Here is a 72,089-nt window from a genome sequence, read left to right as displayed (position 1 = left end):
TGTCTGTACTTTTTATGTGTCTATACTTTATAAGTCTATACTAGCTAGACCAGCATTAAACCAGTATAAACCAGCATGCTGGTCTAAGCTGGTCTTTCAATCAGAACATTAAAATATCTAACTATTAGTTGCAGTTCAGTATATGAGACACTGTTTGTCCTCAGCATTCTTGGACCAACATCAGATTTTCAAGCCTCAATGACTCATTGATTTTGAATTACTGAGCATGTTCATTGTCTAGGGTGAAGCTGTGATCTGATAAGACTGATACACTTACATCACCCAGCTGACATCAAGATGGGCCTTTTGAATATTTCAAAGTGAATATGTCATGAATGGGAGGCTCTGTTCACAGAAAATACCAGAGTGGCACCAGCAAGATCTTAGACATGGTTTCCAAAAATGTGACATGAGGTTGACAGTGTTTACAGTAATTATATTATTGTCCAATAGAATCACTGACCACATCAACTAAAGCATGAAAATGGGATGTATAAGTAATATGATGAAAATGTCCTTTTGGGGGGCACACAAGACTTTAATTCAAAATCACCTGCTTTGATCTGCTCAAATAATTAATTCAGAAAATATTTTGTAAGATTTAGCATCTGCTGTGTCTATAGTCAATATTATTGTGCTCTTTATTGGTCAAATTAAAAAAGACTGAATTTTGGACCTCCCTATGCATACAGATAATAAAAGTAAACATGAATAATGATTTTCATTAACTTGATTTTTCTGATGAAAATGTTTGAGTGGTGCTTGCTTGATCAAAAGTGGCCTCCTTAATGCTAGATTGGTGTGAATGGTTGCCAGGGCATTCCAGTGTGGTTGCTATGGTTTTCTGAGCATGTTGCTGTGCAGTTTCTTAGGTGTTCTGGGATGTTGTTAGGTGGTTGCCTACTGTCCAAAGTTAAAAGAGTCTACCCCCAAGTTTGTATTATATTTTGGTCCTTAAATATGGCTTGGGTCCCTCCTTCATTGCAAGTCTAAGTTCAGATGAACACATTTTTGTGCAAACAAACAAAAACAAAAAAATGCTAGTCTCAGCGCATTGAATATAACATAATGCATGTGTCTCGAGACACTCTTTTAAAAGTTGAAATTCTTTTAAACCCATCTAAATCTATCCAACAAACCTACCTATTTATGAGAACAGCTAAGACTATAGCAAACCTTCTTAGGGGTCGTTCACACCAAACACATTTTTGCATCGATCTGTGCTGTTTTTCAATCGTTTTTATATGTAAACGTGCTAAATGAATGTATTTGACTCTTACATTACTAGGATGCAATTTTTTAAGGGGGCATTTTGATCTTTAGGATAGGCAAGTGGTTGTCTCTTCATTGGACCAGGAAGGGGTTGTCAGAAGTTTCTGGGGTAGCACAAGGAAAATCTAGCCCCAGTTTTAGCACAAGATGGTGTTCGTCTGAACAGCCCCTTAGGCTGGTTTAAACTGTTTTATTAACAGATTTGAGTGTATTCCCAATGCTCCCCAGGCTTAATCTCTTGTTTTCTGGTCGTTTAAGGTTTAGCAAGGGTCTGTAGACCATCAGCACTCCATAGCTGCCAAGTCTGATGTTTTTGTAGTTTCAGACTTTAGACCAGAGTTATGGTTCGCACTGGCTCCAACCGTATACGAACAGTAAACACTGTAAAAGAGGAAGGGATCTGGAAGTCATCCAGATGCAATGAGCTTATTGGGCGAGTGTGAGCATCTGATACTAATTTCAGCGCAGGGTTGTGTACAGTATTGCATGAGGTTTTGCTGAATGGGTAAATGGGAACAATTTGCAAGATTTGAAAAACAAGCACATATTGAATATGTTATTCCAAAGGTAACCAGTTCCGGTTGAAACAAAGCCTTATTAAACTGAAAACTAAGCTTGAAATTGTTTGATTTGCAGTACCACTAATAGCAAGTAAAACTCGCCTAGCACTGAATGTGGGAAGCCACATTGTTTTCATAGGCGTTCTTATTATTAGGGGACAGAATCTAAAGCAATAAGTGCATAAAGGTATTGCATCTATTAGTTTCTATTTAGTTATTATTGACAGGCCCAAAGAAGGTGTGTAGCCCCTATTTTATCTGTTGGATTTTTTATTATTATTCGGAGTGGGAGTCCATGGCAACCCATAAAACATGATGGAAAGTCATGAAATTTTGTACACTCATTGGGATGGGTCTGAAAAGTCTCCAGGACAATTTTGGGGTCTTCCACTTAAATTATATAGCACCACCATCTGCTCAAATTTCATGTTAATGAAACCTTTGACCTAGAACCATATTAGCCACTTTTCCACTATCGGGCCAGTATGAGCCAGGGCTATTAACTGGCCAGCCAGGGCTAATAGCCTCAGACCTCGAGCAGCAAACTCAACATCGGTCTGCATTCCCACCATTGGCCCAAAAACCCGCCCTTAATATGCCGCTGTGGTGCCAACGTCACACGTCTCACCTATTTCACAAGCAAAGAGAAGGGAAGCTCAAGCTGAGGTATCATGTTTTCTAGTTACCTAGAATATCAAGTTTATATTGAATGTAAACAGCAAGATAAGTTAGCGTTGACGACTCACCGATTATAACTGCCATGATGTCTCAATAACATCAGGACTATGTCCCAGCACATCATCTATGAAAGTTCACCAAACCATGGAAAGTAATTTCTTTGGTCACCGCTTTGTCCATTGGGCATTTTCAGAGATTTGTACTGTGCCCACATTTTATATTATTTTTTTCCCTAACCTGTACCGTGGTGCGCTAGATACACAACCTGGAAAGTTCAGCAAAACTCCACCTTTGACACTGAACCCACCTCAGTTCCCGGTTGTTTGGCCCAAGGGTAATCGGCGGGCCAAAGGTCATTGGCCGTTGGCACAGAGAAAGCCCAAAGGAGGCACGACGAAGCCCCGGAAGTGACAGTGGGAATGCAGCTGGCCCTGACACGCACTAGCACGCAGTCATTTGGCCCGATAGTGGAAACGCAGCTATTGTGTTTTTCGTCTGATTACATCTGTCATGCTGAGTTAAACTAAGACATTTGTCTACATTTCTGTCAAGTGGATTGGCTGCCAACTTTTGATTTAAAAACAAGCTACTCCTCTTACTGATTTTGTGTAATTCTCGCCAAAATTGGCTCAGATGATCTTCAGACTTTTCTCTCCATTTGTGACACTGTTCCAAAGTTGTGCAAACATTCGTGAAGTTCATGCTTAATAGTTCAAGAAAGAAATATTTGTCAATAGGGTAAGAATAATAAACTTGTTTCCCCTTTGAATTAAGCTTATCTTTCTTTAATCCATGGGCAAATAGTATTTTAGGCATAAACCTCACTAAAATAAAGTAAAAACTTATGTCATCTTGTACAAAGGATGTTAAGACATTTTTTACCAGAAAACATGACAAAAATGGCAAGTAAAAAATAAATAAAATGATTTATTTGCATCAGTGGTATCCCTGGAACCACTAGAATGGATTCACAGCAGTTGAACAAACCACACAAAATCCAGAAATAGTAGAACTCTCTAATTATTCCCTATCGTCTTCATAGTAGGCCTAAGCCTTTCGTTTTGAGGAACACGGCTATGATGTAATAGTGTGAATATAAAACTATGCTATTTTCAACACATCAGTCTGGGTTCATCACACTGCTATGCTTTAAAACGTCCATCCATTTATGGGTAACTGGCAAGTGTAATCTGTGACAGCTACCTTCAGGTTAAGAAAGATCTTGTAAGTCTAAAAATAAATGGAAGACCTTGTCCCATATCCATGGAACCATAAAGCATAAGTGGGCTGGTGTCAGTGGTGCGTTTATAGCGGTTTGGTCCGTAGGGGACTAGGTTTCTCGCTCATAGATCAGTGTAGAACTCAGTCATGGCACAAACGCTTCGACTTGTGTTTATCCATTCAAAAGCGAAGCAGCACTTTGGAAGGAATGTGTTCCGGAAGGACTCTGAAGCCATCTGTTCAAAAATGGACTTAGAATCTCAAGTGACACTTTATGACTGGGAAAGAGACTGAAAAAGTGGCATTCATTTCATGATGTGAGAAAGTAATATATAAAATGTAAATTGTTATTGGAACTTAAGTAATACAAATAATAAACTAAATTGTCACGTAATGTCATTTCCATTTACAAATTTGTAAATGTGTTTTTGCGTTGTAAAAGAATGCCATGAAAAGAATTTAGAGGGATTTCTGAGTTGAGTAATCTTCATTCATAATTGTAACCTTTTCAATGGAAACCACCTTTAGTCTTTGATGTCACAATTATGTTATACACCAAAAAGTCATTTAAAATACAAACACACAAAATCTCATGCACACTTGTGCACAGTGCATAGTGGCATTGTAAGCATAGTATATGCGACTTAAAGACATAGTACACCCAAAAATGAAAATCAAAAGTTAACTTACATGAGGGAGTAAACTTCAGATTAATTTAGAATTTTTTTTTAACCATCTTTTGAAATTTTGATAATATCATACTGATTTCTGTCATCTCATTTTAGAGTGAGAAAAACCAACAGTAAAAAAGAAATCAGTTGCTAATACTTACCAACAATTATGTCACTTCCTGATGTCAACTGATGATCCATCATTAAGAACTGGCTATTGTTACATTACTAGTAACATGGATATTGCAAAAAGACTGACATGATGAAGAAGTAATATTAAAGGCACAGGAAAAACCTAATAATAAACATTACATTTCAAACACAACAAATATGTTCCATTTGAGGAAATAAATAAATACAATTCTTAAAAATGTCCTAATAAATTACCAATTTTTCATTTTGGAAAGGGATATGGCAAAAATCAAGAGGCGTAATTCTAGGAGCAATAATTTATACACATGTAGAGACAGTGCACTTACACAAATACAAAACACCATCAGGGTAACACATGTGACACTAAAATAATGCAATAAACATTAACTAAACTACATAAAATATAACACAGAACGCCCCAATGTACATAACTAATAAAAAAAAGAAAAAGAAAAAAAAAGAAAGAAGAAGAAGAAGAAGAAGAAGAAGAAGAAGAAACATAACTATTCCCATACAATACCATGACGTGTAATGGGTCATGAAGAGACTTCTTGGAATGCCTGATTATTGCTTTCACCATAATTTTAACAATAGTTTACAGTAAAAAGTACATGTATTCTCTTGTTAAACATAATGTACATTTTGACCATTAATTTTACTGTAAAATCTAACTTTTTACATCTAAAAATAATCAAATAAAAAACTCAACATTTGACCGTAAAATTGCATGTATTGTCTTATTAAATATGTAATATTTTTTACTGTATATTTTACCCGTTAAAAGGATAGTTCACCCAAAAATTTAAATTCAGTCATTGTTTACTCACCCCTGTGTTGTTATTATTATTTAGTGAAACTGTGGAATGACCGTTGACCTCCTGTGCAGGTTCATGATAGAGCACAAGAGCAACAGTTTATGCAGCCCCCTCATGACATTGGGGCGTTCAAGTGAAAACTTGTATTGTTTATATAAAAACAGGTCCTCCACAGCGATAGTGAAAACAGAACACAACACATTTGCACAAAAAAACAGAGACCAGAACTTACTAAACATGTCTGAATAGTTTGTAGTCGAAGAATTTATGCATTTCTATGCCCAGCTTTATTTTTTTGAAAGGAGTACTCGGAAATCAAACAGAAACATAGAGGAGGCTACAGGCAGCCACAGTCACATCATGTCATAACCTGACGGCAAACAACACATGATAAAAGGTATCTATTCTATGGTAATCAGAGTTTTTGTCCTAACCAGCAGTGACGAGCGACAGTACATTCTATGGATCACTTGTTTTCTATTTTCTGCATTGAAAATGGGTAACTGTCCACTGTGAACTGGCAATGGTCCAAAAATTTTCAAAAAAATAAGGCTGGGCATAGAAATGCATCAATTCTTCGACTAAAAACTCTTCAGATGTATTTAGTAAGTTCTGTTCTCTGTTTTGTGTGTAGTTGTGTTGTGTTCTGTTGTCACAATCGTTGTGTTGGACCTGTTTTCAGATAAACAAAACAAAAAAGAGTTTTCGCTTGAAAACGAGGGTGCTGCTAAACTTTTGCTCTCGTGCCCTATCATGAACGTGCACAGTAGATCAACGGTTGTTCCACAGTTTAACTAAATAAATCATTAGATTTTGGTTTGTTTCTCACCAAACTTTATCGTATGCTTTCAAAACAATCATGAATCTCATGGAATAATTTATTAGGCTTCTGAATTATACTTTTGCGTTCTTTTGAAGCTTGAAGAGGTAGTCACCATAAACTGCCATTGTATGACATCACTGAGCACAACATGTTTTCACAATTTCTCCCTTTATGTTAAGAAAAAGAAAGAAATTCATAAAGGGTTATAACAAAACAGGAGTGAGTAAACAATGACTGAATTTTCATTTTTGGGTGAACTATCCCTTTAAGCAATTTTAATTATTATCATTATTATTATTATTATTTTTAACTGTATCATTTTTACATTCTTTTACCATTAAAATTATAAAAAAAAAAAATGACAGTCTATCACATAGTAGGAACTTACAGGTATTACCTTGTTAGAACCCTTTGGCAAATTGATATTGATTTTTCTCTGTCTATAAATTTTTACGAGAATTGTCTGATCACAACAATTACGTTCCTTTATAAGATTTGCTTGTGGCATCAAATTTTTCTTCTTCAGGACTAGGAGAGAATAAAGTATGGTATGGCTCTAAAGTACTTCACCTGCAACAAACCATTTACAATCCACCCCGGGGGCTCAGTGTTATTGACTTCAATTAACTCTCGAGATTGTGAAAATCAAGCTGTGATACGGCAACTTGCAAGAGCGAGCTATTTCAGCACCTCTGAAAAATATCTGCTGACCTCGCAGTCTGTTCTGTACCTCTCAGGATTTTTTTGGGTGATTTAGCTATTTACATAATTAAATATAATTGTTTCTCTGGGCATAATTGTGCGCTCCATCCCGCTGTTTATGGATCGAATGTGATTTGAGAGTTATAAAGCTTTTAAATATCCATGAGCACATACACTACAGTGCTTATGGATATTGTATGGATGTAAGAATAGTGTAGTGGGGGCAGAGAAGCATTTTATGCAAAATATATACTGTCATTTTCATACTCAACTGTTCACTCAGTCAAGGTATGTTTAAGTTAAAGGAACAGTTCACCCAAAAAAGATGATGTCATGTTTTACTCTCATTCTGTTCCAATGCATTAATATTGTCCTTCTTCACAAAGTTTTTTAATGTTTCTGTCTGAAACCCAAAATTAGTTGTTGTCTGACCATCTTTGGTTTGATGTGGGCCATCATTGGCTGGTTTAAGCACTTTTGAGCAGGGAAGTGATGACAAGCTTTTCATTTTTTTGTTAAACTATTCCTGATTTTTATATTTTATATTTGTTATCTGCAACATCCCATTTGGCAGTAGATTTTGCCATTGTCCGTTAAAAAATGCTCAGCAACAACAATGACAATTTGATAAAAAGATGAGTACCCAAACTTTTTTTCAAAAAGCAAAAGTTTCCAAATGTTTCAGTCCTCATCCTTATTCAGGACAGGAACAACGGCATGTCTTTTCTTATTAAGTCACGCAGCTGAGCTAGTGTTAATATTGTATGATAGTGCACTTCTTTGTCAGCATCAGAAGGCATTAATGGGGCCGGACTGTGTGAACAACTCGGGGTAGCCACGAGTATAAACATCTGTCATTTGTTTCCATCCTTCTTCCTCTGAATATTTTCACTCTTGTTTGCTTCCAAATCGCTGAACTGGTTCCTTATTTCTAAAAACAACTGATGTCACGCTGCTGTACATAGGCACTTCAGCTCAATATTTGTACATTTAGAATTTTTGGATTCAGGAAAGTAGTACTTTCAGTGTGTTTACAAGAAGAACTATAGACAAATAGTGTCTGTTACATTTAAATATAAGTTGAAGTACTGTGTCAATAAATATCTCACAAAAAAAATAAATAAATAAATAAATAAATATATATATATATATATATATATATATATATATATATATATATATATATATATATATATATATTTATTTATTTTTTTTTTGTGAGCTATTTATTGACACAGTACTTCAACCTATGAATAATATATATATATATATATATATATATATATATATATATATATATATATATATATATATATATATTAGACATTTTATGTTTTAAAAAATAAAAAAAATAATAATCGAGGGAAGATATATACTGTCTTATATATATATATATATATATATATATATATATATATATATATATATATATATAAAGGTATCTAAAAGTTATCTTCGGTAACAAGTCATCATTTCCTTGTTCTTTTTCACAATGTTTAATTTTTTTTTTTTTTCGTAGCTCATTTTAAATGATCCTGTGGTGACAGATGATTCTTTAAAAGTACAAATTTTAATTAATATGAAAAACAAATATCAGAGCAAATATAACAAATTAGAGATAATACAATTTAATACAATTCTTGCAAAAGACAAAGTTCTTAGTAACTATTCAAAGAATTTTTAGGGGCATAAATACAATCCAATAATTTGTCCTACTCTAACTATATATTAAATTACAATTCTAAACCAAGAAAAAATATTTATTTATTTATTATTATTATTATTATTATTATTATTATTATTATTATTATTTTGTGGTTATCGGTTACCTACCCTAACTATAACTAAAGGCCAAGGATTTAAAAGTTAAAAGGGATTTATACCTACATATTTATTTTCAAAGCCTCTGGAATACTTGATTCTGATTAATCAATTTGGGAATTCTGCAGACAAATATTTTCCAGTTTTGACGATTAAATTGTATAACTGGCCATTTTCCAAGGCAACTGATTTCCTGCATACTGGTGTTAGTTTTATGTCTTTCTCATTTCACTCCAATGTCTTTCTTCTCATATATTTTTTTTTTTTTATTTTTTATTTTTTTACTCTAATCATAATTTCATGATAGTTTATTTCTTAAATTGGTAATTAGCCATGCAATAAGTGGGATAATGTAATAAAGCAGGTCATTATCACAAAATAAACTCCTTCAGGATGATACAAGACCTTCCTGTCACCTCACCAGGGGTTATTTTGCAACAATAACCAGCTGGCTGTACATTATCTCTTACATATTTGTATATGTACATGCAAATATGCATGATCAACAAGAAATATGGACATAATATTGAGAGCAGAGCCTGCTTCAGATCTTCCTAGGAGGCAAAAGCCTGTGACTCCAGATGTGTAATCTTAAATTTAATCTTAGTGCTGTTACATCTGAACATCTGCATGCCAGATTTGGACCATTTTTATGGCTGTTCTTGTGCTCTAAACCCCCTCCCTTTTCCTCCATTAAAACGTTTATGGAAAAATATTGGACTAATTACAGCTGTTATAATGCAAAAAATAAACATAATGAACTCCTGCTTTTAAAATGTAGAAGCATGTATACAGACCCCAGACTACTAGATAGATAGATAGATAGATAGATAGATAGATAGATAGACAGACAGACAGACAGAAAGACGGATGGAAGGACAGATGGAGGGACGGAAGAAGGGATGAATGGATGGTCAGATGGACAGAAGGGCGGACATATAGCTAGATATATAGATAGATGGATGGATGGATGGATGGACTAACAGACAGACAGACAGACAGGCAGATAGATAGATAGATAGATAGATAGATAGACAGACAGAAAGACGGATGGAAGGACGGACAGACAGAAGAATGGATGGATGGACAGATGGATGGAAGGGCAGACATATATTTAGATATATAGATGGATGGATGGATGGATGGATGGACTAACAGACAGACAGACAGACAGATAGATAGATAGATAGACAGACAGACAGACGGACGGTCAGAAGAATGGATGGATGGACGGACGGACAGAAGGGCAGACATATAGATAGATAGTTAGATAGACAGACAGACAGACAGACAGACGGATGGATGGACAGACGGATGTATGGATGGATGGATAGATGGACAGATGGATGGATGGATGGATGGACGGAAGGACGGCGGAAGGACGGACGGACAGACATATACTAGATAGATATATACTGTAGATAGATGGATGGATGGATGGACGGACAGACACTTCCTGCTAATAACAGCCAGAATATTTGCAAATGTTGTGGTCATGTTGTTTTGTGATTTTAGTGTGTGTGCATCAAAACAACCTGACTTTTTTTTTGGTTTCTCTCTGACCGTGAACCTGACAAACTGCTTAACCACCCACATTTTTGGCATAGTTCACCTTTCCACCACCTCTTCACTACATACAGAAATAAAAAAATACAAATATTTATCAAAGAGAATCTAACAGAATCCATTCAAATCCTTTTGTTAGAACACATTTTTAATATTGTTCTTTTAATGAATCATAGTATCATTCCTGTGGTTGTCCTCTTAATGCTAAAACTCTACCCTGGGAAATTCTGTCGCCCTTGTAGAAAAAATACCTTCTCAATGAGGTGCACAACATGCTTTTAAGCCACCGCCTTGAGGTGGGAATTGCCTTTTTTTATCATGTTTTTGAAGCTGACAAAGTTTGTCCTTGACAGCTAACACTTAAGTGGGTAACTTGAGCATTTGACGTGAATGCCAGACGTGCGGTGTTGTTTGCTAAAATTGTGACAGCATTTATATTGAAAGGCAATGAGCTTGGTGTGACGGGGGAGCGTGTACTGCCATTCAGGCACTAGTTTCTGTCAGGAAGTTGGGGGAAGACCACTGTCACGAAGACCTGTGTTGTCTTGCGAGACAGGTGGAGACGATACCATTGAAGGCCATTAAAAATATCGCCAGTGACAGGCCTCTAACACAGGAAGTCATTAGCAGATGATAACTGGGTGTAAATTGTGGCTCTGGAACACTGAGATATGCTCTTGTGTTTTTATAAAATAGAGTTTGATGATAAGAGAGAGATTATGAAATGAAGCTCTTTAGAGGTATCTCTATCGCTAATACCTAAAGTGAATTGACATGGGTTATATTTTGAAACCAATGCACATGTACATTCAAATTGCCTTTTATACTTCATTTGATAAAGCTTAAAGGGTTTATACTGGATTTAGGGATTGTCCACCCAAACATGACTGATCTCACTATGAATTTAGTAACAATTTAGAAAGTTTCGCTGCTGAAATCAGTCTTTCCACAGGGTGGCGCCAAAAGCGAGCTGTATTTTCAGTTTTAAATTATGTAATAAAGTCAACGGGAATGAATATTTTATTAACTCTGTCCTCAAACTCCAACCCTAAACCTAACCATCAGTGGAGTAAAAATGTCATTTTTTAGCGAAAATGCATCCTCTGAAACGCACTTACTATTATTTATGTGAATTCAAATACTTTGTGGTTCTTAAGGGTAGAGCTAGAGGAAAACTTATTCATGTGTGAAATGATGCAAAAATGTCTGATTGGGCATGACTCTTGTCAGTAATCTGGCTGACTGGGGTTTATTTCAGGGTACATGAACTTTCGGAAGCAACATGTCGATTTCTCGTGTGATCATGCATGACTTGTTTTCATATGTGGAACATATGAACACAAGGAGAAGATTTGTTTATTATAATTATCATACATTTGATGAAATGTTGTTATTTAACATCGGTTTTGCCTAACATGGCTAACAACTCCCCTTATCCATCGTAAAATCACTGTAACACAGACATTCATTATTTTTTTGCTTTATTGAACTCTGTGAAAAAATAGGTCAGAATTGCCACTGTAACGGACACAGTCATTGCAAACAAGTATGTATGCAATATCCAATGGCCCAGTGTTATTTTGACCAGCTATGAGGGCATGATGATAGCTTTTGGCAGATCACACCACGGTTCATTTGAGTGCCATTTCAAATGCATGTCAATTCATGGTACCATAAAATGACCTTTTTGATGAAAATCTAAAATCTATCTTATCTAGCTATCTGTGGTGTGACAGCATCCAAGGCTTTGTTATGACAGGCAGCAAAAACATGATTTTTTAGACATACACTATTTGAATCAGTTACTAAACTCATGTAATGAAATCCAATATTTATAAACCCAATCCAAACCACATCCCATATGTGGTGTGAAATACAATTAAAATGTTATTTATTTATACATTTTTTTGAATATTTTTGAGTCTGAACAGTCAGATCAGATTTCAAGTAGTTTCTTTTGCAGTGTTGGGTACGTTACTCAAAAAGTAGTCCACTAGAGATTACTAATTACTTCTCTAAAAATTTTAATCAGATTAATTTACTGATTAATTTGTGCTAATTACGAAATGTGCATTCGAACTTGGAAATTCTTTGTGTATTATAAGTATACTTTGGCTTTAAGACGCAGGTTATCGTGTTGAAATAATGCACGCAACAGTGGAGCAACTGTTTAATGAATATTTGTTCTGTCTGAACAAACAGATTTCATAACTTACAAAATGGCAGTGCAAGCAGTCATTCTGAAGGATTGGATTTAAAAAAAAAAAAAAAAAAAAATCTGATTTATATGCTTTGGGAACAAAGACACCAATATAACGCAGCTGATGCTCATTTTCCAACTGCACACATCCAAATTTACAGCTACTTGCTTTGTCATCCACATTCACCATCAGAGGCCAGCAAATAAAGCAATGCGTAGGCATCTTAAAGTGTCCAGCACTTGACACAGAAGCCAAATTAATCTGCAAGAGAGACATGAATTGTGACATTGACTGTCCACTAGGTTTTTAGACGGGATAAAGTTAGATTCGCATGAGGGACTGATGCTCACACACACACATATACACACTTTCACACACCCACATATACATACATATCAACCTCTACGCTCAACATTGGCCATGCTCTCTTATTTCACTGTATTCTAGTACAGCCATGCCACAAATTTGACTTTTCCACTTGAATGATTGCTCTAATAGTCAGCCGTTCGCACTCCTGCACATGAGAGCTAAAACCTTGTAATTCCCATATTGCTTGTTAGAAATAATCTGAAAAGACTGAGAGAAATATTCTGGGCATCATGTTATAGGGAAAGTAATGGATAAATTAAAGTAATTATGAAAAGTCTACAGAAAAATTATCTTTATGATGAACACTAAGTCAAAACGTTGTTTTTGCAACGAGCTGGCTATTGATTCAATTATAAAAATAAATAATTAAATAAATAAATGAATAAATAAAAACAGCCAGTGAGAAATGTATTTTGTCATTTCGAATCACTTTAAAAACATACAAGGATGAACGTAAGCGTGGGATTTTTGTTTATCCTGAACAAACCCTTAAGAAATATATTTAGAAATTAGAAGCTAAGAGTCTTTATTTAGGATAATGTCATTTATAATGCAGATAGTTCCTGTCCTGGATGTTGATTGATCAATATAGCGTTTCAATAGTGCTAAAATACACAATATAATAACAGCTACAATGTAAAACACCTGTTCACCTGGCTACTGTGTATATCACTGAGCCCATAGTATCACTATTAACCTTAGTTTAAATGTCAGTGAATATATCATTTAGCGTAAGGATGACAATTAATTAATTTGCTTGGTAAAATACTGTTTTAATGACAATATAAAAATGTATTAAAACAATTAGGTTCATGTTATATTGTGAATTTTGTCACTCTGCTGTTTGTCGTGCCTTTACATTACTTGGACCATAAAAGGCAGGGTTGGGAAGGTTACTTTTAAAAAGTATTCCACTACAGATTACAGAATACATGCTATAAAATGTAATTTGTAATGTATTCCGTTAGATTACTCAAGGTCAGTAACGTATTCTAAATACTTTGGATTACTTCTTCAGCACTGGCAAATTTGTTCACTTGTTTCGACTATAAACAAGTAAATAACGTAAGAAAATACACTTACATATATATATATAAATACTGTAAATATTACAATTTTTACGATTACGATCTATCTATCTATCTATTTATCTATCTATCTATCTATCTATCTATCTATCTATCCATCCATCCATCCATCCATCCATCCATCCACCCACTATACGATACAGTGTCCACAGAAGAAAAAATGACAACAATTGTTGGTCAGTGCAAATCAGGAACCACCTCACACCACAACAATGTTTTTTGTAATACCTCTGTGGAGATCTTGCCAATACAGATACAAGCATTATTTTAACCTCAAAAGCCTGTGCATGGTGAGTTCATTGTGAAGAATTGTATTTAAAATCCTTCATTGAGTACATAAAAAAAATAATGGCACACCTATTCCATTTTTCCTCAGGAAAGCTTTATCACATAACCACATAACCACATAATGCCATTTATAAAGAATACAAATGTAATAAATATACTGTGCCATCAGAAAGCCTACTGAATGTGAGGTATTTACATTAATATACAGTTTCCTGTGCTTCACTATGTTCTTTCACATCACAGCAATCATTGACCTGGATTTGACATGGCATGGACATGTGTGGACGCTCATAATTTTCATCACATTATCTGTACTTACCACATCATTTACCTTTTCATGCTGGAATGTGTCATTTTCTTTGATGTACAATCCTTCACAGCATACTGTCAGTGTCATGTGATGTTGGAATGCCGATGTGTTATCATCTAACATTTTGGTTCTACTATGTTTTGGTGTGAGGAATCCCTGAGGGCTTGTTTCTTTTGTTGTGTGCTAAAAGGCAGCTGCCAGTAGCCCTTCTGGTTAAACACCTGGGTAACATAATGCTCTGTGCGGGTCACAAAAAGATTTCACTTAGTTTTACAGATGGTCTGTGCTTTGAGAAATTTTAACATGGATGTCCTGATTGAAGCAAAACATTTTAAGAGACTAGTTTTAGCTTTGAAAATACTGAATATGTTCAGAATGGACAAGCGGCATCTCCTATCAGACATTTTTGCATCGGCTCCAGCATGTTTACCTTCCCTTGTGGCATGACCGGAAGCAGTTGCATCGAAATGTGGGAGATCAAGGTTTGGATCCCGTGTTGAAACCAGGAAGTAATTGCATTCGCATGATCAGTGATGAGTGCGATTGAGGGGTTGCATTTTTAACATACAGTTTTTATTCCACTGATGGTTAGGTTTAGGTTTGGGGTTTGGTTGGGGTGTACAGTTTATAAAATATGCATTACTCTTCACTGTATTACATCCTGTACAACTTGAAAACATCTTACTTCACAACTCGCATTTTGCGCCCCTCAGTGGACATTTCAGCCACTCACACGTGCCCATGCAGCAAACATCACTTACTGCTTTGGCCACTAGGGGCAGTGTTTCAAATTTTAGTAAGCACAGAGCGATTTTAGCTAATGAAAAGTCAGCCTACTGTTTCCAATTTTACTGTGAGATCTGTCTGCTACTTTTTACTGCATACTGTACAGTTTACTTTGTATTTCCTTTTTTTTTTTTTTTTTTTTTTTAATAGCATGCAAAACAGTTCACAGTTTTAAACCCTAGCAGGCTACATTGTTGTCACAGAATCTCATCACATTGCATGGCTAAATTCTGATTTGCATCCTATTTAACTACTTTTACTATGTCTGCCCCTCTATATAGTAACTATATAGATATGGATGGAAGTATGCGATTCCAAACTAAGCAACCTGGTCTCATAGAAACTTGTTGGTATACTGACATTTTTGCTAAATTACTTTTACATTTTTTTGTGGCTCGTTGTATGTATAGCAGCAGTTTCCTGGTGAAACTGACACTAGAGGCGCTAATAAAACAACAATGGCTTTTAATTCCTTTAGCACAAATCAAAAGAGTAAAACTTAGTTTCTCGTGATCTTTTGTTCATTCTCTCATTCTTTTACCATCTACTTTATTTAATTCACATGTGGAGAGAGAATAGGACATTATGGGTACATTTTGCAAGCCAGATACAGGCTGAATTCAAATTCCTTATCCCCTACTCACTCCGAAAGGCAGAGCCCTTGAACTAGGTACTCTGAAGGGAGCATGGCATTATTGTATAAATGTATCCTTTGCTATGGCCTTGTGAAAGGGCCTTTCATGAAGGTATTTAGTTGTTCACTTTCATTTTGAAATGACACTTAGAGTAGCATCCCTTTCCCGCAGTGCCATCCAAGGGCACAACAATGATGTCTAGAATTCGCTCTCAAACTTGCATTGGCTTGATCAACTCTATGTGTCTGAGCTCATGTGCTAACTATTAGCCAACGGTGCCAATGTGTCTGATCTTTATTTATTTTTAAGGTCACAATGGAAAAGCAAACAGTGTGTTAATCTTTCAAGAACCCTTCTAAAGATGCACCTACTTTGGGACACTGTCCAAATGCATATCGCCACACTCTTTGGATCAACAATGAAATGCTAGATTTGACCTGTAGCAAGATCCCGACATAGGAGAGGGCACACTCCGGGAATGAAAAAGACAAGAGGCAGAAATCGCATTCATGTTTTCATGCAAGTTTCACCCTATCAAGCTTCCATAATTGTGTTGTGTTTGCATTGGTAACTGAGAGCTAAGGCTATTGTAAGTTTACAGTTGTAACAAAATAAGAATTTTGACATTCAAGATCACTGACACACTATGCCTTAATCCTGAGATTATCCCTGCCAGCAACATGAAGAAATGGACATTTTGGAAAGTATAGCAGAAAAAAATCCAGGGAAGTAAGAACTGTATAAAAACAAGCAAAGCTAGGACAATGGATCAAGATAGAGTTGGAGGAAATTATATGTGACATGAGAATTGAAAGAAGTGAGTCCGCAAAGTCACTACAAGTGCATTGGATGATTGCATAACAAGAGGAATTGAATGCCCCCCTTTCCTAAACTTTCAAAAGACCACATTAGGCCATCTAATCTAGAAAGGGAAGGCTAGTGCTCATTTTGGAGGTGCAGTGAAGCAGCTAAAAATAGCCCCAGGGTTGGTCAGGCAGATATTGTGAGAGGGCCAAGTAAAGAGAGGATTCGAGAGTGACTTTGGAGTCCAGTGCTGATCTTAAAGTAAGACTAACAGACCAGTCTAACACAGTAACTCCAAAAGAGGTGGGTGACAGTGCAGAGCTCATGCAAGATCCCATAAGCTTGTGCACACTTGCCCTTTAAATCTGGGGAATTCTGAAGTGAACATAGGTTAAAGGTCGTTGGACTTCATTGCTGACCCTTTAGGGTTTCAAAGTGCAACTCGTTATTCTGTCAAACCTGATTGAGAGAGCTCCTTTATTTTACTCTTTTATTCAATTACCATTGCCAATACATTGGGTTAGGACTTTGAAGAACCCCTAACCCTAAGGATGCATCCAATAAGGTGCCTTCAGGACTGTTCTGAGACCAGTTTTCTTAAGAGTTCTATTCATTCAAAAACATTGTCGGTTAAGTCATTAACTTATTGGGCAGCAAGTCAGTTGCCCAGGCTTTCGGATGCAGCCTATGTATCAAACTTTGACAACTAACTCCCACACCATTTGTGCAATGGACCTAGATGATTCCTCAGTCCATGTGGCATTGTGAGAAGAGGTGTGCTATTACTTTTTTAAGTGATATGATTTACAGTTTTCAGCTGGTAGATGATAAAACATACACAAGAATCCCATAGACTTACATAAAAAGTTCCAGATAGAATATCTGAGTTGTCATCTTGTACAATAATTCCGTCTTGACGTGAACACAGCATTATTGTTGGCACATAACTCGTCCTGCACTACTATGAATGATTTTCACCAAGCGGACAATAAAACAGACTTGCATTTAAGGAGGGTCCCGAGAAAAATCTACAGAACAAAATATCATAGAGATTAGAAGGTGGACTACTTTGAATAAGGCCAGCAAGCAACCACCTAGCGACCACCCAAAACATAAAAACAACCACCTGGAACACCTTGAAAACAACATAGGATAGCCCTCCCTTATAAAAATCGAGAGTTCATGGCAAAGTTGCTGCAAATTCACCACTGATTATTTTCACATGCAAATGAGCTTAGCAGCAAACTTGAGGCAAATTGTCCATTGTTGCCAATGGTTTGCTGTAGGTTCACCACTACCAGTGAAGAGCTGTAAACTTCTGGAAAACATGTGTGGCGAATCACAAGCACATTTGCATGTGAAAATAATGAGTGCCAAATTTGCAGCAAATTTGTGTCTAGTTCGCCAGAACTCTATATTTTTTGTAAGGGCTGGCAACCACGCACAACACCATAGCATCATGGTAGAGATTTTCGACAGCAATCACCACTCACATTTACTTCAAAAAATTTAAAAATCTAGTTTTTAATGCCATTTTAGATTCATAATACACAAGGACAGATCACAAAATTAGCCATGCCATGTAGTAAAGGCATCGGGCAGCAGTGGTTCATAGTCTAAGGTGAGCAATGAATTCATAAATAAGTTGGCTTCTGCCAAGGGGTTAGGACATGCCACACCTTTTTGCATCCCCGAGGCAAACGAGAACTGCAGATGACTGTTAACATGTCAAGCTAATGTTAAAACATGCTCCCTGCAAAAAGAACTGCATCAATTAAATTCATAAGATAGCACATCCAGAGTGGGAACTCATCAAATCTCTCAGGGGGTACGAGATACAATCTGTTAGTTACACATGACCTTGAATACTAATGTATCTAATGGATAGAGCAAGAACAAGCAGTGCAGTTATATCAGGGCCCAGACAAAATGTGTGTGTTTTGCATTGAGTTTTTTACGGGCAAGCACCACTTCACATTTTATTTAGAAAATGTACAAATCTAGTTTTCTCTTTATGTATCTACTCAGGTATATTGGCAAATGCTTTTAAAATAACAAGCCAGTGAAGTATTTTGGGCCTGTGGGTCAAATTAGCCTGTATGCTAATATGCAATAGCTTCATGCAATGTTTTAGATGCCTTTTTGTAATTTCAAGGTCTATTAGAATTGTCTGTAGACAATTTAGGACAAACAGGTTAGAAAGGACAACATTTAAGGACAGTAATTTGATGCAGAGATTGCACAACGTGTTGTCGAAAAAGCTAATGGCTATTGTTTGGTATCTGCTCGTTAGGCAGATGCTACTTGACAAACTCCTGTCTGGAGAGGTCAAGGGTAAGGACTATGACATTTGGGAGGAAAGAGATTCTCAGTTGGCTCAGGCCAGTAGAGAAGAACTGGTGAGAAATCTATCATACACTTGAGGGGTAGCCCAAAACAGGTCTGTTATGAATGACAGGAAAGAATATCACAGCAGGCATTTGTGATGACTTGCCCCTTACGCAGTCAAACTAGTCTGTCACTTTGTCAGTGTATAAAAACATGGAGCAAATTAGCCACGAGGAATACATACTGTATTCTCATAACTCATTCAAAGGAATACATTTTTACAGATACAGTAACTGATAGACATCTCAAAGAAAATTCAAAACAAATGTTAAAAATGAAGTAGCTTACTACTTACTAATTATTGCTCGCTGTGTAATAATAAAAAAATTCTGAATCAGTGTTTTGTCTTGGTTTCCCTTAAAAATATAATTAAAACATGACATATTTACTTGAGAATCAAAATTATCTAAAATACTTTTTTTTTTTTTTTAAGAGAAATTAAACGTGGTTGTGGTTATGGCTTATGCTTAAATAAGAAATATAAAAAATGCCAAAGGGGGTGTAAGAACTATAAACTTGTTCGCCCTTAATTAAATCCATTTGCTTACTGTATTTGTTTATTTATTCTATTTTAATTTATTTTTTGTATTTATTTATTTTTTCGTTTTAAGCATTTTGTTGTATTTCCCCAAATACAAGACTTAAGGCCGAACATACTCAATGGAAGCACGTGAACGCAGATGCTTCTAGCTATGAAAGCTTGACTTAGTGCATTGTTGCTTTCCAAAATGTGTCAGACTGCAATTCTTACTGCTGCCGCAAGGGGCGCTGTTGTGGACATAAGTTTGAACTGCTCTTTAGTGTGCTCCATTTTTTTTAAATGTTTTAAAAAATACAGACGTTATTTTGTATTTTTTTTTTTATTTATTTTATTATGTTTTGTGTAAAAATAAAAAATAAATGAAAAAAAAAAAAAAAGAAACAAAGAAAAGTTTTGTTTATTAACTTTTGCCAGTCTGATCAAATAATAAGTCAGAAAAGTGATGTTAAAAATTGAGACTATTTATTAACTGATATGCTGGTCAAGCTGAAAATGAAAGGCTAGGTTAAGCACATTGCATTATGGGTAGTGAGATAAGAGTAGTATTTTAGTATGCTATTCCGAACATTGCCCAAGTTGCAAGAAATAGTTGTTTGTCCTTATTTTGCCTCAGGAGATGAGTGGACAGTGGATGCCAATTCATCATCAATGGGATGAAAAACAGACTTCAAGGGTTGTTTATTGCAGTACTATAAAGCTGCTTGCCAAAAGATGGTTTGATCATCATGTAATCTCTAAAAGTATGCACAGAACCAGTCACAACATGGCATTGCGTGACTCAACCTCTGAATGCTGTCATTGAGAGGGGAGAGCTGAAGTGATATGTTGGCAAGAAATTAATCGTTTAATGACTTTATTCTTGAAGCATCTTCAGACACATCTTTGACTGACAAGTGACAATTCTGAGAGAATCAGATGAGGGCTGCGATTATATGGGTCACCATTCTCTGAATTGCTACAGAAAAACAAGCTATTTGAGGGAAAGAAAGAAATGTGGGAATGTACTGTAGGAAGTGTTGATCCGCTGTTATACAACACTGTAATTAAACATAAATCACAACTGGAATAAACCTGTCTGGACTCTGTGCATACAGACATATGTGTTACCAATACTGAGGTCATGTCACTGAATTACAATAAATATACTTAAAGGTGAAGTGTCAATTTCTGTGGAAATTCCATACAGAATTGCAAAAATATAAACAATATTGACGGTTTTCAAACTGATTTTCCAAAGCTTTCCCCTGTCTGCCATTGACTGGACAAAACAGATAGTCCTGCCCCAAACTCATGCTATTGGTCGAGCCAATGTTTTGAAAGTGCCACAGGGCCACAGTGTTTCCACTTTTTGGGGAAATAAACCTACACATCACTTACAATTGACATACTGGGATAGGAGAAATTACTGTAATAAAAAAAATATACACATCAACTTAAGGCTTTATGCATCTTATGAATATTGTCTTATTTGAGGAATATTAATTGTAATAATAATAATAATACAGATTTATCCATTTTGCATTAATTTTATTCCATTTTACTTCAGTACTTTAAGTTTTTGAAATTGATGACTTGGACCAAATAATAAAGAAAAGCAGCTAATAAGTGCCCAACATAGATGAGAACTCCTTCAATACTGTTTAAAAAGCATCCCAGGGTGATACCTCAAGAAGTTGGTTGAGAAAATGTCAAGAGTACATGTCTGCAAATTCTAGGCAAAGGGTGACTACTTTGAAGATGATAAAATAAAACACAGATTTGATTTATTTTGGATTTTGTTTAGTCACAACATAATTCCCATAGTTCTATTTATGTTATTCCATAGTTTTGATGACTTTACTATTATTCTAAATGTGAAAAAAAAAAAAAAAAAAAAAAAAAAATAAATAATATATATATATATATATATATATATATATATATATATATATATATATATATATATATATATATATACACATGCATACATACATATTTGTATGTCTAAACTACAGGCCACAAAGTGCAAAATGGCCACACTCAGTTATTTACATGTTGCTTCAGTTTAAAATCAAATATGTATACATGAGTATTAAAGATTATGTGGATTAGCTGGCAAAATACAGACAGAAACATTTATTGTAAGTAATGTACATCATAAGTGCATACATGCTGAGTTAGTTACTCAACATCTTCCCAAAGGAGTTGAAATATTGCTATACCATGTATGTAGTGAATTACATCTAGAGCCCACAGTAATTCCTAACCCTAAGAGAAGCATTTTATTTCTCTTAAGACATTTAGATTCTGCTCTGTGCTTGTAGAGAGAACAGTTAATTTGCTGTGTCTCTAACAAGCTGACGTAATATAAACATCTTCTGTATAAGATGTTTAATTGGCTCTTCTGTGAAATGTAAATATACATAGTATTCAAGAAAGGGTTACCTAAGACACTTGAATGCCCTTAAAGTTTTAGTACACCCAAAAATGAAACTTTGTCATCATTACTCACCGTCATGTTGTTCCAATTAAGAACGTCATACAGGAAGTGTTTTTCATTATTGTGTCGAGTATCCCTTTAAAACTTTTAAAATTATAATTTGAGCTACTTACAGCCCTAAACACAGCTTGAGATCAGAATTATATCAGTTTGCTATATTTATTTTAGAACTGTGAAAGCTTCAGTGTCTTTGGTGAAATCAATGCAGTTCAGTAACAGCACTGTCCCCTACAATATCATCAACGTAAGTGTCAGTGATGCAGATCTATTTTTGTACTTCCTGTATAGAGGATTTGCTGTTATGAGGTGACATCAGGATAATAATAAAAATCATAATAATAGTAATAAAAAAATATGCATTGCAGTGTAGAGCAGTGGTTTTACTCAACTGGTTTTCCTTCAGGACCCAGATTTTACACTGGAGACCCAAGTTGCGACCCAACACAGTAAAACAATTCTATATTATATACAGCACAAGTAAACAAAAATATCATCATTAATATTATTTATTACATTTATTAAACTAATAATTAGTCACACAAAACAAATTGTGGTCGGCCCAGGCTTTCGATGTTTATCTACATTGTGAGTGAACCTGTATTCAATGTCATCTGTGTCATGTTTTCTTTTACTTCACATAGTTTTGTTCATGTTTTTTAAGGATGAGGGCATCTCACACAAACTATATTGATATCTGCCTAATTTCGCTGGCTTCTACCAAGTGACAGACAAATTTGTGCCATAATGCCTTGGTCTTGCTGATCTTTCAGACCCATTTGGAACCATTTTAAAAATACGTAAAAATGACCCACAAGCCCATGGAAGGGTTAATCATGTCTTCCCCTAAAATTTAATAAGAAATGCACCAATGACGAGTTTAATATATGCACAAATTATCTATGACAATTACATATTAATAAAGTGCATTAAAATGTGTAGCGAATGCAAGTGTAAAACATCACACATCACTATCACGCAAATTGTTCGAGTAACGAAATCTGCTTTTTCAACACAAGTATGTTCATAGACAACAGTGGACGCACGGCCCACGGAGCAATGTAGAAGCAATGCTTCAACGGAAATATATGGCAGATTACGGCACCATTCAAATCAATGGTGCAAAAGACTGATGTTCATTGGACGAGTGGCTCTAAACATGTCATTTTAGGTCCCGCCCGGACACCATGGTTCTCTGGAAGTCTATGGAAGTTTCATGAGTGCTACTTAAATTGGTAATGCTTTGCAATAAGGTTCCATTTGTTAACATTAGTTAACTTGAACTAACAATGAACAATACTTATTAATCTTAGTTAATGTTAATTTCAACATATACTAATACATTTTTAAAATAAAAAGTTGTATTAGATAACATTAGTTAATACACTATGAGCTAACATTAACAACAATGAACAATTGTATTTTTATTAACTAACATTAACAAAGATTAATAACTGCTGTAACAAATACAATGTTAATTGTTTATTCACGATAACTAATGCATTTACTAATGTTAACAAATGGAACCTTTTTTGGATTTGCAGCCTATTGGATATTGGGCTTTCAATCAATGTATTTTTGTCCCGCCTATATAAGCCCGGCTTCTCTATGATAATTGGTTGAGCTCTTAATTGTGAGAGTTTGCAAACAACGGAAAGTAATTAAAACGGTTATGTACATGATTGACAGTGTATGAAATGTAAAAGCACCGCTAAAAGCATCTGGTGTAACACAATTATTTGTGTTTCAAAAACAAATCTGAGAGCTTAGTTAATTATTTTTGTTAAGTAATCTCACTGTTTGAGTAGTATTTCGAGCATCTTTGGGATCAACATTGCGGATGACTAAAACCTTGCGGACCACTAAATCCCACTTTTGAAGAGTACCAGCTGCCACTGATGTGGTTGTTTGCTAAACAAATTCTGTACATAAAAATTATTTTGCTTTGTTAGTCTCCTTGCTGAAGTTTTCACATTACAATCATGTACATACTTAAAAATAAAGAAAAATACATTCTTGAAAGTGAACACTGTTTTGAACTTTTGAATCAACTGGCTTATCAAAAGTCATTGGCCACCTTGTTGAAACAATCCATTTTGTCTCCATACTCTTAGCCTTTCCTGCCCAGGTGACTTCCTGCTGCTCAAGGAAATGACTCTGGTTGATGTAGATTATTATAGCTGATGGTTAATGGAAATATACTGGAGAGCCACCAGACTGGAAAATCACAAAAAATAGGTTGACTTTTCTTTAGCTAAAATTGGTCTGTGCTTATCAAAATTCGAAACACTGCCCCTAATGACCAAAGACGTAAGTATTGTTGGGCGTATGGCCACGTATGAGCTCCACGTCTGGGTGAAATGTCCATGGAGGGGTGCACAAGAGCCCCAAAAACTACACCTAACCATGGAGTGGAGTAAAAATGTAATGTTAGGCTAAAAAGCAACCTTAGAATCGTGTTTGTCTCTGATTATGCGAACGTGATTACTTCCTGGTTTAAACGTGGGTTCGGAGCCCTCGTTGAAACCAGGAACTAATCACGTTTGCATAATCAGTGATGATCGCAATTTGGAAAGCAGTTTTTCATCCTATCTTTTTTTATTTTTTTATCCCAATTTGGAATGCCCAATTCCCAATGTGCTTTTTTAAGTCCTCATGGTCGCGTAGTGATTCGCCTCAGTCCGGGTGGTGGAGGATGAATCCCAGTTGCTTCCACGTCTGAGACCGTCAACCCGCGCATCTTATCACGTGGCTTGTTGAGAGCGTTGCCACAGAGACAGCGCGTGTGGAGGCTTCACCCCATCCACCGCGGCAACCACAGTCAACTCACCACGTGCCCCACCAAGAATTAACCACATTATAGCGACCAGGAGGAGGTTACCCCAAGTGACTCTACCCTCCCTAGCAACTGGGCCAATTTGGTTGCTTAGGAGACCTGGCTGGAGTCACTCAGCACGCCCTGGGATTCGAACTAGCGAACTCCAGGGGTTTTCATCCTATCATTGAATTTTTACTCCATTATTGTTAGGTTTAGGTTTGGGGTTTGGCGTAAAGTTTATAAAATAGCCTATACATTCTCCTTTACTGTAAGCTCCTGTACAGCTCTCTTCGTTTTTGGCACCCTTTCGTGGACATTTCATCTGGAAAAGGGAGCTCACACGTGCCCATATGCCAAACAACTCTTACTGATTTGGCCACTGGGTGCAGTGTTTTGAATTCTGGTAAGCACAGACCAATTTTAGCTAAAGAAAAGTAAACCTACTGTTTCTGACTTCACAGTGAGATCAGTCTGAGGGAGGGCAGGCCGTTTGAAAGGATTCTTCAATCCTGTTGAAGTAGCAATTGAATGCTGTGTTAATTTCAGACTCAAAAAGGTTCTTCTGAAAAACTAGGCTCTGACAGATTTGTAGTTGGCAATGGCAAGCTGTCAAGTTCACAAACTCAGTGCTGACGTGAGTGATTAATTCTTGGAGTGTTTGGATAGGACTTAGGTCTACTACCTCATAGCTTTTACAGACTGAATAATCTTGACACTGTTTTTGAAATCTCATGTTTTCACAAATTAACATGTTTTAAAACACTTTATATTGTATAACGTATTCTTCAACACACTAATCAGCTTTTATTGAAAGTGTCTTGAAGGATAGATGATAGATAAGTTCACAAACCGGATTAGTTATAAAATATATACAGTGTATAAGTGATTGTCAACTGGTTCTCCTTCAGGAACCAGATTTTACTGTGGACCTCAAGTATTGATCAACACAGTACCAAATGCAACCTGTGTAGTCAATTTTATTTGACCTTGCATAGTTGTTCATTGTTTTCAAGGATGAGGGCATGCCACTCAACCCATCCATGTTGGCACCAAGCAAATTTGGCCAGAATCTACAAAGTGACAGATGAATTTGTGCCAAAATACCATAGATTTAATTGGACTCACAGCCTTGGACATGAAGAACAAAAGATGTGGGTAAGTATTTTCACCCTTTTAAAAGTCGATAAGCCTATTTATTTTCCCAATTATGCATGATTGTATGGTTATTTGCATGTTATTATTTGCATTTAACACTGTTTTCCCCTGCTCTCTGTGAGAACAGACCCACCAGTTGACAACTGCTGTTTTAGATTAATGGTTTGTGACATAGTATCTTAATGTCCCAATAGTTCTACTAAATTTCAGTTAAATGAATTGGCTATAAACAGCACATCGACTGATATTTGTAGATACTGATTCTTCTACTTTCCCCATTTTTGTTGTCAATGATGTTGTTTGTCCTTATTTAAGATACTTATTCACACGTGCGCTATTTTAGTTGAGTAACTCGCCATACTATTGCAATACAGTCAATTTATTTTTTATTTACAGCTTAATTGGTACCACATTAAAGGCACACAAACATAGAAATGTTAAATTATGTACAAATATACAGAATAAATAAATCTCATCTACACTGGTACAAAATAAAGCTATGGTGCTCTTCCATACATTAACACATCTCAAGGCTTAACACAATAATGTATGTGCATATTGTCTCTATACATTTTTTTTTCTTTATCTCTCTAGCCGGATAATGAAGATAAAACACCCCGCATAACCGTCATGCTGAAATAAAATAGTTGGATATGATCTGTGTATTCAAAAGGATCTTTAATCAACATTATTATACAAACCAGAAGCTACACTACTTGGGTATGCTAGAGAAAAATAGCATGGACGGTGCGGCCCCACAGCGTGTGATTGTCATCAACAACCTTTAAATCGTATTTTAAGTAGTGCAATTCTTTTATATTTTCTCCAAGGATGCCCAACAGAGTTTTTGTCTATATCAGAATCGGTGGAGCTAATGAGCAAGAGGGTTTGTATGATATAATTTGTGAACAAACTCTCCAGGCATATTGAGAATTCGAGTTGAGATGCCAATTTCAGCCGCAGTAAATGGGTTCCCTCCATGAAGTCTGACCTCAGGGTCGAAAAATTATTCATTTGACATTTTTATTTATAAATACACAATATTTTTGATACCACTATTATTGAATAATTAATGAACAAACAAAAACCAGCCTGCTGTCTTGGAAAAAATGTGACTGTGGCGACTTTTTTACAAAATGACGTGACTCTTTACATGTATTACGGCAGTTCTGAGGTGAAATATCTGCTAAGTGGTGCTAAAAGTAAGTACAATTTTCTCTCAAACAGATGAGGTTTTTAAGGTTAATGCTCTATCAAGTTTTACATCATCAAAATCTACCTTCCTACCCTAAACCTAAACCTAACCAATAATGTCAAAGAGAGCATACATCAGATGAAAAACACAATTTCTTAAGCAACCACTTCCGTGACATTTTTGACTCATGTTTCGACTTGCATGCTCTTCAGGAATCGTAATCAGGACCTTTGCATTGCAGATGCACACTCTATTAGTTGAGCTACTGTGTAAATTGGTCACAGTTGAACAAGCTATAAAATGTAGTTGGTTATGTAATGCAAACTTTAAAATGTACAGTCCTTACAAGTCATCTGAAAAGTAAGTGTTTAGGTAATAAAAGTCATTGTTGTTGTAGCACCTCTAGTGTTCATTTCACCAGGAAACTGCTGTGATACGTACAATGAGTCATGAAAAATAATTTAGCAACAGTGCAGGTATAGTAGCATGTTTCTATGAGACTAGGTAGACAAAAAACTGTACTGGGCACATTAAATCAAAACATAACAAATCAGGGAATGTTTTAACTAGCCATAAATGTTTCTGTCTGACAGAAAAAAAGAAAGAAATATGCCTTTGTCCATTGCTACAGGTAAGAAGAGCTTTAAAGATCTGTCACATAGATAATAAAGACACCAACAGAAATGTGTGAATTTATGATAGTCATCACTACCATGTAGTAAACAAAAAGATAATGCATTATCTACATTGCACAACAAATGTCCTGGTATTATGAACATGATTACACCAAATCATTGCCAAATATCTGCATTTGTTAAAATGTATCCAATATCTGCAATGTCCCAGTGAATGGTTACTCTAAAAGTCCAAGAAACAACTGGAATTAGACATTGTGTCCACATCATAAGAGTTTTCTCTGCTCTGATATTGTCACATTATTTTTCTTTCAGGCTAAATCAGAAATCATATTGAACTGTCAAGGCACTTTGAATATTGTGTTAACTCAAATTTTATTGTTATAGCATACTTATCTCAGTTGAAAGTTGTTTGATGCTCTAAGACTTCTAAATAGTCTGGTTCGGCATGTAAGTTGGCTTTGAGTTCAAAGTACTCGTTCTTAGTCTGTTCCACCATGACTTTTCGTGGCCTCGTGTAAACAAGAGTCTCCATTAATTTCAGCTCCTTGTGATGGTTGGGGACTTGCATGTCCACACCTGGCTGAAGATGTGAGATGTTTTTCCTGAGATAGTCGGTGAGGCTAAGCTGTTGAAGCTCCCCTTCCCTTTCTAAGATATTCTTGTACAAGGAACTTGCATCTCCAAGGCTCATAAACTCAGCAGGGAAGTCAGTAACAGCCCTCAACTTGACGTTGGGTCCTGTGAGGAGAGATTCGTTTTCCTTGTTAAGGATGCTGTGGCAAATATACTTAGGTTTCTCTGTGTCGTACTCCTCTAGCTCGTATTCTTTGTGCTGAGAGCAGTAACTAGGGTTCCTGCAGACCTGAACGATGGGGCTACGTGATGGTTCATCATACATGCCCATTCCTTGCCTCTCTGTTACATGGTGGGTTGTCTTCTGGCCATACATGCTGTAATGAAGGTGTATAGGACTGCTCTCACGAGGTTGTTCCTCAACCTGCTTCTTCTTGGCCTGTCTTCGTCGACGGTGTAGCACAAACACAACAATCCCAGCAGAACAGAAGATAACGATTAGTAAGAGAATGAGAAGGCAGAGTATGAGCACCGAAAGTGGCACGGCGTCTGTCAAAGATCGAAAGAAACCACTGGTGCCACCATCTGGTGCTGCTGTGAATGGAAAACCATTCTCAGTTTCTCCAGGAAGGGACTTATAGGTGACCAAACCAGGACAGAGAACATCATGCTTCATGTGTCTTACATCAGCACTATTTAGCTTACTAGGAGTGTGGCATAAGATGGTCCCTACCACAGTGTCTTTACCAAGATTCTCCACCCACTGTTTGAGGCTCACCAAGTCACAGCTACAGTCCCAAGGATTGTCCTCAAGATAGATTTTCTCCAAAAAGTTGAGCTGATCCAATACGTTGCTCACCGGTAGGTGCATAAAGAAATTTTTACGTAGGTTCAACTTCACCAGGGGTACATTCCGGAATATTTGTGCTGGGAGAGTGTTGAGTAGATTGTTGTTCAGGAACAAAAGCTTCAGATTTGTTAAAGGGTTGAACGATCCCGCTTCAATCTCTTTAATGACATTATACTCCAAATACAAGTATTCCAGGTTATGAAGGCCAAGAAACATTGTAACAGAGATTTTCTCAATCTGGTTTCCATTGAGGTACAGCTTTCTCAGATTGCTCAAACTCAGAAAGGTCTCATTGTCGATGTAGTCTATTTGGTTGTTTGCCAAATTTAGCATTTCCAAACTGTCGTATGTCACAAAGTCATATTTAAAAAGCCTTTGTATCATATTCCCTGTTAAAACAAGCTTTGTGGGGCTTTGTTCCAGAATCCCCAGATCAGATATCCTTTGAATGCCTCGGTCCTCACAGTGCATTAAAAAACCCGCACTTGGGTGAGTGTGACAAGAACACATTGACACGCAAAATGTCCCGAGGCCATTCACAGGTGTGGGGAGCTTTGTGTCATCTTTGGCATTTGGTATCTGAACAACCTTGGTGGATGGGGTGACGACCATGTCAAGGGACTTAGAGGGCTCTTCAAGATTAATGTCAGCATGGGAGGGGCAAAGTACATCTCTTTTCACCTTGGCCAAGGTGGTGCCCCTAAGATGATGGGGACTACTACAAACCACCTCGCCAATGGATGACTGTGCTCGCATGTTCTCAATCCAGACCTTCAAATGCAAGATTTCACAATCACAAACCCAGTCATTGTCCTCCAATAGAAGCTCCATTATCCGACCAATGTGCTCCAGGAAACCAACATAGGGTAATGTTTTTAGCTTGTTCCCACGCAGATCCAAATGTGTCAGAGGCATGAAGCGGAAAATGTTGCTCGGAAGGAACTCGATGGAGTTGTCGTTGAGGATCAGTACTTTAAGACGCACAAGCTTACTGAAGGCCCCAGGCTCCACGACCCGAATGAAGTTTGTGTCGGCCTGAAGGTATTCCAAATTTACCAAGCCATGAAATGTGTCCTCCTTCAACATCACCAGGAAATTGCTGTTGATGTGAAGCTTTCTTAGGGATCCCAAAGCACTGAATACCCCAGGTTCTAGTTCCTGAATGCTGTTGGCTCCTAGATGTAAAGTGACAGCATTCCTGAAAGCATCCATATCCTCTGATTGTAATTCCACTAGGTCATTCTTGTATAGATTTAGATGGAAAGGTATATCTGGTGGTACTTGCACATCAAAGATTTTGCTTATGTTTCTCTCCTCACAGTTTATGTACAAGAGTCCATCTTTATCTTTACAGGTGCACAAAGATTTGCAAGCTCCATCATGCAATACCTTAGGCTCGGTGTCTCCAAAACTAGCACCAGCAAAGAAGAAGCAAATGAAAACGATACTGGCCAGCATTTTTGCTAGTGTGTACCTAAAAAGACAACATAGGGAGAAAAAGAAAGGTTATTTCTGAGTGCAATTAGCAAAAAAACTAAAAAAGAGACCAAAAGGATTCCTAAAATAACACTGAGAAAAAAAAAACAAAAAAGAAAAAAAAAACACTGAAGTATGGGAATGATTGCAAAAAGTACAGTGCTGAATCTAATTAGAACAAAGACTCAAAGATTTGCAAAACCCAAAAGAGTGAGCTTATTATTTTATTAATTTATTACGGTGCTATCTTTTCAAATATTTTTTTTTTAATTCTTTAATCTGTGAGTAAATACAAATATTCACAATTTACTGCTATGAAAAGCTGGTTGCTTTTAAAAACTGCTATTCAAAACTTGTTTATTGTTACTTTGTGATTAACATTGCAATAGTTCTAATGGAAAGACAGCTACATATAATTTAATTGCATTATTGATGATGATAGTGATTTTATCACATTAAATACTTTATTATGTTATTTATAAATAAATTATTATGGAAATAATAATGTCTCTGCAATTACCGGGATAATTACATTGAAATCAACATTAGAAAATCTCTAATCTCTGTCAAACATACTTTATGCATCATAATTTATAGATAAAGCAATTGAGCAGATGTTTTACCTCAAAGGCACAGGATTGGATGCGTGCATACATTTTACACTGACAGTGAAAATTGAATGATGCAAAATGACATGACTCAATAAACAAAGCCCCGTGGTAGATCAACTGTGAGACTTGTCTTTGCATAATTAGACATGCTTTCCTGGTCTATCTACTGTACCTGGAACATCTGGATCTGCCTTAAGGTGCCCTATACTTCTCTCATTATGCAAACAACAACCTCCACGTCAAGAAATATGCTTCAGCCTTAATCTGTATTTGAGTGTAGAAAAAGTGCATTGTGGGTATGGTCTGCATGTTTTAAAGTAAAAATCATAAGAGATTCCTTGAATATCTCGGTTATTTCTCCTAGACAGCAATCCGCAATTATTTTTTCTCCAGAGAAAAAGACCAAATTATCTGAGTTATGCTATCCACATTAATTTTAATTAAGCTCTATACTCTTACTTTGTCAACGACTTTTTCTATTTACATTTATTTTACTAAATTTAAGAGACATATTAGTTGATGAAGTTGATAATTAAATCAAACTCTATTAAATCTCCTGAGCTATGAAAGAGCAACCTCAGAACAATAACAGTAAATAGAAACATCCTCCCACTATTCTCCTTTATAATGTCATTTAAACTCAACATTATACAGTTCCACTTAAACTAACAGAAACATAAAACACCCTTGAGCCACTCGAGAAACTGTGAAGACTGAAAGACTTCCCAATTGTATTGACATGAAATCAAACAGTGAGATGTCCAGCGTGGCACATGACACCTCCAGGCTGTGTACACTGACAGCTCTGCGCAAACACAGCGTGCGAAGACGACATGGATACTTTTCATTGTCTCTCTTGGGATGCAAGTATAACGGCAGAGGAGGAGTTGAATGGGGGAATAATAAAATTAGATTAAAAGAATACAAAAACAGCATATAAAATGAGCGCTTCATGTCATGCTAGATGACAGAATAAAAAGGGAAAAAAAGGCTCCCTATTTTTAGCAATCAGTGTGGGACTGACAGTGAGCAGAGAATTTGTGGTCCATTAGGAGCCAGTGAAGCCTACATATTGCGCTCTCATGCATTTAAACAGGGTCTAATATCTATCTACTTTACTATCTTTATTCTAGTCTCAGCCTCAGATGACACGCCCACAGTCCGTGCTTTAACTGTCTGATCTACAGGTATATTGCACACAAGACTAGAAAAAAAAAACAAAAAAAAAAACTTTCTCGATTTAATAAGCACTAATCTGATTGGCTGGTTTGATGCAACTTCAGAGAGTAAAAGCACAAAGACTTTTTTTATCAGTCTGCCTGGAAACAGGCATATTTTTGTCATATATATATATATATATATATATAGAAAATGCTAGAAATGTTTTTCAAAAATGTATGAAATTTGTAACTACATTTTTAAACAATTTCTAATTTTTTATGTCTTGGACAATTATTTATTTATTTATTTATTTATTTATTTATTTATTTTTTGTCAACAACCCATTTTTTGATTTTTCTTAGTTATGCCTGTAAAAAGTCAGTACTATTATTCTGTACTGTACTTATACTCTCTACACCATTTCTGTTATTTTCCAGTGTGTTTTTGTCTCAATCACCATTTGTGTAAATGCATGTGTTCCATGGAAGAAAGAAAGCCTGACGAATTTGGAACGCCATGAAGGTGAGTAAATGGCAACGTAATTTTCATATTTGAGTGAACTATCATTTTAAGCAGCAATATGGCCCAGATCAAAGATCACTATGCGAAACTGCCTATATACACACATGTGCACATATAAATAACTCAACCCTTTAATGTTCTTCACTCGTATCTCCCTTGATGTTACGCCCACTCTATGCCTCTTTACCGCCTTGAAGGAGAATGTGAACAACTGTCCTGATGCAGCAGGTTTCCCCTCATCATTTTCTCTCTCAGTAGCCCAAAGGACAAACCGTATTTAATCTCTCAGTTGTCTCACCTAGAAAGCACTGAAATTAAACGGAGAATTTTGGTCCCCGCTTCTCTATAGTTTCAGAAGAAATCTTAACGATATCTAAAACTGATTCTCCAAGATACCAAATTCTGCAATCAAAAGAGATTTGAATATGAACACAAAAAGTTATCATCAAATTAGTCCAAAACCAAATGATCTTCATGTTAATTTGGGAAAGATTATGCATTCCAAAGATGACTGTTGACAGCTATAAAGTACACTCACTGAACACTTTATTAGGAACACTATGGTCCTAATAATGTGCCTGACATGGTCTTCTGCTGTTTTAGCCCATTTGCGTCAAGGTTCAACATGTTGTGCATGCTAAGATGCTATTCTGCTCACTACAATTGAACTTGATGAGAAATTGATTGAGTTCCCTTTAAAATCTCTGACTTTTATATTGCAATCTTTGGTGTATTAGCAAATCCAAGCACAGTTTGTGGCATTGTTGAGATTTCCATTTGTACTCCATCTCCTTGAAGCTGAAGAGAAACAACTGAGATCTTAAAGAGATTTGACCTTTCTTTCCTCTTAGTTTAAGCAGGGGACAAATTATGAAGACTCCTGGATGCAAAGATTGAAGATGACTACAAGCCCATTATTGAACTGATAAAATGTCTGTCCACCACACACCATCTCACCATCTCATGGGACTCCATGTACAAATATGTATATGCAAAGTTGCCAATTCCACATGCCATTATGTACGCTAGACCAGAAAGCAAAGGCTCCCAAAAGAGAAATCAATCATCACACTATCATGAACATTTCATGACATGCCACATTATTATACGTGCTGTGCACCATTCAAATAAATTAAACCAATGAAAAATAATCCTCAGCAGACTCTAGGTTATTTTGTATGACTACAGTGGACTTGTTTGAGGCTGAGAGCATCTACCATATCCATAACAGAGCAATTATATTGTGTGCTTCTTGCTTCCACAATCTTATCCTGGCATCACAATTTATCGCCTCTGTTTTGAGGCAATACATTGTTTTGTTTTTTTGTAAGGCCCCATATGCACGGTTTACACTGCAATGCAGTTGCCAAGGAGAAAGAATCTGAAGAGAGCTACAAGACTGAGTTTGCAAACTGTAAATTACATTGGGATAGTTCACCCAAAAATGAAAATTTTGGCATCATTTACTCACCCTCATGCTGCTCCAAACCCATATGACTTTCTTTCTTCTGTGGAACACAAAAGGAGATGTTAGGGAGAATGTTACCCTCAGTCATCATTCACTTTCTTTGTGTCCTGACAGTCCCTAATGCTGTATTCTGCCAGCCTGATCTAATGAAAAAAGTGACTGTGGCGACATTTTTCCATGGCCAATGCATTGCAAGCGCAAAGCTCTGTCAGTTGCACTACGACACGTTTTAATCACGCTCGCACAAGCTTGTAGTTAGTAAATGTAGTTGTTATATAATGCAAATGTTAAAATGTATCGCATACTAGTCATGCACTTAAGTAAATATATTTAGATGTCATAAGATAGCATTGTGTGAGGACTAGTGAGATAAGTATGTTTTTATGAACTGGTAATCTGCCGAAAGAAGAAAAAGGCATTGTTGTTTTAGCATCTCTAATATTAATTTTACCACAAAACTGCCATGATACGTACATGAGTAAAAATTTAGGTATACAGTAGTAATGTGTTTCTGTGAGACCAGGTAACATTCTGCCTAACATTTCCTTTTGGTTTACATGGAAGATAGAAAGTGATACAGGGTAAGGGGTTAATATGGTTGACCTAACCCTAAAGTATTGTAGTGTCGGCTGTATTATATATATATATATATATATATATATATATATATATATATATATATATATATATATATATATATTTAGAAGTCATTTGCATCTTAGTAGAAACGCATCATGCTCATAACAGCTTGCACGGTACAACGCTAAGGGAAATTATATTTGATCTAGCCCCTGGAGAACTATTGTTTGTAGACAGCGGGCATTGTCTTGGTTGAGTTGGTTGCAAGAATGGCCACTCTGTCATACACCATTCTAAGGATTGGACATTCATTATTTATGCTCTCAGTAATGAAACACCACCAAACAAGGCTGGCAATTGAAGCAATGCAATCAATGCCTGTGGTCCTGTCACATACAAGCCAATCAACTGCTAAACAACAACCACAAAGTCATCCCTTAATTTGCATAATCCATTTATGATTTGCTATATTTAAAGGACAGGCCCACCTTTAATTGCCCCAGTCTTTCACAAGTATTGTTTTAACTTTCATGTATTCTGCGGAATTGGTGTCAACCCAATTTAGTCCTTGAGCTTTGAACATAACAGATGTCACTTCTTTATTTATTTATTTATTTATTTATTTTATTTTTTTTTACAAGTGTGTAAGGTAAGGGTTGCAACCTCATTCCAGGTAGAATAATTTAGATGTAATAAGCTTCCATTACACAAGTATGTTGAAAATCAGGACATGCAGTCCTTGGACCATTTAATATCCACACCCAAGTTCTATTTTTATTTTCTGATGTTCTTTGTTTTTAATAGCTAACTGTTACCTTTGAATCTAAACAAAGCACACATCTGATCCTGAGGTTAAAGACTTTACTCAATGCACCAAATACCATGGCTCTGTTCCAAAACTTGAGCAGCCTTGCGGTATAATGCCTATGTAGGTGGCTGCCTTCTCAACACAAATGAAACCTCACATGTGACCAATTCGGAATGCTCTACTACGAAAGCAACACTATGCTTCATTCAAATCATTGTGTAAAGCACACAGGTGACTCGACTCAAAAATGATATTATTTGCATTATCATGTTGCTACTGGTCTGTTCAGGCAAAGTCGGAATTACTGTAATTATGAGATTCTGACTTGTTAATACGGTTCATGTCTTTGCAGAACTCGTAATTACAAGTTGTAAACTCGAAATTGTTTTAAATCTGTTTGATTCAATATGCTCTATTTTAAAAGCATATCCATGTGTCATACAAATAGTGCTTGTTGTGCAAAGCACATGATTTAAATTGCGTTAACAATAGCAAGTTTAGCATTATCAACGGCGAGTTTAGTATTATCACATTGAAAGCTAACAGCGTGATCCTCAAACAAGCATAAAAATAGTTGGCTTGGTATTGAATAAACTGTAAAAATATTCATAATAAAAAGCTTGGATTTGCCTTTTATGCAAAGAATGCATGCAATTAATTTGCATTGATCATGCTATGTCTCATTCTTCATCGGCAAAAAAAGAAAAAAAAAACTCTAGTTCCACATACTTTGGAAAACAATTACGTTAGAAAACTGAAAATTTAGTTTTCAGACGAAAACTAAATGTTTTCAGACATTGGCCTTGTCATGATTATGCTGCCTACATTTTGGAACTGCCTTTCTCGCTTTGTCCACCATGTTGGATGGATTTCTTCGCATAGCTTGTCACAATGCATTTTCAGATTATTGCCTTCTGTGAAAAACACATGCAATGCTGCCTTATGCAAAAATATTTACCTTAGGCCACGTCCACGCTAATAAGTTTACATTTGAAATTTGTATAAATGGAACAGCGTTTTCCTTCATTTTCAGATTTCAGATGAGAAAAACACATATGATGCTGTCTGAGAATTTGGCCAAAAAAAATGCACCTTAGGCCACGTCCACGTTCATATGTTTTTTTTTTTTTTTTTTTACATGTCTACAATGGCACAGTGTTTTACTCCACCGAAAACAGAGACTTTCGAAAATATTTTCTAGTAAAACATGCTTTAGAAAACAATGACTTTAGGGCACATCGTCCGAAAACATTTTAGTGATGATGTGCCCTTAGAAGTCCTGACGTTTATGCTGCTAAAATTTTGGAACTGCCTTATCTTGCTTTATCCACCGTCTTGGATTTTTTCACGAAGCTTGTCGCAATGCATTTTCAGATTGCCACCTTCTGTGAAAAACACATACAATGCTGCCTGAGAATCTGGCCAAAAAGATGCACATTAGGCCAAATCCACGCTAATAAGTTTTAGCTTGAAACGTGTCTATAATGAAACAGCGTTTTCCTCCATCAAAAACATTTACTTTTGAAAATGTTTTCTAGTAACGCATGCTTTGGAAAACGATGACTTTAAGGCATATCATCCGAATACGTTTTAGTGACGATGTGGACTTGCTGCCAACATTTTGGAACTGCTTTCGCATCAGGCGCATCCCTTAAAATGCTGCCAACAATGGCCAACAACAACAAGGTTTTGGAACACAGCCAGTGTATCATCGCCGGACATAACACATCAGTACTGTCCTCTGTTATGACATGAATAAATGTATTTGTGATAGCTTCCATGGTGAATTAGATTTCAGTGCCACGTGCTTCCTTCCAAATGTTTTGCTAAACAAATGTACCACAATTATTTCACAGGAATTAGCTGTTAGATCTACTGGATGAAACCAAATATGTTCACAGAGACAAACATCTGCATGTAACAGATGCACCTTTCCCCACAAATCAGCCTCACAACAGGATATAGTCTCCATTTGACTCTCCACTTCACTGTGGTTTATTCAAATAAAAACACGACTAATGCCATTTTTAGTGGTGTTTGGCAAGACAAGCATGACTAATACTATTGCTCATACATAGAGTTAGGGATTTAAATTAAAATTATTAACATTTTAGTCCATAACTCAACCTGTACATTGTGCTACAGACATTAATCATGTAGCTTGTTGAAGAACAGCGTGCTAATACTTTTCAAAATTACTGCACCTAGGATTTTTGCTTGGTGGACAATAAAACAGGGTGGAAAAATCCCATAGGCTTACATTGAAGGAGGGACCCGAGTCATATCTGGGAAACCGTAAGATCATAGAGACTTTGGGGTGGGCTCTTCTGACTTAGGCCAGTGAGCAAGCATCTAGTAACCACCTAGAACACCTTAGCAACCAGGCCTGGCCCACTTTAAGATGCAAAGTAGGCCATAGAACCCTCCAAATGGGCAAAACAACAGGCGGGGTGTTTTGTAATGGTGGGCCAAACTCATGATTGGGTGGGCCGGGCCCACCCAGGCCCCCCTGTATAGCCGGGCCTTCTAGCAACCACATAGCAACATGCTAAAAAACACATTTCTTCAGAAAATTAAAAAAGCTAGTTCTTCTCAGTTGCATACCCAACTCATGTTTGCCTAATACAGTGTTAGCTTCCATGTGTTCAAGCAAAATATTTAAACAATACATGGTTAGTTCAGTTTATATAATTGCTTTGTTCATTGAAGCAAATTATGTGAAAAAAAAAAAAAAAAAAAGACAGCAGTGGGTCTGAGAATAAATAACATTAAAAAGGAACTTTTATAGTCCTCTGTTTCTAGATGAATCATATGAGCGTTCACATTGTTTAGCTTCATGAATTTAATCTTGCCCCAAGCTCATAAAACGATTATAGCTGAGATAAACTTGAAGGTATTAAAGTGATTGAATCATTTAATAAAACAACAACTTTCAACAGCTTTTTGACTATTGTTTTACTTTCATTGTAGTTAAAGCTTATAATCTTTTTTGTAGATAAAGCTATTGTTATTCTCAGACCAGAAACGTACTTTTCAAAAGTAACATTTGTAAATGCTTGGTCAAAACATTGCAGGTGCAGTGGAACACACTTAACAAAACATACTCTACGCAAGTACATGAACACAGCTACACAAGCTCGATTTTGTGCATTGTTGTGTTCCAAAATGTGTCAAACGGCAATTCATAACACAACGCAAGTACCCATTCTCAGCGTTGCCGCAAGGGGTGCTATAGAGGACAATAGTGTGGTCTTATGGTGAGTTTTCACTTTCAAATCAACTACTGTCATGGCAGATCAACAGTTTACAGAGAATATTGCTGAGCAAGTTAGTTAGTCAATATATTTATAGCAATTTACCAGAATAATAACACCTCCAGTTTAATGGCACAGACGTTTGAGGGAAACTCTATCACCCACTTGAGTACTGAGTTTTATTACTGCCAAAGTAACACAAGAACACTCGTAAAGCACGTTGGCAATGCGTTTGCATCTGTGTACATGTACCTGCGTAAAGTACGTTTCTTGCCTTAGCATGAATTCTTGCATTACTGTGCCAGAAACAACTGTCAATACTCAAGGGGGCGATAGATATACCTTCAAATATCCATGCTAATATGGGTTTTTATTCAGGTAGCTAGCTATAAACACGCTGATGCCCGTTTTAGCACCCCTTGAGGCAACTCTGATAATGTAATGTCCTAGTGGTATGAATTGCGTGACACAAACGACAAACAAAATCGAGCTAATTAGAAGTTTTTGTGCTCACACACTTGTGTAAAGTATGTTTAGGGCCTGAAAAATGACATTTCTACGCCACTAGTGCGGAATTACAAAAATGAAGATAGTTTTGAAATAGCTTTCCTGAGTACTCTTCCCATCTGTGATTGGTTGAATAACCAGATAGCCCAAACCCACGCACAAAAAGATCAATGATTTGACAGCGCCACAGTGTTTAGTTTTGAGGTAATCAATCTGCAACTGGCTTCTTTATACTTTAGTTCTTAATGCATATTAAGCTGAGATATCTTTAAAGTTATTTTGCTATTGAGTTTAATATTTAATTGCTCCTTCACCCAGTGGACATTGATGTGTCTTTCCACAATTTGGCCAGACAGAAGGATTTCAATGTTGTTCAGACTAAAATAAATCTGAATCCTCTAATAGTACAATGTGAATCCTTGAAAGAATCACGTGTATTAACAAGGCCAACAATTATCTCGCTCCAGGAAAGAAAATCAATGATTTAATTTTCTCGGTGTCCTATTTATCGACAGACATTATCCAAAAGCAAGGCTAAGAGATTGAAATACTACAGATTAATTTCCTCCCCAGCAAAGTTGAACATTCTAGTAATTAGTGGTCACTGCTATTGCTTTTCTTGTTATTGCTAATACTTATTGTTCACCTAAAACATGTAAATCTTTCCACACCAACTGTGCTCCCAATCAGGCTAGCGATTTTTACGTTGTAGACAATGCAATATAAACAATAGACATACTTTGAAGAAGGAATGTGAACCATATCGTGCAACTAAAATATAGACATTTGGGGGTTGGCTCTTTTGATTTGAGACCACATAAAACTGTACTAAAAACAACTCAGAACACCTTAACAACCACGTACCAACATTCTGCCAACCACCCACAACATCCTAGCATTGTGCAAATGATTTTTACCCTGGCAAGCGCACCACACTTTCTTCAAAAAATGTCAAAATATTGTATTGCACTTTATTGGTCCAGAATATGTGACCGTATATAATTGCATCTTTCTTTATGATGAATTCATTTTTTCTGTGGAACACAAGAGATGTACGGGTTTGGAATAACATGAGTGTAAGTAAATGATGACATTTTGATGAATTTTCATTTTTTATAGTGAACTAACTAGTCTCATTTGGCTCATACAGAAAGCTTGGAATGACAGGAACCCTTTTCACTGGTGTTGTTTGTGTCACTGTGTCAAGCTTAGAGCTCTCAGTAAAGGGGGGTTGCTTTGTTGCAGGTTGCCGTCCGCTGCATATACCACTGGGGGCTTTCAACATCCAGAGCAAAGAAATGAGAGAATGAGGGATTGAGTGAAAGAGTGTAAACTGGGCTAGGGGGCGAAAGGATGAGCGAATCAGTGATGCTCCATTTTACCCTGCACAAATCACTGGGCAAGTGCAGATGGCCCCGTCATTGTGTCTGTGGCAGTAGGAAATGATGCAGTCGCCCACGGGAGATGCCACAACGCCCACATATAAGAACAGAGGCAAAAGGCCCTTAGTACTGTCACGGGCCTGTGAAGCTAATAACCTCGCCCACTCAATATTGAGTGTCACAGTGTATAGAGCACAGCCAAAGTTAATAAAATTACACTAGGGGTGAATCCCACGAAACCTGTCAAGAATATGGCCCACTCATATTTCACCACAAAGATTAAAAGAAAAAAACATTAAGGATTAATTATTAAATGTTAAGTATGCTGTTTGAAACATTAAAAGGGCCAAAAAAAAAAAAAAAACGTTAAAGTGCACTTCAAAAATGAAAGCCTATTTTTTTGACCAATACATTTTTGTTTTTTTGTTTTTTGCATTGTGTTTTTGCAGTGTTTACAGATTTCCTTCCCATTTCTCATTTTTGTAATAAAAAATAAATAAATAAAAAAGACAATTATAATTAATGTGGTGGGAAAAATTTTGTAATTGTCATCTAATAAAAAAATAATAATAATTTCACAATGCAAAAAACTCACAATAGTCCAAAAATATTTGTATTCAAAATATTATTTTAAAATACACAGTTTTATAAATGTTACCCCATCATGTTCTATTGTCTGTACTAACATTATTTTTAAATGTATAGTACTGTGCAAAAGTCTTAGGCACATAATGAATGAATGAACGTTACATTTATATAGCATTTTTCTAACACTACACTCAAAGTGCTTTACACAGTGAACAGGGGGATCTCCTCAACCACCACCAGTGTTCAGCATCCACCTGGATGATGCAACAGCAGCCATAGTGCCCCAGTATGCTCACCACACACAAGCTATTGGTGGAGAGGAGAGAGTAGAATTATAGAGCCAATTAGTGGATGGGGATTATTAGGAGGCCATGATTGAGATGGGCCAATTGGGGGAATTTAGCCAGGACACCAGGGTTACACCCCTACTCTTACAAGAAGTGCTCTAGGACCACAGAGTGTCAGGACCTCAGTTTAACATCTCTTCCAAAGGACAGTGCCTTTTTACAGTATAGGGTCCCATCACTATACTGGGGCATTAGGACCCTCACAGACCACAAGGTAAGCACCCCCTGCTGGCCTCCCTAATACCTCTTCCAGCAGCAACCTTAGTTTTCCCCAGGAGGTCTCCCATCCAGGTACTGACCAGGCTCAACCCTGCTTAGCTTCAGTGGGCAACCGGTCTTCGGCTACAGGTTGATATGGCTGCTGGTCAAAGATAAGAAACATAAGAAGTTTCACAAAAACATTTGTCTCAAGATGGTTATTTATATCTTTAGCTTTAGTGTGTAAGTAGGAAATATACATTTTAGACTCCCAAACATTACTTTTGCAAATAGAAAAGATTAGAATAGAAGAACAGGGAGCCCTGCAACAGATGTCATGGCCCCCACAAATCCCCCCACTAAACATCGTGTCAGTCTGAGATTACATGAAGAGACAGAAGCAACTGAGACAGCCTAAATAGATAGAAGAACTGTGGCGAATTCTCCAAGAAGCTTGGTACATCCTATCTGCCAACAACCAAGAAAAACTGTGTCCAGGTGTACCTAGGAGAACTGGTGCTATTTTAATGGCAAAGGTGGTCACATCGAATATTGATTTAGCTTTTTTTATGTTTACTGGACTTTGTATGACATTAAGTGATAAATGCAAACTATTTATGTCATTATTTTTTGAAGACATCCTCATTATGCAACATTTTTCACAAGTGCCTAAAACTTTTGCACAGTACTGTACATCATTAGGCTCTCTAATGATTAACCTCTTATTGTCCAATCAAACTATGCTAATATCTTCATCCGACCTCCTTAAAACCCAATAGACTGACATTGTTAAACTCTCTGATAACTCTCACAAAATAAGCATGCACCTTTCAGAAATGTGACTTCTTCAGTATAGTTACATTGTTTCTGTTTTGGTCAATTTGACACATTGTAGACAAATTCAATGAAACAAATCTGTATAGCTCATTGGCATGTATTGGAATAGTGTTGTAAACACATCAGAAATTATTAGCATGCAAAAATTCATTGCATTTATTTATTTATTTATTTATTTATTTTTACCTGGGGAAACCCCCAAACTTAATGGTACATTTGACAAGTTAACAATTTAAAACTGCAATGAACAGCCTTGAGTGTAATAGGAAAATATTTGTCTTTGGAAACAAACTGTCTTTGCATATCCCACTTAATTAACAGCAATGTATTTTCACTATTTTAGACATTATTATATCTATTTTAAAACAGAGCACTGTTATAGTTATAATGCTTTAATGTGGACTGTCCACATATAGGGCATATCAATCTCTTAGGCATCTGTGTTGAGGTTGTGCTGTGCAGACTGTCTCTGAGACATTAAATGAAGGCTTCTTCTTGAGTGTGTGTGTGTGTGTGTGTGTGTGTGAGTGTGTGTGTGTGTGTGTGTGTGTGTGTGTGTGTCTTTGTGTGAATGTGACTTTAAAGGTGAGCATCTGCAACGCAGACAACAACAGCACATTAACTTTCTACAATGAAGAAGCCTGAGTTTCACTTACAGGGATTGAATTTGCAGGGAATGAATAAGTAAAATCAACCTTATAAGGCATCCATGGGATAACAAGAGATGGCTGCTGTACTTCACACTAGTGTGGCACTGCTTTCAGACTCAATAATATAGCAGACGATGTGTTAGAAACTTACATGTCCACTCTGTAACTGTTAAAAGAATAAACGAGTGCATCTTATACCTGACTGTTCATTTAAGGCATTGTGCCAGCATTCATGTATTCGTCCATAACTCTATGTCTACACTTCAGGCAATACAGGCATTGGCTACCTTAATAAGCCATTTCAACCAGATTTAACCCTTCATTTTATTATTATTATTATTATTATTATTATTATTATTATTATTATTATTATTGTGATATGGATGTGGTTTGCCTTAAGAGATTCAGGTCCATCCAGTTATATTAAATACACAGTCGTAATGCACGCATCCAACATTAATAAATGCACCCAGAACATATTTCAGAATCTCTTTTTTCCTAGTAAAAAATGTGTCCGAAAGGAATACAGACACTAAAGAGCATGCAATAATGATGTTATGCCATTATCAAGCCAGTCTTACCCAAAATTACGCAGCGCGGACGTCTCTGTAGGTATAGTCCACTTGGCCAAGTTACTTGTGCTTTGTAGATCAAACAAAACCACCCAGTTTCGCCACACAAACAGGACGCATGGACCTCCTGCACTTGTCAAAAGGCGTCCTTGGCACGGAAGAGCCCAACGCGCAAAAAGAGCGCATGGAAAAAGTCCAGGTCCAACTTGCCCTCAGCTGTCCATCGCGCGATCATTTATGCATTTGTGCAGTCGGGGCTTTTTGTTAGAGATGTTGCGCCCTCGTCTTCGTTGACCTCAGGTTTCAGTTTATTTTTTCCCCCAACTTAAAGGTAGTCCAGCGATTGAGAATAAAAGTCCGTGATTAACATTCAGCAGCGTTGCGCTGTCCGCTTCCTCTCCCTGTGAGTGAGGCTGACCCCCGCAGTGAGGAGACTTCTCCGGCGTCTTGATCTGTCCATGTACCTCCGGTGAATGAGCGCGTGTATACTGGAGCTGCGCTTCAAAGAGCTCCTCCCTCCGTACAGTCAAAGGGCTTTTCGTGACTACTTACTCGGGGAGGAGAGAGAGAGACCAGAATGCATCCTTGAGCACCATGGTTTTGTGGATTTTTACTGTTTTAGCCTTGTCCCAGAGCCAGACTTTAAAGGAGTAGTTCATCCAAAAATGAAAATTATCTCATTTACTCACCCTCATGTCATCCCAGAAGTGTATGATTTTTTTGTTCTTCTGCAGAGCAAAAACAAAGATTTTTAGAATATCTCAGCTCTATAGGTTCATACAATGCAAGTGAATGGTGACCATAATTTTAAAGCTAAAAAAAAAAGCACATAAATGCAGCTTACAAGTAATCAATATGACTCCGGTGGTTTAATCCATGTCTTCTGAAGCGATCCAATCGGGGTTGGCCTTTTTGGCTATAAATCTTGGCATCTGCAGTCTCTTTGGAGATCATGATTTCAAGCTCGATAACGCTTCCAAGCACCATATTCCCTGTTTTCCAAACGGGATAAATCAGTCTCCGAAGGGCATTTTGAAAGGGGGAACGATTGTGGGTGCAATGTTGAAGGGTCGTTCCAAACCAAAGGGCTCATAAATAGCTGCTTCGAAGGGCCCTTCGAAACGGGCGTTTCGATAAGGTTCAACAGGTGGACACTTTGCTGCCAAGCGGACCGGATCTGGAGCATACATCACAAACATGGACGTTTTCCAAGTGTCATTTAATGTCAATTAAACCAGCTGCAACTGCAGTCTGTTTCTATAAACAAAAACATGTAACATCCCTGTGTCTCCATAGTCTATAAAAGCTTTTAATTATTTAAATGAAATGTTAAAAATTATTTTAAACCCCTGGTTTTTGTTTGAACTTGTGTTATTTCAATGTAAAATCGCTGGATCAGTTATTCTAAAGGAGTTTAAATAAAATAATAATACAAAGTGCCATTTTATTTATTTAATAAATGCACTGTATATTTGTTTATTGTTTATTATTATTATTATTATTAATAAAATAAATAAAGCATTTAAAAAAAAAAAAACAGTTATTATACGATAAGGAAAAGTCATTATGGATCAATACTTGCTTGTGTTATTTTTGAGGAATTAAAGGGGTCAGAGTTTTAAAGTTAAAACTGCAATGAACAGCCTTGAGTGTAATAGGAAAATCTTTGTCTTTGGAAACAAACTGTGTTTGCATATCCCACTTAATTAACAGCAATGCATTTTGACTATTTTAAACATTATTATATCTATTTTAAAACAGAGCACCGTTATAGTTATAATGCTTTAATGTGGACTGTCCACAGATAGGGCATATCAATCTCTTTGGCATCTGTGTTGAGGCTGTGCTGTGCAGACTGTCTCTGAGACATTAAATAAAGGCTTCTTCTTGTCTCTCTGTATGTGTTGGTATGTCTGCTTGAGCGTGTGTGTGTGTGTGTGTGTGTGTGTGTGTGTGTGTGTGTGTGTGTGTGTGTGTATGTCTTTGTGTGAATGTGACTTTAAAGGTGAGCATCTGAAACGCAGACAACAACAGCACATTAACTTTCTACAGTGAAGAAGCCTGAGTTTCACTTACAGGGATTGAATTTGCAGGGAATGAATAAGTAAAATCAACCTTATAAGGCATTCATGGGATAACAAGAGATGGCTGGCAAAGCCTGCTGTACTTCACACTAGTGTGGCACTGCTTTCAGACTCAATAATAAAGCAGAAGATGTGTTAGAAACTTACATGTCCACCCTGTAACTGTTAAAAGGAGAAATGAGTGCATCTTATACCTGACTGTTCATTTAAGGCATTGTGCCAGCATTCATGTATTCGTCCATAACTCCATGTCTACACATTAAAAAGTAATGCAGGCATTTGTTAACTTAATAAGCCATATCTACCAGATTTAACCATTTAGTTTAAAAAATACTAATAATACAAAGTGTCATTTTATTTATTTGATAAATGCACTGAACATTTGTTTATTTAATTTTTATTAAAATAAAAAAGCAGAAATGTTTAAAGATAAAGCTTACATTTTTCATAAATTCATAAAGATTTAAATAATTTATTTTCAGTTTCTATTCTGAAAGCAGTTAGTGATGCAAAATCATGTGTAAATATTTCTGATTAGGTGCAGGTGATGTTCATTAGCGTCAGCCTTTGTACGACAGCAGCGGCTCCTTTGGCGTGGATAGATGATGCTGAAGTGCATACCGAATGACTGATATCTTTGAGCCCTACACCTTTTAACCCTCCGAAGCTCTCACTCTGAAGGGCAAACACTCTGAAGGGATTAGGGTTTAAGAATGAGCCCTTCGAAATGAAACACACCCCTAATTCTCTGCATGCATAAAGCACTAGGAAGTGTAATCAAGCTTGAAATCGTGATTGTGCCTGCACTGCAATGACAAGATATATAGTGAAAAAATGAGTTCTATTTTTGTCTGTTTTCACCCAAAACCGATTGGATAGCTTCAGAAGACATGGATTAAACCATGGAGACATATGGATTCATTTTGTGCTGCCTTTATATGCTTCCTGGACCTTCAAAGTTCTGGTCACCATTCACTTGCATTTTTTTCTAAAAATCTTTGTTTGTGTTCTGCAGAAGAAAGAAAGTCATATACGTACATCTGGGTTGGCATGAGGGTGAGTAAATTATTAGGTCATTTTCATTTTGGGTGAACTATTCCTTTAAATATTAAACTATGAAAATCCATTATAAAAATATAAATGACATGTTTAAAACTATCATAAAATAAACAAAGAGTGACATAAACACAAACCATTTCAATATTTATTTATTTATTGTTAAAAAAAATAATATTTTTTCTCCAAAAATGATAGCTATCTACTAAACAATAGTAGTACATAGTGTACTTGTTAACCAAGCTGACAAAAGTTTCAGCGAAGAGCAAGCTTGAGATAACATTTGAGACATGTTTAAGGAAAGCAAAGAAAAATCAAGGTGCATATCACTTGTGAGCAGAGTATTTTTACTGGGCCTCATTTCCAATCAAGCTTTAATTTGGCCAAACTGTGCAAAAAGTGTGAAAATGTGATTTAATTGTGTGTATTTGGCATTAATTAAATATTTTGTTTGAAATTAGCCTTAGCAAGAAAAAGGAGTCGGCCATTTTATAAAAAAAAAAAAAAAAAAAAAAAAAAAGTTACAACTTTCATTTCCACCACAAAAGTGTATTCAATTTATAGATCCAAAATAGTGACCAAACTTTGAAGCTCCAAAAAGCACATAAAGGCAGCATAAAAGTAATCCACAAGACTCCAGTGGTTTAATCCATGTCTTCTGAAGTGATCCATTATACAGGTGCATCTCAATAAATTAGAATGTCGTGGAAAAGTTCATTTATTTCAGTAATTCAACTCAAATTGTGAAACTCGTGTATTAAATAAATTCAATGCACACAGACTGAAGTAGTTTAAGTCTTTGGTTCTTTTAATTGTGATGATTTTGGCTCACATTTAACAAAAACCCACCAATTCACTATCTCAAAAAATTAGAATATGGTGACATGCCAATCAGCTAATCAACTCAAAACACCTGCAAAGGTTTCCTGAGCCTTCAAAATGGTCTCTCAGTTTGGTTCACTAGGCTACACAATCATGGGGAAGACTGCTGATCTGACAGTTGTCTAGAAGACAATCATTGACACCCTTCACAAGGAGGGTAAGCCACAAACATTCATTGCCAAAGAAGCTGGCTGTTCACAGAGTGCTGTATCCAAGCATGTTAACAGAAAGTTGAGTGGAAGGAAAAAGTGTGGAAGAAAAAGATGCACAACCAACCAAGAGAACCGCAGCCTTATGATTGTCAAGCAAAATCGATTCAAGAATTTGGGTGAACTTCACAAGGAATGGACTGAGGCTGGGGTCAAGGCATCAAGAGCCACCACACACAGATGTGTCAAGGAATTTGGCTACAGTTGTCGTATTCCTCTTGTTAAGCCACTCCTGAACCATAGACAACGTCAGAGGCGTCTTACCTGGGCTAAGGAGAAGAAGAACTGGACTGTTGCCCAGTGTTCCAAAGTCCTCTTTTCAGATGAGAGCAAGTTTTGTATTTCATTTGGAAACCAAGGTCCTAGAGTCTGGAGGGAGGGTGGAGAAGCTCATAGCCCAAGTTGCTTGAAGTCCAGTGTTAAGTTTCCACAGTCTGTGATGATTTGGGGTGCAATGTCATCTGCTGGTGTTGGTCCATTGTGTTTTTTGAAAACCAAAGTCACTGCACCCGTTTACCAAGAAATTTTGGAGCACTTCATGCTTCCTTCTGCTGACCAGCTTTTTAAAGATGCTGATTTCATTTTCCAGCAGGATTTGGCACCTGCCCACACTGCCAAAAGCACCAAAAGTTGGTTAAATGACCATGGTGTTGGTGTGCTTGACTGGCTAGCAAACTCACCAGACCTGAACCCTATAGAGAATCTATGGGGTATTGTCAAGAGGAAAATGAGAAACAAGAGACCAAAAAATGCAGATGAGCTGAAGGCCACTGTCAAAGAAACCTGGGCTTCCATACCACCTCAGCAGTGCCACAAACTGATCACCTCCATGCCACGCCGAATTGAGGCAGTAATTAAAGCAAAAGGAGCCCCTACCAAGTATTGAGTACATATACAGTAAATGAACATACTTTCCAGAAGGCCAACAATTCACTAAAAATGTTTTTTTATTGCTCTTATGATGTATTCTAATTTTTTGAGATGGTGAATTGGTGGGTTTTTGTTAAATGTGAGCCAAAATCATCACAATTAAAAGAACCAAAGACTTAAACTACTTCAGTCTGTGTGCAATGAATTTATTTAATACACGAGTTTCACAATTTGAGTTGAATTACTGAAATAAATGAACTTTTCCACGACATTCTAATTTATTGAGATGCACCTGTATATTAGGTGATGTGACTGGTCATCATTTCTTTAAATTGTGTGACCATTTTAATCCCCTTTTAGCTTTCTTGCAGTTAAATAGTCATGCGTCGCGACAAATAGATTTTTAAAAGTAAATATATTTCATATAATTAGATTAAGATGAGTAATATCAATTAATAAGAGGTCATAAAAACTCCATGTATAATAATTACACAAGCATTTTATTTTATACTTCAATTTAGATGAAGTATAGAATACTGCTGTCATGCCAACTATGTGCAAATATGTTAAAATGTTCTATTAATAATGTATTTTGTATCTTAATATTTACATTTGCATAAGCATCTCAAAGGAACATACAAAGGCAAATTTGCTATCAAGGTGAACCAAACACTTTATAAACTCTATAGGCGATAGCCATCTAAGCTCTCTCATTCTCTCTCTCGCTCACACACTTTCTCATTTCTCTCTTTTTTTTAATCATGACTAACGTACCAGCTAGACTGACAAATCACGTAAACCTCATTATGAGTCATATATCTGTTAATTCTTGTCTTGAAAGTGTTGAATGTAACTGAACCTGTGATATTTATTTTTCTATTCATGTGGTTTGAGGTAGTTTTGTGCAAACACGCCCCTCAAAGCCCACACCTTTTTTTCTATATGTACATTACATAAGGAATGTACACCCACATGAGAGTGATAAGGCAAGACATCTTACACATATTCTTTCAGGTGCTTACATAAATCAACAGAGCACTTTGACAGTTTCAAGCTTTTGATCAATACAGAATAAAATAGATATCTGAAAACAAAAGAAGGGATAGAAATGTATGGAAGCCCTGTTGGGGTCATTTGGGGCACAAAAAAAAAAAAAAAAAAAAAAAAAAGTTTAGGGAGTAATTGGATGAATCTATTGAAAACACGTCCAGGTCACATTTCACCCCACAATATAGGCCCTAGTATATGTACTGTAGAATAAATAGAATTTGTGGTGGAAATCTGCCTGAAATCTGGCTTCTCCAATAACAATGCTACAGCCAGAATATTCTACTTTGAAGTTTCCATTCCGGGCCGGAATTTCTGTTTATGTTTTGGCCTGTGTGTTCCCACCCACTGCCCACTCACCAATAGTATTTCGACACCTCCGGGTTGCCAGATTTGAACAAGTTTGCAGGCAAAAAACTCTGCGTGCTGCAGCCATGGAAGCCAGCAAACGAACAGATTCCACCCAACATAAAAGGCCTCGCCATCTGTCTAAAAACCACCATGACCAGAGGCTTGGTAAAACAAGGATAAATATTGGAGATGCCTTTGGAAGTGGAGACAGCTTAAAGCTCAGAAATCCTTTAAAACGGATGCTGAGTTGGCTAATTTTCTCCTTAACAGGCAAGCATTGAGCATCACCTAAAATTAGCTATCTGATTTATCTCGGCTACTAGTAGGGATGGACATTTTGAGTAAATTCAACATTTGAGTACTCGCATTCATACTCAGTGTTTCATGTGCAGCCTGGTTTCAAGGCAGCGAGACACAGCCATGTCCTCATTCTGGTAACCCACATGAGCTTTGAGTCTGGGGTGGGGCAGAAAACTCTCCAATATTTTTAATTTGGACTGCAGTACCCATTTCAAACTCTTGTTGTCAATCTTACATATAGCACCTTTAACATGAACCAAGATTAATAAGTGCTGTAAAACTATTGTTCATTGTTAGTTCATGTTAATTAACTTAGTTAACTAGTACAGAATAAACGAATACAACCTTATTATAAAGTGTTACCCTTATTTCTTTCTTTGGGAAGAAATGCAACTCAAACATGTTATTGTTTTTGGTTATTTATGCAATTAAATAGCAATGCAAATCGAGGGCTGGTTTTGAGCAGATCTCAATATTTTGAAAATGCAGAATGCAATATATATATATATATATATATATATATATATATATATATATATATATATATATATATATATATAGGCTATTTAAATACCAGATTGCGTTCCTTCAAGTCTGAACTGATGTGAATATATATCATACCATGGCCCACAAAGTATTTAGACACTCATTAAGCCACACCTAAAATCTTAATTTTATTACATTACGTAAGATAACAGAATACCAGTCCAAGTGGCATCGCTAGAGCTTTTTTTCTGAGCTATTTTGTGCAATGACTTTTAACCAAATGGCCTCAAGGTCATTTTTGTAGATGTATAAATTCCCCTCAAGTTCACACAGCTGTCCTAGCAGAGTAACCACGGGTGTAGTTCATCACATTAACTATGGACATGTTCCACTTACCTTTGGCAACCAGAAAGTGTCCAAACATATTTTCATTTTTAACAGTATTTCTATTTTCATCGTTTAAACCCTATTGTCTTTTTGTGGAATATGTTGCTTGAAAACTGTGCTTGTGCTATCAATTGTTTAAAATAGCCACCACTTGGTTTGATATTTTGTTGTCTAATGCAATGTTATACAGACAATTTGAAGTGTGTCTTAAGCGTCCAACTGCGTTTTGGGGCTGCCATTATAAATCTTATAATCCTAAAATAAATGTATTCTAGTCATGCAGTACTAAGAAATTCAGGCCAATAAAGTATTGTATGTGTTCAATATATGTAATTAATTTGCAGAATAAGGCTTCTGCATTTGCCATCTGTTTTAGCTAAATTAAACAGAGCTTCTTTAAGCAGCAGCAGTCTTCAGTTCAGAGTCAGCAACTGCTAATGATTGCTGAGTTAAGACATGCTCAGCTTATTGTGATCACCCCTTTCTTGTAGATCTACATTAACTGGAATTTAACTTTTCTGGAACTGATATTTAGAGAGCAGTTTTGAGTTGTTCTGTGTCAGTGTTTTCCAAACCTTTTTCACAAGGGAACCCACATTTTAAATGCGACACAAGACAGGGACCCCCAACAAGTGTGAAATAGTATTTGAAAAAATAAATAAAAAATACAAAAAATCCACACTGATCGTAATGTGAATTCGGCAACAGTTGGTCGAATGTATTGCTGCTGAAATCGGTTTAACTAAAATTTGAATCACTGCCCCCAGTGGCTGAAGCTGGAAGTGTTTTTGAATATATGGGCACGTATCAGCTCAAGTTGCTGGGTGAAATGTCCACAGGGTTGTGCCAAAAGCGAGTTTTTTAGTTTATTTTTAATTGAAAATGATGTAACACAGAAATGCGTATTTGATTAACTCTACACCCTAACCCAAACCCCAAACGTAAACCTAAACCTAACACCCATCGTTTCCTCTGTAAGCATTATGCACAGTTATGAGCAATTATGAACTTCATTCACTAGGGGTAGTGAAAACTTTCGGTAAGTAGAGAATGATTTCAGCAAAAGAACTTTTGACTTACTGTTGCCAAATTCACAATGAAATTAGTCTAAAAAAACATTTCAAGATGCTGGATAAAGCAAGAAATTCTGATTCTAAATATTGCATAGATAACAGAATTTTCATTAGATTGAGCTATTTAAAAAAATTTTTTTTGTCACCATTCACTTGCATATACTTTATCTATCTGTCTGTCTGTCCGTCCGTCCGTCCGTCGATACGTCCTGTCTGTCTGTCTGTCTGTCTGTCCGTCCGAGATTCCTAGCAATTCAGTTGGTGAAATCCTTTCTCTTAGGGATAACACTTTGAACCAGATCTCAGACCGCCCTTGTGTTTTATCCACCCTTATCTTTGTAGAGTTCTTACATTGATATAAAGTTATCTAAAGACACACAAAAGGTACTACAAATAGCCATCTACTGAAGAATGCAGACAGATAGACTAGTTGAATAAACAAACCAAATGGCACACATACCTTTAGACTGGCCAGTAAATTAAAGAATGCCTCTGTTACAACACATAGTGAGGTAGGTAGCATTTTAGGCATCATAGTCATGCTTCTGACATGCAGGCTGTTCACAAAAGCAGACAGGCTAATTATGCTGCCATCTAAGATACCTTGATTTGGTTCAATTTTAAGGTGGCATAGCATGCGTCCTTCACAGAGAAGGCAATCCTTTAATGCATTGCAATGAATGAAAAAAATCTACATTATCACACAGGAAATCAACATGTTGCTACTGAATGTTACGGTAACCTGAAATTATTCATACTGTCAAAGCGGCATACCCCATCAGACATTTTTACATCAAATCAAAATGTGTTTACCTTTTATTATGACGCTACATCCGAAATGTGATCCCTGGTCCTGTGGGAACCAGGAAGTAACTGCATTCACATAAACAATGGTTAGCATGATTCAGTGGTCGCATATCCACTCTAAAATGACATTTTTACTCCACTGATGGTTAGGTTTAGGATCGGGGTTTGGATTAGGCAATAGTTAATGAAATATGCATTCTTTTTGACTGTATTACATAATTTACAACTGTTGTCACCACTATTCACTTGCATTGCATGAAGAAGAGCAGCTTAGTCTTTCTGCTTAATAATTCTATTTTAGTAACTTGTTTAAATAACAACAACAACAACAACAAATAATTTCACAACTGTGACAGCATATTTAATTGCAATCAGACTCTCAAACCACATAAATTAACAATTCTCATATCACTTTGCAGTCTAGAACAAACAGATGCAATAAACTTGAAATACTTGGATGGTATTTAGGGTTTTTCTAACCTGGGGCTTAATATCTAAGCTCTGCACTCAAGTGAAAACGATTCTTTACACCTTTTTATTTATTTATTTTTTTACCACAAAATAATACAACAAACAGAGAAATATAATATACTACTAACAGAAAAAAAAAGTGGAGACTAATCAAACAAATGACTGCCTGATCACATGGTATTGTGCAATAGCTCACCTGAATGGACAAACAAAGAGATGGTGTTTACAAGTACGTGATATTATAAGAGAGTGCAAACAAGGTGTTGTTGTATAAGGTTCATAATATCTAGCCTGAGTTATTTAACTAGTGTTTGATTAAACATCCAGAACAATAGAGAGTTTGGCTATTTGCCTGTGGTGCATAATGAGAATAATGCATATTCTAACTAATAGCACTTGCTGGCAATTATATGCAAATAATCTCTATTTTACTGCCAAGTAAAAGAGCAGTGGTATCAATAGCAAGCAGTCATTTTGGTTTGATGTGAGACCGTAAGACTCATTTTTTAGATCTTATATGAGGCATAATCTGTGTAAATATTCCTCAGTAATGGTTTTGGGTGAAGCTGGTCATAGCATGAATAGACATATTCTTGTTTTTGACTAAACTCAAGATAACACTCAATGTTGTGTGCCCTAGCTTGCTTGTTTGGTGGAAAAGCCATATATTTTCAGATATTATAATTCCAGAAGTAATTGCATTGAGCAGGTTATGATATGTATGAGATGGTATTTCTTTAAATTTCTTAATCTGTATCTTTGTCTTGTTTTCCAGTAAAATGATCTAAACATCCTTAAAACAAAATTAATTTACTTGAGAAGTAAAAATTATTATATATTTTTTTTTTTGTTTGTTTGTTTGTTTTTTGAGTTTTCAATTATATTTTTTCCAATTTCTGAAGAAAATGTGAGGGGTGCTTGCCAGGGCAAAAACTATGGAAGCCAGTTCCAGCTAGGGATTAGGGAAACAATCAAAACCTATAAATATTTTAAGTAATTCTGAATAAATATTATAAGTATGTCTTTATTTTTAAAGATATAAAGTTGCAATTGTGTGATATAAACTTGCAACTGAAATAAACTTGAAGTTGCGAGAAATAAATTGCGATTGCGAGAACTCGCAATTATAAAAAATATAGTCGCAATTGCAAGATACAAGTTGAAATTGCAAAATATAAGGTTGCAATTGCGGGAAATAGTCTCACAATTATAAGAAATAAAGTCGCAACTGCAAGATATAACTCGAAATCGCGAGAAATAAAGTTGCAGTTGAGGAATATAAACTAGTAATTTAGATAAACTCGCAACTGAGGAAAAATAAAAGTCGCGATTCCAAGATATAAACTTGAAGTTGCGAGATATGTAAGCACAGCGTAGTTCTAGCGTGAAGACTAGCAGTTGTACATCATTGCACCATTAGCTAGGTAACTCCTAGCCAATCACAAGTAAGCCATTGCTTTATAAGTCTGCTCACAATCTATCACATTGCTGTTTCAGTGTGCTAACACGGCAACCTCCACCACCCCATCACCACCAGTTGAGTCCCGTCCTGCACATGGGTAGGCTCCTTGCCCCTGCCTCCTATCTCCAGCAGGATATGACGGTTCCGAGTACAACTTCTTCGGACCACCAGACAGGGCTTACGCCAAAAAGATACATTTTCTGTTTTATATTCATCAAATAAATGTCATCTTGAATTTCACTCAAGTCTGCAAGTCTTCCTGATAGAAATAAAGTTGCTATTGCAAATATAAACTTGCAACTGAGATAAACTTGCAATTGCGGGATATAAACTTGCAGCTGAGAAATACTGTTGTAATTGCAAGAAATAAACTTCAAATTGAAAGATATAAAGTTGCAATTAATGGATATAAACTCGCAACTGAGATAACATCACAATAGTGGGATATAAACTGGCAATTGAAATATAAACTTGCAATTGCGAGAAATAAACTAAAAATTGTAAAGAATTAAGTCACAACTGCGAGATATAAATTTGAAATTGTGAGATCTAAACTTTAAATTGTGAAATATAAAGTCGCAGTTGCAAGGAGAAAAGAATTCAGTTATAAGAAGTCGCAATTGTGGGATATAAACTTCCAATTAAGATATAAACTTGCAATTGCAAGAAAAAAATGGCAATAAGAAATAAAGTTGAAACTGCAAGACATAGTTATTTTTATTTATTTATTTATTTATTATTTTATAAAAAAAATAAAAATAAAATAAATACAATAAATATGAGCAAAAATAATGATGCTTGCCTTAAAAAAAACTCCACCAATTATAAGTCCCAATTGCTTTCATAATGCAAAGTTTTATAGTGCACTTACGTAAGACATACAAAGTATTATATAAAGGACTTGCATGTTGTGGGAAAGGAAATGTTGCAGGTAAGAACCACACACCCCTCAAAAGAGGAAGGGTCATATAAATAAAAATAGCTCATTCATACAGAAGCAATGGTCCATATATAGTATGTTTTGCTTTCGATCCGGACAGTGTTATATACTCTTGAGTGAGATAAGAGGGCAGGTAATCACACAGAGGCACGCAATGCAAACATTACTTAAGCTGTCAACAAATGCCACATAACACGTTCCAGCACGTCTTGCCAACAGCTACAGGAACAGAAAATCACATGCTTCTTATTAAAGTGATCAGAGAGGAGTTCTCTGGAATTAGACAGCAGTTTAGTGTTACAGTATAAGACATCACGCATATCTTTTATTTTATTTTATATTTTGTATGCAGATTGTGGTCATGAAATTTGTGGAATGGATTGCAATATGGTAAAATGTGTTAAATGGAGCTTAGAGCACTACGCTTTAATTAGTAGCTGAAAGCATTGTCAAATTAGTCAAATCATTGACTCAGTTATCATGCAAGAGGTGAGGAATTGGTAGAAAGCTATATATATGGCATGTTATTTGAATACCGTGGAAGCTTTCTTTGGAATTCTGCAGGGACAGATTCCGGGCAGGCCTTGTTATTGTTTTTCTATTTTAAACTTCATCATTGTACATATATTATCATGCCAAATGGTTCATTGATTATATTAACAGCTCTTTCAGATACTCCTAAAAGCTATTACATAACTGCCTTTGAGAGAATGGGATTTTGTTAATTTTTTAATTTTTTTTTATTCAGAACTGATATTACAGTTGAGTTGATACTGAATTAATTTGAAATACTTCCCATATTCCACGTATTATTGCATGTACATCTTGCATTGAAATGATGGATAATATAACATTTCCAAAATATTAATATTTGCATGGTTTATTATACCAGTGCATTCATGATTTGCTGCAAAACGTTTGATGCTTACACAGAAAAATGTGTGACATTTTCAAGCAGGGTGAAGAATTTTCTCCTGCGTATGATGGATGACTTTTTGTTGCCAGTAAGCACTTGCCTGCTCCCTATTTAAATGGAAAGATTGACATGATTGACATCTCTCATGCATTTAAAAAACTTTTCCAAAAAGATACATTATTTGCATACAGTATAGGACCTTGTCCTGGTATGCTTACGAGCACAAGGCCTTCCATCTTTCCATGTAAATAAGTGATCCTACAAGATATTAAGTATCATATCCACCAACAAGTCATATTTTTAGAACAATCTATCAAAAGTTAATGTGGTCCAAAAGGTACATAATTTGAAATTTCAGTGCACACAGTAGGTTATGGTGCTGCTGACTTTGTTTATCTTTAAACATACAGGGAAATATGTGGTTTTTTTTATTTTTCATTATTATGTTTATTATAGTTATATAGTTGTTTCTTCAACTTTGTCCACTTTTAGCACTGTAGACTTGGGAAAGGTAAAGTCTCGATTACCTTGTGCGACATGCATGAATGTTGTATTTTGGCTTCACTATATGCAATGCATAATTTAAATTAATAAAAACAGACTGAATACTGTTCACAAGACTCTAGACTGTCATTTAAAGGGTTATCTTCTGCCACACTGAATCATGTGACACAACAGCATCCCGTCAATTTCCTTGAAGTGCTCCTACAAATGCAGCGCCAACAAAAGTGCCTCTGGTAAGAAATCTCTTTAAGTTTTTTCATTGAAACCTGTTTTTTTTTTTTTTTTTTTTGTAAAGAGTAGAGTCCCTGATAAACATGACATCCACATATGAAGAATCTGGGACATTATTCCCTCTAAAGTAGGAAAAACATGTTAGTTATTTTGAATAATTTTCAACATTAACACATCTGTGGGTCATTTTGCTTCATTTTAATATGCATTTTGTTAGATTTTATTTTGTTATGACTGTGCAATACGATTCTATTAGTTTAACATTTGTTAATGCATTCCTATATATTTACTGTGCATTTACACATTGCGAATAAATGGATGCATCCAAAAGCTGAAAAATGGTGCTTTCAGAGGCTTTATATGAGGTTAGGATGAAAATAAGGTTCATTTTGCATTGTTCTGAGACCAGTGCAGACAGACAGCACACTGGAGGTTAAGTCATTCACTAATTAGTGAGCAAGGGAGCATCCTATAGCTTTCTATACGCAGCTAAGTGCATTCAATTCTAAAATCCGACAAAAAGTTCAGTTTCAGGCTGCAGATGATGTTTTGAACACTCAACATGTTTGACAGACAAGGGACAATGATAATCAGTACATAGACTCAGAATTTTATAATACAATATTTTATGTTAACATGGTTGGCAGTGATTGGATGATGCTGGCCTTACTTTGAATAAGAAGCATTTATTCAGATTCACAGAAAATCAGCTGTAATGTCTGTAACGTATAAAAAAAAACATGAATAACCAACACTCCTGGTTCTATAGCTTGTTGTTATTTAAATTTTCAGAAAGTAGTCCTGCTGTCCACATACTGGATGTGGACATTCATTTTTAGTAAAACTGTTTGCTCTAGATGTTTTTTTTTATTTATTTATTATTATTTTTTTTTTAATTAGGTGCTACTGGTTACAAATCAAAATGGGAAACAGAAAATGCACACAGCAGTCACGCGGGGGTCTCAGGAGGATAACATATTTTTCACACTCTCACTATTATTATTTATTATTTTTATTATTTTATTTTTTGTCTTCTAATAATGTCCTGCAGTGTATGTAATGTACATGCATCAATGGAGTAATTTTTGTCATTTTTTTTTTTTTTTTGTAAAAGTCTTAAACATTCCTACGAAAGTGACATTTCCAGCACATCTCAAATTCTAATAGAATACTGTGGATGTAAATGACAGTGATGGAAATGACATTTTTAATGTAATAAAGGGCCAACTTTTTTGTCTTCCTAATGCTAATTTCATAGCTAATATATTATGTATCCTAAACACACCACAATAATATTTTTTTTTTTTTTACACTTTTTGCATAATTTCATTTAATAATTTGTATTTTTACAATGGATTGCCATAGTTTAATATTGAAAGAACAATCAAATCTACCAAAAATAAACTAGGCCTGGTAAAAAGTTTCCTAGTCAGTTGTGTAGTGTGATCTCCGTATAACAAAAATAAACAAGTTCAATAAAATCAACCCCCCTTACATGAAATTGCTCAAAGTCCATTATAATCACTGTTGTAGCCATTTTAATTCAACAGATATTTATAAGATTTGTGTTAAACTATCTTTAGGTCATGGTTTATTTTTTAAATGATAATAATAATAATAATAATTATTATTATTATTATTATTATGTTCACATTTACAATTGTGTTTCTTATCTAATTTCTATTTTTCCACCTGTTGTCGTAGAGTGATTTTTAAGTCACTGGAAATGCGGCTAGTTGAAGAAGCTGGAGAGAATAAAATGTTTGGATTTTTTGACCATTTTGTTGTTTTGATTATATTTTAGTTTAGTTTGGGGTTGTAATTTGAATTTAGAAATATTTTTGGTTTATTTTATTTTTTTTATGTTTCAATAAATATTTCACATTTTTCAAAATCAAAATCGACCGATAGAAGCCAAGTGCATTCCAATACAATAACTGTTAATACTAGCCATGATTTGCGTGTCAGTAGATGAAAATGATTAATAATACTTATATTCTCTATAATTTAACAGAGCCTACATCCATATCCTGAACCACATATTCCATGTGTATAAAAGGAGCATCGTGTTCAACAAGGATGCACTTAATGCACAAAATAATGTAAGTCAATATTTCTTTTCTTCTAATTCATTGCATACAGTCCATTTACACTACCCACTTCTAATGAATGTGCTGTCTTTGTTTATATCGCTGGTGCTTGACAGGGAATGTATTATATAATAGGGCGCAGACAGTGCCGGATCAGAACCTCAGAATTAAATTGCAACTGACCCAGCCCATTAGCGCCTTGCACGCCCGATTTCACCAAACCCACTTGCGCTTAGACTATGCTTGCTTGAAAATACCAACATTTCATGGCCATGCCCATTGACTTTGTGCTTATGGCTTATGACATATCGCTGCACTTAGTGCTCTAAAAATAGGGCCCTAAATTTGTATTTTTAGAATTTCTGAAGAAAATTTGAGTGGCGCTTGTCTGTGCCAAACTCATCGCCAACACTTGACTGTTGTGGGTGACTGTTGATATGTGGTTGCTAGGGTGTTGTGGGTAATGTCAATGATATTCTGGTCCCTAGATATGTCTCGGGTCCCTCCTTCAATGTAAATGTATGGGATTTTTTTTTATCACCTGCCCGGTGATTTGCGCTCTGAGTAACCCACGCAATACTAATAGTGATGCTTGATTGCCTTAGCAAGCACCTAATTATTTATTAATTAATTGCTTGATTGTCTCATTTAAAGTGTCTTTAATCATAGTGAAAAGAAGGCAACATGCAAAGGTCTCTTTAAGGTTACTTGTCGACCCCGCAGAAGTTCAAATCCCTTGAATTCAAAGGTTCTCATTCAAAAATCACCTCAAACTGTGTTCTTTAGCACTTTCTACGACTTAAACAAAGCCTTGTTTCTGACCCGACTGATAGTACACTGGATAATCAGGCGAGTGTCACCACATGATTCACATGATATGTTTTGATCAAACAGGCACAGAATGGTATGTGTCTTGCGATATTAAAACATCTATTGTATGAAATTTTATCCTCATGGTAGGTGAGCAATATGACTGTAGATATATCTGGAGGGCAGATCATTTGATATGTCCTTTGGGGCGGAACACAGACAACATAAGGTTGTCACCTTTTGAAAGCTCTTCTCTCTTTTCATACTACGGCTGAACAAAGCTTTACAATCTATTTGTACATAGGAGTAATATCCTGCCGATTGTCTGACTGTGTTTTAAAAAATTAATAATGAATGTGTTATGTTTATCTAAAGATTTGTGGCTTTTTGTGGAGTTCATGGAAAACCTGGATGTTTTGTCTCCCAAACAGAAGAAGCTTTTGTTCACCCACATGCGATGTCTATTAAACACCCATCGGGGACAGGATGTGGTAATCTGTGCTGACCTAGGTGGACACATGGTGGACGAACAAAGGGGACAGCTTGTCCAGGTGATACAAATGAGTGATGACCTGGTCAACCATGAACCAAGATTGAGCAGATGATCTAGTTTAAACGGAATGACAGATGCTTTCCGGAAAAAAAAGACCTCTGTGAGGTATAAAGAAATAAAAGGATGTTGAAAGCTAGCTGCTTTAAAGGAATAGTTCACTTAAAAATGAAAATGGTTGTTATATTACTTGCTACATTCTTCATTCAATTGCCAAACCCCAATGCGGTTATTTATTTATAAATATATTTTTATTTTATTTATTTGTCTGTGGAACACAAAAGTTGAAATTTCAGAACAATGTTTACGCACTGAACTACTCCTTTAAAGGAATGTTCTGGGTTCAATATAAGTTAAGTTCAATAGCCTCCTGTCAATCCAAACACAGAAAATAATTTCGACCCATCTCTTAGTTTGTAAAAAACAAAAATTGTGTTTACTGTGCACTTAAATGTACAGATGCTGTCGATAGAGCTTAATCAGTATAAAACCCGGACTTTTATTGCATTTGATGTTATATCATATGTTCACTGATGTAATAAAAGTTGAGCAGCTATTAAATGTCTCTTGTTCCTTATTAATTTGCTAAACAAATCTGACTAAAAAAGCAATTTGCTTTTTATCATGTACAGTATGTTTTCTACAAAGGTAGTACTAGAATTTCATAGGATAATGAATTTGATCAAATGTAAAAGCCGAACTTTAATGTGCATGAGAAATTGAAAATGAAACCACTTTCAATCTCATTAAAAAAAAAAAAAATGCAAGAAACAAAATCCAACAGTAGCTTAAACATTAATTTATAATAAGACACACAAATGGTTTGATTTTGTCATCTTGTTTCATAAGGCACATAAATTGAGTTATTTGCTTGATTAGGTGTATACTAGTACCAAATAACTTAGTAACTGCCTAGCAGCATCTTGACGAGCACTCACGAAAGCACCACTCACATTTTCCTCAGAATATAATTTCTGTGATACAGTTAATAATGTTTCATTGGGGGCGGGGGGGGGGGATGCAGCGTGAAGCATTTACATGTTTCCATTGATCCTGGTATAAAAAGGAAGGGGGTGGGGGGGGGGGTGTACTTGCTTGTTTTGGTTACTGGGGGGGGGGGGGGGTGGATGGTGGGATCTACGCCCTTGGTCACATTTTGTTGTGGATTGCTTACATGTTGTTGTGGATTGCTTCTTTTGTGACATTGCTTCTGATTTGTGATTTGCGAAATGATTCAGACTGCAGTGCGAACTGATTTGATCTTTTCATTGAAAAGAAACTGTTGAAAAGAATCGATTCAAAGTATTAGACTCAAACAACTCGTTAGCGAATCTGACATCACAATCATTGAGCCGTATGCAGTGTACATTTTGCAGTGTGATTCTTGGGGTTCAAAGTAGCAAAATCAGTGTTTGAATTGAGGGGAGCTGGAGGGTCCCAGACCCCCATAAGAGTTAAGGGACCCCCCATAAGGTCAAAGTCCGTGAGTCCGTGAGTCTGAGCTCCACCCCGTCAGGCCTTTAGAATTTCCACAGAATCCTTCAACAGTGCAAATGAATGGGCAAATAAAGTCAGATTGTCAGATTCATCAGCCAATCAGACTGATTTATTTGTTCTTGGTGGGTGTGATCTTTAGAATATGTTGAGGCCTTCTAGCTGGCCTTGAGTGACGCAATCACACTTTAAGTGGTGTACGCGAAGAGCGAAGAGCGCGAAATCGTCATCACTGCCGCTATCGCCATTGAGAAAAAGATCCTTATGGATTTAAAAACACAAGATGTTCTGCATGACTGTGTGATTGCTTAATTTATTAAACAGGAAAGGAAATTTAAACAAGTAAATTGGTAAGTGCTTTTTGCATTGTTATAGCAACATCAGGAGTTTTCTAAGTGTAAATTAGGCTGCTTGAGCATTCAGTGTCGGATCAAATTTTGAAAATTAGTACTGTGCTCCATTCAACTCGGAAAGTCAGATTTTACAACTTCCTACTAGGAAAAATGCAATGGAATGCACCTTTAAGTCAGAATTATAACTTGTAAGCTCGTACAGAAATTCTCAACTCCGATTTCGCTGAGATGCAGGGGCATGATGTCACACAAACATGTTGACACTCAGGGAGATATACAAAGTAAGTGATAAACATTCACTTTATTAAATAATATCGATAAATTAGTTAGTTTCCACATTACATGATATTAAAGCTTGTTTAACAAACGCCTGCAGAAACAGGTGTATAAAACATGGTACATTATAATCTCTTTTGATAACTGTACACCTGAAGCACAAATGCTAGCGCTGCAGCATTGTTTATCAGTTGGGTTGCTAGGCAGTGGCGGACTGGCCATTAGGAGAACCGGGACTTTTCCCAGTGGGCCGGCCGTGAAATGGGGCCGCATGGGCCGCCGCGTTATGCAGAACGCACCACAAAATGGCGCCGCGATATTCAGAAGGGGGCAGCGATATGCAGAAAAGACCAGTTTTTATGTAAAATCCCGGGCCGAATTTTCTTCCCAGTCCGCCCCTGTTGCTAGGAGACATCTCTAATGAGAGTCAAACCTCTGCTAAGCTAACTGGAGCGTTGCAGTTCTGAATATCGGGGAATGGAATGCATTTATGGTTGGAGATATCAAGTAGGAAAATCCCACATCCAGCTTGAATGGAACGCAGTACAACCATGTACCCCGATGAAACAAAATTTATTGCAAGCAACATTTAAATCGCAAAAATCAAATATTATTAGATAGAGTTTTCCAGGTATTATAGACCTTTATAATTTATGATTTTGAATGTCTGTTCAGGAGACGTTCATTTCACAAACAGTCATGCTGCAGTTAAAATTAGGCTTGCTTGAGCATTAAGTGTCATTTCAAGTTTTGGCTTTCGTGTGTGGACATGTTTTTAAAATGTCAATTGGTATTATTAGTTAGCTGCGACATAATGTGTGATGCCCAAAGGCATAGGGTGTCTTATTCATTGTGAAACTGCGTTTTCTTAATGGCATGAATCACACTGAAGGCCTAGAATTTAAATGCACGGCCCGCCACTGATATACTTCATTTAACCGAGGTGATATATCAATAATGACCAGATGCTCTCATATAAATAAAAACATTTGCAAAACTGAAACATAAATGCGTAGCTTAACACTCACTTTTTCATTTCTTTTGTGGTAAAGACAAATAGGAAAACTGGTAAAACTGGTAAACATCATAACAAAGAATTTGGGAACAAACATAAACAGAAAAACACATTAACAGAATTCAAATGAAACAAGGTGCATCCCAAACCGCACACTTCTGCAGTATTCTATGTCATTTTGTAGTGTAAGTAGAGCGAGTAGTATGTTAACACTGAAAATGCAGCAAAAAGAAGTGTACTTTATGTACCCGGATGATGCACTTTTTCAACTGTTAAAACAGAGCATGGAATGTTGGACACTTCATGCAATCAGGGCACGAGGCTTGCCGTACATAGCGGAAGGAGCGGAGTTACCTGGCTGCGCTGCTAGTCTGACAAAACAGTTGTAAATAATGAAGAATGTAGCAGCTAGCGAAACTACCTTACAAATGTGAGTTGAACGCTTTACCATCTTCCCAAGCCGTGCGAATATGTACGTTGTTTAAGATACAAGTGCTGAACTGAGGTTGGCTAACATGCTAAAGCTAGCGGCAACACACCACGTGCGCTTGTAAGTAAGTGATTTTTATTTCTATAGCACCTTTCTAGAACAGACGTCACAAAGAGCTTAACATCCACAATATAAAAACAAGGAAGCATAAAAAACAAAAAAATTAAAAAATAAATAAAAAAAATAAAAAGACAAACAAATTAGACAAAAGCAATTTTAAACAAGTGGGTTTTTAGCTGCTTTTTAAAAATGACCACAGATTCCACAGATCTTAAAGCCAAAGGGAGAGCATTCCACAATTTGGGAGCAACAACCTCAAAAGCACAGTCACCTTTAGTCTTTAGTCTAGAGTGAGGAACAGCTAACAAGACCTGTTCCGAAGTTCTCAGATTCCTGCTGGAGTTATAAGGTTGCAACAACTCTTTTATATAAGCAGGAGCTTGACCATGCAATGCTCTAAACACCATCACAAGAATTTTAAATTGAATTCTAAATTTAACTGGGAGCCAATGTAAAGAAATTTAAATTGGTGTTACATGTGATCTCTTTGATGACTTAGTTAAAAGTTTGGCAGCAGCATTTTGAACCACTTGTAATCGTTTCAAGGACGCATTATTAAGACAAATAAAAAGAGAATAACAATAATCAAGGCGAGAGGAAATGAACGCATGTATAATCATCTCCATCTACTGTGGACACAATTGGCCTTAGTTTAACAAAATTTCTCAATTGATAAACGCAATTACGCAAAAGCGAATTTACATGCTGATCAAGACTCAAGGTCTGTCCCATATAAACACCTACATTTCGAAGGGTAGGCTTCACAAAATGAGATAAAGGACCAAGAGTTTCCATCACCTTTGGGAGAACACCAGCAGGAGCAGAAATAAGAACTTCTGTTTTTTCGGCATTTAATTGCAAGTAGTTTTCAGCCATCCAATCTTTTATAGAGTTTATGCAATTTAGAAGAATAGACAATTTAGTAATTTCATGTGGCTTAAAATAAATATATAGTTGAATATCATCTGCATAACAGTGATAACAGACACCCTGAAATGTACATATTAATTGCCCTAAAGGCAACAAATATAATGCCAAAACAGAGCCCTGGGGAACACCACAGGACACAGATGCTGTTGATGAACATAATTTTGAACTCTGACTGAAAAAGACCTGTCTGATAAGTATGACGAGAACCACTTCAAGGCTGTTCCAGAGATACCAACACCTTTTAGAAGCCTTTCAACTAATAAACAGTGATCGACAGTGTCAAAAGCAGCTGCATACTTGCATTACCTTGCATTAACAAATCATTTGAAACTCTAAGGAGAGCAGTTTCAGTAGAGTGCAACTGACAGAAACCAGACTGAAATTTGTCAAACACATTATAGGCATCCAAAACAGCTTTAAGTTGATTAGCCATACCTTAGCCATAAATGGCAACTTAGAAATAGGCCTGTAGTTTTGGGGCAAAGATGGATCAAGATTTGTTTTTTTTAAAAAGTGGTTGAACAACAGCTTGTTTGAAATAAACTGGAACATAACCAGATATCAGTGAATTATTAATTATAGAGAGCATGCAGGGACCGATAGTGTCAATTACATTTTTGAACAGAGCAGTGGGTACCACATCAAGAGAACTGGAGGAAATTTTCATAGAGCTAACCAGTTTGGTAAGATCTTCTAATGCCAATATTACCAATATCCGTCAGCTGTTAAACAGCGAATGCTTCTGTGCAGTAAAAAAAATCTTGAAGCTTTCCATTTGGGATGATACTACACTTTTACAATTCATCCACAACATGGCTGAGTGCATAGTATATTTTGTAAGTCCATAGTGTATAGTTGTCAGGGCGTGGCTATGCAGTTTGCACAGTGTTCTCAGTGGGGTTTTACTTTATTTAATGTGGTTAGGGCGTTGCTAAGTAGTTTCTAAAGTGTTGTCAGTGTTAAGCATTGCCATGCAGTTGCTAGGTGGTTGCATACTGGCCCAAGTCAAAAGAGTCCACTCTGAGAGTATATGATATTTTGTTCTCTATGGTTTGAGATCAGTTGGTGTTGTGGACTATTCCAGCAGTGTTGTGGCTTAATTCCTTTTGTTTACAGTGTTGTGTTGTTATACTGTGCACCAGAGGGCCATTGAAGTAGGACATTGAATCGGTCAGAGCAGTTCTTAAATTCAATCAACTAGGTTGCCATGGCTATAAACTGTTGTGCCATTCACTTCTACTTTTCATACGTAAGTACATTTGATATCAGTTACTTCATCACTTTTACTTAAGCATTTTTCTCATGAGCTACTTTACCTTGAGTCAATTTCCATCAAGGTATCTGTACTGTATCAGTTAACTTGGCTTAATGCATGTCTTAAAGCACTATAACAGTGCAGCTCTCTGAGGCTTAGCTCTCAGTAAATAGCTGAACCCAAAAAACAGAAGCCCGTGTAATTTACTTTTCCCACCAAATTATAGGGGGAGGAAGTGTTTCCAGCCTCCAGACATAATGAAGAATAGATCAGGACATATTTCATGGCTGACACTGTCTGCTCAAAAGGTGCATTGCTGAATTATCCCACAGTGCCCTCTCCTGGCAAGTAGACAAGGGAAATCCAGTGCACACTGCTTTGATCATAGTAGACTACAGATAGTTTTAACATAGTTAACATAAAAGTATGTTAATGGAGAATATATTAAGGGTTTATAAAGGTTAAAATATCTTAAAGTATTTAGAAATCTTAAGGAATAAAAAGAGTAAAGCTTTGACATCTGTTTCTGGATATTTTACTATATATTCACTATTATCATTAACCTAAATACATTTGTTCCCATTTGGACACTTTGATTGTTAGACAAAATTAATTTGTTGTGGTGGTGGCGTAGTGGGCTAAAGCACATAACTAGTCATCAGAAGGTTGCTGGTTCAATCCTCACAGCCACCACCATTGTGTGCTTGAGCAAGGCACTTAACTCCAGGTTAATGTGAGGTTGTCCCTATAATAAGTGCACTGTAAGTTGCTTTGGATAAAGAATGGTGTGTGTTTGGGGTAGGACTATCAGTTTTTCAACCAATGGGAGACCAGAGAACTGTTTGGGCACTGTTAAGTTTAAGAAAGATTTTTTTTATTTTTTTATTTTTTTTTTTTTATATATATTTATTTTTATTTATTTATTTGCCTTTTGATGAAATTGTCCGATACATTTATTAATATTTCATCATATTAATTAATTTAAGTCAACTGACTGAGATTGCTTAACATTTGAATAGATATCTCAAACTGTAACAAACCAAACGTTAAATAAAATACACACATTTTGGAAAAAATCATATATTTTATTATGGATGTTTTCTACGTATTAAACATATTAAAGATTTATCAACATAATAAACATGAGAACACTGACCTGAAAACCTGAGCCCCTGAATAGCATATAATGTATAAACTGAAGTATTAGCTACAAAAGTTGCTGTGTTGTGAATTCTTCTTGCTATAGAGCCTATTCCGTGTTTTATACAGGTTAGGATGTTGCGTTAAGAAAAGTGTGTTTTTACAAAAACTCCATATTCACAATGCATGTAATGCAAGTTCACCTGTTCATTTGCTTCATTCTTTGTGCCAATGTAAATTATGTAGATGATTAATCTCATATAGAATGCATCTGAGTGAGAAAATTAACACCTTTTCAGTTTGCCGTTCTTTCAGCTCATATTTACGTTTAGTCATTTAGCTGACGATTTTATCCAAAGTCACTTACAAATAAAGAACTTAGCATGCAATTCATCATACAAATGTCAACAATATCTGCAGTATCATACTGCCAAGTTCTCAGAGTAGCTGGAGTAGTATAGAAGCTACCACAGTAGAAAGAAAAAGACAAGGAAAGTGTTTATTTATTTATTTTATTATTAAATATCAAGTGCAGTTAGTGTGGCTTGGAAAAATTGCTAGTGGAATAGATATGTTTTCAGCTGGTTCTTGTATGTTGAGATGGTTTCAGCAGATCGTGTGGAGCTTGGAAGCTCATTCCACCACAGAGGAACTGAGAAAATGAATGATTGTGAAATGGATTTTGTGCCTCTTTATGATGGGACCACAAGGCGCCACTCATTAATTGACCGCAGAGAGTGAATGGGGAGCTTATACAGCTCAAGTATTGGGAAATCCTGAACATACTATGGCTGGAAACATATAAAACAATTATTTTTATATTTTCCTTAAAAATATATAAATAAATAAACAAAAACATTGTTAGTGCACTGTTTTTTTAATTAATTAATTTATTTTAATTTTTTTTTTTGTTTGTTTTTTTGTTTTGTTTTGTTTTTTGTTATTAACTGTTTTAATTGATTCCATACATAAATCATACAAACATAATATAAAATACGGAATCAATTATATACATTAAACCCCTCCCCCCAAACATTCCCCCACATCCAACAATTAGAACATAAATAAATAAATAACAAACAACATCATTTATTCTAGAATAAATCTTATGGACTGATGAAAAGAATGTATAGTCCCTCCCAGATGGGTTCAAAAGTCTCCAAATATCTGTAAGACCAAGATTTTACACATCCTGTGAAGCGTCAATGTTGCTCTAGGGGGCTTACACACTTTTGTTTCACTATGATCAAGGACTGAGTCCATCAAAAGATTAAAGTGTCCTCCCAATATTATATCATGAGAGGTGCCAGTGGCTTGCAACATCCCTTCAAGATTTATAAACCCCCCCCTGATCATCAACGTTAGGTGCGTAAATATTAGCCAAAATAAAACTTTGCCCCTGAATTTCTGCTAAAACAATAATGACTCTTCCTAATTTATCATTAATCTGTTTGAGATATTTGAATTGTAGATGCTTACTTATCAGTGTAATGACTCCCCTGCTCTTACTTGAGCCAACACTAAAGAAAATATGCCCACCCCATATCTTCCCAAATTTGCCAGCTTCCTGTGAGGAAAGATGTATTTCTTGAAGAAACACTATATCATATTTCTTTCGTTTAAGAAAAGAAATAACCTTCCTTCTTTTTTATGGGGTGCCCCAGCACAATCACATTCCACATGGAGAGAGACAATCCACTCATATTAACATCTGACATTTTGACATATTATAAAAATAGATTGTATAACAAAAATACAATTATAATGACCACATTCCAACATTAGAGCAACAATCAAATCCCAAACTTTCCCCCGAACCAAACAAGCAGAAAAATGAAAAACATGAGCATTAACCCTGTGCATGACAGCGCCAACCGGTGTCCATCCCTCTAAACTCAAACTGTCCATGTACACCTACAAGAGCCCCCCGCGACAACTTTGCTGTCGGATTGCTCAAGTCCGGTGCTTCTATAGAAACTTTGTGAGACAGAATTACAAACAGAAAATATTCTACAAAACAAACTCCAGCCGATAGGCGGAACCAGCACAAAAAGAAACAAAAAAGTGCCCATTTTCCTCGGACAGTCAAGTGTATGTTCAGTGAGTCAGGCCCACATAACAGCAAAATGAAAATCACCAAATGGCTTACTCACTCGATTGTCTTTATGAAGGACATCACTTGCTGTGGGCATGTATATATGTTGCGGCCATCCTTAGCATCTATTCTCAATTTGGCTGGGAACATCGGTGCAAAGTGACCTTCTGTTGATGTAAGAGTTTCTTGCATTCCTTGAATCGATCACGTTTCTCTCTTGTTAAAATTGCAAAGTCTGGGAATAAGAAAATGCTGTGGTTCTTCCAAGAAAGCCTTCCTCCTCGCCTCGTGTAACAGGAGATCTTTATCGGATGATTTCAGAAATTTGGCAAGAATTGATCGGAGCCTGTCTCCCTCAGAGGACTTCTGAGCCGGAACTCCGTGAGCTCGCTCGATTTCCAGCTCATGGCCTGCCATGTCGAGCAGACTCGGGAAGAGCTCATCTAGGAATTTCACCATATCTCGGCCTTCTTCGTTCTTGGGAATTCCAACAGTACGGATGTTGTTTCGGCAATTACAATTCTCCAAATCCTCCAGTTTTTCCCAAACGTGCTGCAAGTCTGTCTTGGTCGCTAGCGGGTTAGCAGCTAATTCCCTCTCCGATGACTCCAGATAATCAATCCGTCTCTCAACATCCATTGCTGAATTTCGCTTCCATGGAAGTGATCGATTAACAGATTACAGCAAGATCCTGTAAGTCTGCAACGACCTTCGTCAGCATTGCCGACACATTCATCAATTCATGCCGGATTTCTTTCAGTTCACCATCCGAATTGAATCCGGGTCTTCCGGCCTGCCGCTGAGGGGAATCAGCCCAAGCACGTAAGTGTTTTTAATATTTCCAGAGCCCGAGGATTTTGAATTCTTTGACATATTGTCTTCCCAAAACAATTAAGGATCAGGGTGTATTGAATCTCACCAGTTTGTGACACAAATATTATTTACTCTAGCAAAGTGCGCAGAGCTCACCATTCACATGTCCGACCCTCGCAAGGTGCCCATGAGACCTTTGTTAATGCATTGTTAATTTTTCACCTTTTTCATCTCGCCTTCGTTATCACTGACAAAATAAAATAAAAAACCGTAGTCAATGAACAT

General features: G+C 36.3%; 1 protein-coding gene across 4 annotated transcripts; it reads right to left on the bottom strand.

Moving 5' to 3' along the window:
* Window positions 1-26,520: 26,520 nt before the first annotated feature.
* slitrk6 (SLIT and NTRK-like family, member 6) lies at window positions 26,521-44,812 on the bottom strand. Of its 4 annotated transcripts, none has more exons than XM_051702174.1 (3): window positions 44,367-44,812; window positions 42,345-42,461; window positions 26,521-30,871 (listed from the first exon to the last, which is right to left on the bottom strand). In XM_051702174.1, exon 3 carries the CDS (start codon window positions 30,853-30,855, stop codon window positions 28,369-28,371), a length of 2,487 nt encoding a protein of 828 aa, XP_051558134.1. In that variant the 5' UTR covers window positions 30,856-30,871; window positions 42,345-42,461; window positions 44,367-44,812; the 3' UTR covers window positions 26,521-28,368. The 4 variants fall into 4 exon arrangements, with proteins under 4 accessions (XP_051558134.1, XP_051558135.1, XP_051558136.1 ...); XM_051702175.1 differs by having other exon boundaries at window positions 42,345-42,458; XM_051702176.1 differs by lacking the exon at window positions 42,345-42,461 and adding an exon at window positions 34,639-34,675.
* Between the last annotated feature and the right edge of the window lie 27,277 nt (window positions 44,813-72,089).

This window comes from Myxocyprinus asiaticus, chromosome 7 (genome assembly GCF_019703515.2).
Source record: "Myxocyprinus asiaticus isolate MX2 ecotype Aquarium Trade chromosome 7, UBuf_Myxa_2, whole genome shotgun sequence".
Lineage (NCBI taxonomy): Eukaryota > Metazoa > Chordata > Actinopteri > Cypriniformes > Catostomidae > Myxocyprinus > Myxocyprinus asiaticus.
Note: the sequence above shows the minus strand (reverse complement) of the source record. Positions and strands in the feature narration are given on the sequence as shown.

What these genes read in the sequence shown, in the direction of transcription:
- slitrk6 (XM_051702174.1), bottom strand. Translation starts at nt 30,855, where the DNA reads ATGCTGGCCAGTATCGTTTTCATTTGCTTCTTCTTTGCTGGTGCTAGT.